The sequence below is a fragment of the Dipteris shenzhenensis genome, chromosome 33 (assembly GCF_047967505.1).
Source record: "Dipteris shenzhenensis isolate YYH24624 ecotype China chromosome 33, Dip_SZ_1.0, whole genome shotgun sequence".
Taxonomy (NCBI): Eukaryota; Viridiplantae; Streptophyta; class Polypodiopsida; order Gleicheniales; family Dipteridaceae; genus Dipteris; species Dipteris shenzhenensis.
The window spans coordinates 33,173,780-33,245,868 of record NC_141628.1 but is presented as its reverse complement, the minus strand read 5'-3'; the positions used below and the strand labels follow the sequence as shown (position 1 = coordinate 33,245,868).

Genomic DNA, 72,089 nt, shown 5'->3' with positions numbered 1-72,089 from the left:
ACAATAAACACTACGCAACAAAAAAGCTGATGTTGGGTACTTGAATCGTTGTCTCCACAAATCACCAATGACCAGCTCTACAATTGAGCTCAAATTGTTTGCCATCGAGGCCTTTCATCATGTCAACACTATTGCCAATGCTTGTCCAATTAACCACTAAGAAAAATCCCTCTCTTGTATCCTTATTATTGTTCTTGCAAAAGTTCGTGGTGGGAAAAAACGCTAGAAAGCCCCGGAGGCTAGCCAAATGCCTTCTTCACCGCCATTTCCATCTCCATCTCCATAGCTCATTAAAAAAAACCCTCCTCATCGCCACAATTACCTCTCATCCCCAGTCCATCCATCTTTTTTTCTTGATTCTTCCATAATTCATGTCCACCTATCGCCATCTATTCAAGAAATTCCCATCATGCAAGTTCCACTACCTTGGAAACCTGCCTACGTCCCCTTGTGGGCATTTTGGCCTAGTGCTAATATATATTTTCACTTGTCTAATCCTTGTGAAAGACCTAGCAAGCAATGAATGGCACTGGGCAGGCTTAAACGTCATTGCTCCCCTCTAGTTTCAAAGCTTTATAGTATCTATGTACCCATACTTATTCTACTCTGTGCTCGCTTGAAACTGCATTATCTAGTTGGCCAGAATGCTTCACTCTAGTTTACACACACACACAACATCTCTCTCTCTCTCTCTCTCTCTCTCTCTCTCTCTCTCTCTCTCTCTCTCTCTCTCTCTCTCTCTCTCTCGCTCTCTCTATGTGTGTGTGTGTGTATGTGCGCGTGCATGCATGCGTCTCTCTCTCTCTCTATGTATGTATGTATGTATGTACATACATATGTATATATGTACATATATGTCTATATATATGTATATATATGTCTATATGTATGTATATATATGTCTATATGTATGTATATATATGTCTATATATATGTCTATATGTATGTATATATATGTCTATATATATGTGTATATATGTGTCTATATATATCTATATATATATTAGATATATATAGACATATATATACATATATACATATATATATATATACACATATAATATATATATATAGATATACACACACATATATATACACACACACACACGCACACACACACATATATATATACACACATATACATACATACATACATACATACATATATATATATATACACACACACACACACACATACATATACACACATATACATACATACATACATGTATGTTTGTATGTATGTATGTATATATATATGTATGTGTGCATATATATATATATATATATACACTTACTTCTCTCTCCCCCCCCTACTCTTTGCACACCTCTCTCTCTCTCTCTCTCTCCCCCCCCTACCGTCCCCCCTTACTCTCTCACTATGTCCTTGTAGGGTAGCTTCCATTTGGCAAACTACCATTGGAAGCACCAAGCATGGCGGTCCCACTCCCCTGCCTCCTAGCCACTCTCACTCTCCTTTAGCCCCCAGCAAAAGGCCGACGGGACTAAAGCATAGATGATTTTTTCCTATCAGTTTCGTTAGGAAGCGAAACTTTTATATTGGTATCGAAAGTTTGTATGCCCTAATAAAAATAAAAGTTTGAAAAATTCGCCAAGATTTGAAACTTTTATGAGAAAAAAATTAAAGTTTCGCCAGGATTTACAACTTTTTCTTTAAAATTCAAAAGAAAATATATAAAATTGTAATATGCCCTACAAATATTGTGAAACTAAAAGAACTAGCTTGATAAACTTTCGCCAAGATTTTATATTAATATATAAGTATAGATTCGATAAAAACATCCCTGGACTAAAGGAGACTCTACTCTTCTTTCTTTTATATACCAAGTCCCTTTCATGGTCCCATTGTATATGGGATTTCTTCCTTATATCCACGTGTTATCTGCACATCAAGGGGGCCTCAATACCCCTCTATTTTACATATGTTACCAAGGTACCACCATGAGGAGGGACTACACTTTTACCAACAATTCTCTCCTCTCTTCCCCCCCCCTCTCTCTCTCTATATATATATATATATGTATATATATACTCTCTCTCTCTCTCTCTCTCTCTCTCTCTCTCTCTCTCTCTATCTATCTATTTATCTATCTATCTATCTATCTATCTATACAGACACACACACCTACTTCTCTCTCCACCTCTCCACCTCTCTCTCTCTCTCTCTCTCTCTCTCTCTCTCTCTCTCTCTCTCTCTGTGTGTCTCTCTCTCTCTCTCTCCAACTCTCTTCACCTCTGTGTGTGTGTGTGTGTGTGTGTGTGTGCGCGTGTGTGTGTATAGAGGACATTACAACACCCCTTTCCATAGTGAAGAGAAGACAATTTAAAGTAAGAATGAGAAATGTTTAATGACAAACTTTAAAATAAATAGAAAATCCACTATGAATGAAGTAGCATCACTAGAGGGTGAACATTTTTTCATGAAAAAAGGAAATGTGAGAAGTCGAGCTCGTTGGCAGCATCATTTCTATTGAAGAGGGGAATCTGCCTACGTGCCACCATCCAACAAGAAAAATAATAAGAACCATATTCTAACTTAGTTGGGAAGACAGGTGTCATAAACACCCCTCCCTTGTTATCGGGATCACAATAAAAATAGTTGCTCATGCTATAGATTTATAAAGCCAAATTTTGATACTATGCTTTAAGTATAAAATTAATTAGGGTGAGTTTATGCAAAAGCGACTAAATGGTTATGTAAGGAGGGAAAAAAATTAATGTATTAAGTATGAGAACGTAAAAGGAGAAGGAAGAGGGGAGAACATAAGAATTAGCACAATTAAAAAGGAGGAGGAAGGGGGAAATAGGAAGAGCTTTGATAAGGAGTTTTAAGATTATAGAGGGAAAGGAATATTATGAACTATGAAAATAGGGTTAGTAAATAAGAGTTCGCAAAGGTGATAGCAGATCTAGACAAGTTCGTGACTAGAGAGAGAGAGAGAGAGAGAGAGAGAGAGAGATTAAAAAAGAAGAAAAAGGGTGGAAAAAGAGGAAAGGGGGTTGTTTATAAGGGGGGAAAGGGAAAATTAATAATAAGGGTTTTCAATAATGTTTAAGAGAGGGGTGGGAGAGGGGGTTTAAGTTCAAGCATGAGTTTAAGAAAAAGGGTGGGGGACAAAAGCTCATGTGCAATGACGAGGAGAAAAGAAAGGACCTATGAGCCCATTAGTGCAAGAGCGGTGGACGCGAAGACTCGTAGTTTGGAGCAGATCGCGCACGAGAGTTTAGGCATTATGGTAGCACTGGTGGGTCATGGCGCGACTGGCTAGAAGGAGTTTCAGTCTAGAGAAAGGGGAGGTTGTCACAGATTTGGAGTAAATGTGCACAGAGAGGCAAGGCATTTGTATTATGAGGCCTGTGAATGGCACGGACACTGTGGCAAAGGGACAGCAAGCTATACATGAGTGCCTAGAGCACAGGTAAGCACGGCCGTAGAGGGGGAAAAGAGGCAACGTAAAGGCGAGGGCTTTCGAGGCAGAAATGCAACACGGGCGGGGGTTTTAACGATGGCGTAATAGCAAATGGGAGCAACACACTAGGTTGCAATGGGAGTAGAGGCTGCGATGGGAGTTTCCTGTTGAGGACAATAGGGAAAAGAAATGGGAAGGGGGATTTAAGTAGCTGGTTGGGCTTAGTCGAGAGGGAAGGGAAAGGAGAAGTCGGAGAAGGAAGGCAAGGTAGTTGAGGAGTTTGGGTCCCGAATAGTCAAGAAAGGGGGAGGGACAATTGCGTGTAAAGAGATGTAGTTTCATCGGGCTAGGGGTAAGCGTAGGTTAATGGTTAAGACTACGTTAGGTAGAGTAGAAAGTTAGGGGACAAAGTAGAGAGATAAAATAGTTAGATAAAGTCGAGGGGGGGGGTGGCTTGGGGAATTAGTGGAAAAAATTGGTAGGGACAGTAAAAAATGAGAAAGAAGGAAATTTTGGTTAAAAAACCAAAAAATTATGGATTTTTTTTGGAAGAAATAAGAGAAAATTTAAGGAAATTTTGAAAAAATAAATAATACAAAATCACAATTAAGAAAAAACAAGGCAAAATTAAGAGAAATAAAAAAGTAAAGAAAATATTTAAAGTAAAGATTTAAGAAAATAAAGAGGAAAATAAGGACAACTTAGGGAGTTTTGAAGGAACAAATAAGAAAGTAATGAACAATGAAAAAATAATGACGAAGGTAAGAAAAAATAAGAGAAATAAGGAGAAATATAAGGGAATAAGGAAGAAAAAGAGGGAGAGGGGCGGGGGGGAAAGGGAGAAACTAGAGCAACATAGAGGAAAAAATGTAAAAGGATAGGAAGATAAATAGGGAAAATAATGGAAATTAAGAGAGATTAAAGAAAAACTAGAGGAACATAGAGGAAAAAATGTAAAAGGATAGGAAAATAAATAGGGAAAATAATGGAAATTAAGAGAGATTAAAGAACAAAGGTCATAGGATAAAAAATCAAAAGTTAGAGAAAGGAAAATTAGCAGAAATTTTATTAATTCTCTTTTATGAAAAAGGAATTTAGGGAGAAATTGGGAGAAAGTATTAGTAAAAGGGAGAATAAATTAGGGAAAATTAAGGGAAGTAGGAGTGAAAGACCAGGGGGGGTTAGAAAAAGTAGAAAAATTATAGAAAAAATAATATTAAGAAATAGAAAGGATTAGGGAGGGAAAAGTAAGAAAAGATAGAGAGAAATAGAGGGGAAAACTAAGGTAAGAAGGGGGAGGGGTGGGGGAAGGAAATAGGGTAAAGTGAATGTAAAGGGGGAAAGGAATAGGAAGTGTGTGTGTGTGTGTGTGTGTGTGTGTACTTCTCTCTCTCTCTCTCTCTCTCTCTCTCTCTCTCTCTCTCTCTCTCTCTCTCTCTCTCTCTCTCTCTCTCTCTCTCTCTCTCTCTTCTATTGGTCCCTCATGCACCAGTTGCCACCCACAGTCGGATGTCGCCGTCATGTTGCTGTTGCTGATCGAACTTGCTGATCGAACAATGCACGTTGCCTTATGTTCCCTTATCTACATCACTTGGGATGTTCGCATCTTGTGATTGGCTGGTGTGTCGCTCTGTGCTACGTCAGATCTTGTGGGCCACATCATCTATGAGACTTGCGCCGTCAGTCATGCCAGTCGCCTCCCTGGACCTCTTGCTAGCTGCCACTTTATTGGCACTCTGCACTATGCAATCTGTCCTGCGTGTCAGTCTGGCCTGCATCAGTCTAATTGATCAAACTCTTATCTGCCGCGGCATTGACATGTGGCATTTGTAGATTGTTCGCAGTCCTTGCTCGAACCTCCAAGTTGAACTTCCGAGCCTCCGAGCCTCCACATGAGTGACACGTTGGATTGTGCACCACGTGGTGGCCTCTCCTCTCTCTCACCCTCCTTAATATATAGTAAGATAAGATATAATATATATATATATATATATATATATATATATATATATACATATACATATGTATATATATGCATATGCATATGCATATATGTACATACACACACACATGTGCGCATGCACGCGTGCACACGTGTGTGTGTGTGTGTGTACATGCATACACATAGACACACACACACGCGCGCACGCGTGTGTGTGTGTGTGTATATACATACATACACATACACACACACACACATTAAATGTGTGTGTGGGGGGGGGGGGGGGATTGTTTCAAGGCCCCTTCTTTCCACAATTCAATAATGTATAGTACCAAAAATTTAAAAATAAAATAAAATTCATTACTAATTTGTAAAAGGAAACACTACTCACAGAAACCAAAGTGTAGTTACTTTTCCCAATTGAAATTAAGAAATCCATGTTGCAATTCAAGGTTATTTTTAAGGGACATAACGTACATGTTTTATTTTAGAAATCTTAGTATTCATATGATTATTAGAGAAATTTTAAGATCTCCCAGTGAAGCTTAGCACTGCCCTTAATATTGAGGGCTTTAAATTTTATTTTTTTCAATCGTCCTCTAGTGCAATGCAACGTATGATCAAAGACAACCATTTTGAGTTGCATGGGTGAAGTTGAACAACTATCTATACATGGCTAGGGGCTGATCTAGCGAGATTTACTCTGAGCCTTACCACATTGCAGAGTGGTTTGCTCTCACGAGTAAAGATTGGAATTTTGTTATGGATGGTCACTTTTATGGTTTGCATCAATATTTGTGCAGTTTTACGTTGGTCCCGCAAATGTGGCCTGTTGAAATAGTGGTTATAGAGTGGGTGCTTGAAGCTCTAACTATAGCGGTTGTGAATGAGGAACATTTTCAAATCAATGGAAGATGCCAAAAGGTCATCCTAGCCATGGGTGACGAGTTGTCCTCCTTGGGAGATTTTTTGACACAATGGAAGCTGCCAAAAGGTCATCCTAGCCATTGGTGAAAACTTGTGGCTTTTATGAAACGATCATGAGAGTCCCATTTCCATAATTACAATAGCCAGCCTAGTTTTCTTTGCTAGAGTAAAAGCCAGTTTGCATCTTGCGTGAAGATTGCTCTTCTGAAGATCGCAACACTAGAGTGTAGCATAGTCTATCCCAAAACTCTTGCTCCGCACAACCGACTACGACACTTCGGGTTCCAAACTTGGAACTTTTCGTTTCCACTTAGCATGTTACCAGCGTGCAGCTTTACAAGCCGCTTGGTGATGTAGAGACTCTCTCAACTTGCTAAAGGAAGCTTTGAGCACAATTTTGGTCGATTACCCTCTGCTTGCAGGCATGTTGAACAAGAAGAAAATCATCACCTAGGAAGTCATTGCAATGGATCTGGCCCATTGTGTGTCAAAGCAACCTCCAATAAAACCATCCAAGACCTCGGAGACTTTGTTCTTAGCCTCGAGCTTTTGCAACTTATTCCTTGGATAGATTATTTGCATGACAACACTGCTTTGCCCTTGCTTCTCATGCAAGTAAAAGATCAACGTTTTTGACCTTCTATATTTGATTATTTTCTTGATACTTAAAACTAAATCCCATAGGTTCTAATAACAAACTTGTACTTCGTGTCTCATAGGTGATAATGTTTCAATATGGTAGTATACGCATCGACATATACGCATCGACATGGGAATTGAGCATATCATGGCAGGTAGGATGGCAAGGTTCAGTTTCATCCATGTGTGGGGCAAGATGACAAGCAAAGAGAGTCTAGGAGATGCTCAAGGTGAAGCCATAGGTGGATTGAACTATTTTGAAAGAAAGGTTTCCTCACAAGCTCAAGTTTTGTAGGGGGATATACTACGATGACTAGAGTTTTCAATGCTCGTTGGTTGTTGATCTTGATCTCCATTATCTCTGCCAAAGTCCAACTTGCAAAGGCAATTCTGCTCTACCCAACCTAGTTAAGAGCTTTTTATGGATATTAGTTTAGGGGAGGTAGCCCATTTGGTGGTCGTTGCTTGGTAATGGTACTATGACTCTTCAATTGATACAAGTTACTGAGGTGGCTTGGATCTTTTTTTGCCTTCAACACTCAAATCAATCAAGGTCCAAAGCTAAGTCCAAAAAGGGCTGCAAAATGAAGTCTGTTGTCATAGGCTTTATCCAAATCCAAGCTCATCATAATCACACTTCCCTTCTATGAGAGTGCTTATTTGATACCATGAGTCACATTTAGGATATTCTTCATAATGTCTTCCTTGTGTGAATTTGCATTGCTCAGGGCTAATGAGTCCATGCAGAACATGCCTTCGACCTTGAGCTAAGATTTTTTTAGAAGGTGTTTAAGAGAGACAAAGGCCTCCAATCTTTTGGGTTCCATGGGAATCAACTTCACCATAGGTTCACATCGTTAGACATACCTCTCATCCTTGTTGTATTGATCATGCTAATGTATAGGCCTTTAAGTTTGTCCCAATACTTCTTATAGAATTTTGCAGACAATACAACAAAGTGGCTTCTATTCCGACTCCAACCAAAGAGAAGTTAAAGACTAAGGACAACAAACCAATAGCAATTCTGACTGGAGTCAATCTTGGATGAAGATTTTTCCTGAGAGCGAAGCTAGACTCATATCTGGAGTTGGACACTTGGATGCGAGAAATATGGGGAAACAATGACAAAGAGAGCCGACGTGGCTTTCATATAGGTCAGCTAAAGAAATCGTTGCTGAATGATTTTATGAAGATTTACTATAGGATTTACAATTCGAAAACAATCATGAACAATGAAGTTGGTAAAGTGTTGGCGTGGGCATTCGCTGCATCTACTCATGGAGTAGATGTGGATTGGGATGACTTTGCCCAACATAGAGACGTGAATCTGCGCTTGGCTAGCTTAGACAACACGCGTATCAAGCACGAATGTGATGTAGGCATGTCTATAGCAAAACGGGAGCTTGTATGTTTACAGGATCAACAGCAGTTCAACGTGGAGCAAGAAGGTGTACTGCATGAGTGGAGAGTGCAAGATTACATGCAGATTTTGAGGCTGTTACTGCAACTGAGGGAAAAAAGTTGAATCAATTGTACATACACTTAGCTGGGTGCGTAGTTAAGTAGACAATTTAGTAAAGTAGACAATTTATTACATGGTAGTGTATTGCAGGACGAGTTCTTGAAGGATGTAGCAAAACTTGAGGTAGAACTGGATGCAGCATATCTGAGAACTTGCAATATATTCATTCGTCCTACAATGTATTGGTGTCAAATGCATGGTTGGCTGCCGTGGGCTTTGACAAAGCAGGTATATTTTCTTTACTCTTTTTTTCTTATTACTTATTACTCAATAGAGTAATATAATATTGTACATGTTGAGCATTTGAAGTCACTTATTTAGTTCTAAATAGTACTGTTTATGTGATTTAGCAATATTTAGGATTTAGAAATATTTGGCATTTAGCAATATTTAACATTTTGCACTATCTAAACTTTAGTACTATTTAGCACTATTTAGCATTTAGTAGTATTTAGCACTATTTAGCATTCAATAGTACTATTTAGCACTGCTAGTACTATGTGTTTCAGCACTATTTAGCATTTAACACTATTTGGCATTTAGTAGTATTTGTCATTTAGTACTATTTAACGCTATTTAGCATTTAGGACTGTTCAACATTTAGTAATATTAGCACTACCTAGCATTTAGTACTATTTAGCATTTAGTACTATTTGGCACTATCTAGCACTACTAGTACTGTGTATTTAGTACTAAAAGTATAGCTAAAAAGGCTAAATACTACTAAGCATTTAGTACTATTTAGCAATATATAGCACTGCTAGTACTATGTGTTTCAACACTATTTAACATTTAACACTATCTGGCATTTAATAGTATTTAGCATGTAGTACTATTCAGCACTATTTAGCATTTAGTACTATTTAGCATTTAGGACTATTCAACATTTAGTAATATTAGCACCACCTAGCATGTAGTACTATATATCATTTAGTACTCAAAGGATAGCCTAAAAGGCTAAATACTACTAAGCATTTAGTACCATTTAGCACTATCTAGTATTTAGTACTATTTAGTACTATATAGTATTTAGTACTATTTAGTTTTTAGAACTATAATTTAGTATTTAGTACTATTCATCATTTAGTACTATTTAGTATTTAGTACTATTTAGCATTTAATACTATTTATCATCTACTATTTGGCACTCTAAGTTACCAGTTAGTACTATTTAATATATAACATTTAGTACTATTTAGTAGTATCAGTAGTATTTAGTAGTATTTAGCACTAGTTAGCACTTAGTACTATTTAGTATCAGTGTATTCAGTAGTATTTAGTACTATTTAGTATTAGTAGTATTTAGTAGTATTTAGCACTAGTTAGCACTTAGTACTATTTAGTATTAGTAGTATTTAATACCTTAATTAGCACTTAGTATTATGTAGCAGTATTAGGATTAGCATTAGTACTATTTAGTACTTAGCAGTATTAGAAGAATTTAGTACTATGTAGCAGTCCTTAGTAGTATTAGTAGTATTTAGCACTATTAGTAGCACTTAGCACTTAGTATTGTTTATTACCAATCACATTTGGACTCCAACACAACCAATGGAAATATGCACCATGAGGGTTCCACTTTAGGGGCAAGGGCTTTGTTGCAATGTGTCCCTTGCCCCTAAAGGGGAACCCTCAAGGGCCATATTTTCTTCAAGTTTAAATACTACTATTTTTTTAATTATTGTCTATCTTTAAATAATCTATTTGCCTTTTGAAATCAGTTTCAAATAATTGTTCTTTTCCTTACACAAACAGGTAAAGACACCAAAATACCATGTCCAAAAAAGTTGAAGACTAGTACAAAGCAAGTTGAAGCTATTAAAAATGAGAAATGCAAAACTCCTAACATTTCAAATGTGTTCATAGACACCAAGAAAGAACAACAGGTAGAGGGGCATGCCTCATGTGGAAAAGAAGACAATGAACAACTATTCGATGGAAGTCGGTTGGAAGATGACAACTCCTTGGAGGATGTTGGGGATCAGGAATATGACAAGGATAAAATGTTGGACAAAGTAAAAAAGCAGCAGGGAGTGGTACAGGGGGACCTGAAAATTACAGAGGAGAGGTAGGACTGTTTTTTTTTCTATGTGGCCAAAAGAGGGTATTTATTTTTATAAGTTCCTATTTTATCCATTTCATTTATTCATGTTTTATATATTGCATCTATTCGTGGATTATATATTGTTCAGCAGATGAAAGTTTGCCAGTTAAGGAAGCTCTTACTAAGATGAACCGCCACATACAACACAAGAAATTTGTGGTGCGGTCATAGTACAGAAGCAAGAATATAGAGGAAAAGGAGGGTATGTATTTTTTTGTAAAGATGCACATTTACAGTCTTCTGTGTACAACACCTCAAATGCATTTTTGATCTTTGTTAGAGACCTGTGAGGATCCGATAGTAAATTCAATGTTGTTTAGGATGCATCGTTCTTGCTTGATTCCTATGACCGAGCTTTCAGTTCTAGATCTGGTGTGCCCCTTTTTGACAGAATGTGTCGTCACTGCGACTAGCACCTATTGGCTTGTTCAGAAGATAGGATTTGTGCTGATGTTAAAGGAACTTCTGCTATACTAGTGGAAGTGACGTGTACCTCTTTTTGTTTTTTGATGATTCTTCCAAAGCATCTGAATAAATTCATTTAAATTTCTGCGGGATAGATGCTTCTGTTGATTATCACCTAGAGGAAGAATATAATCCAAATCGCACACCCACATGGAAATTGCAATAAGATATAGACATGATTCCCATGCATGGTAATCCCATTGGACATGCCATATTGGGGTGCTAGGTGGGAGAAAAGCATCAGCAAATCCTTGAGTTTGGTGGATGGTGGGATTACAATTCCAAGGGAAATAGAGAGAGAAGTGGATGGGAAAAGGAGAAGCAAGAAGGGAGAAAAAGAAGTGACATATAGTATGACCCCATAACATTGAAACAATGGAAATTACTATTAATTAGTTGTGGAAAAAATAAGAGGGGTGAAAAGGAAGATGGCAAGGCCATGATTAAAATAAGGATAAAAGGGGAGTGAAGGAGATTCAATTAAAGAAAAATGGAGGTAGGGGGCACTAAAGAAGGAGCCAAATGAGGTGAGATTGGGGATGGGGGGAGGGACCACTTATGAGCAATACCCAAATATGCAATCAAGAGGAGGATGGGACCTCTCCGGAATATCCATGAGTATTCGCCAAGTGCAAATCACTCGAGACAAAAGCAACATATTGGGGCCACAACCTGCTTGGCATAGACCAAATCTTCGCAAAGAAAAGAACCTCCTTGATGAGAGTGCTCTCAATGGAAGCAAGAACGGAAGAGGGTGAGAGAGAAACAGAGAGCCACACAAGTTTTGGTGGGTGCAGAACACCCTAATCTTCTTTTTCATTCATTTATATATATGTTTGAGTATTCTACATAACCGGGACTATCTGTATGACTCAGTTTCACATATGGAGGCAATGGAGTACTCACTGCCTTCCCGCCCTCCATATTGAAACGCTGCAATACCTTTGTAAGATACTCTTTTTGTGAAAGCCAAAGGAGTTTCCTACTCCGATCACGCGTGATGCGCATACCAAGAATATGACCTGCAAGTCCCAAATCCTTCATATCAAAGGCCTCATGCAACTTGGCCTTTAATGCATCTAGCTCATAAGTATTCTTGCTTGCTAATAGCATATCATCCACATATAGTGCCAAGATTATCAGGCTATTATCCTTAGCCCTTTTAGTGTAGAGGCAGTGATCAATTTCACTCCTTCTAAAATTTTGGGACCGAATTAAAGCATCAAACTTCTGATACCATTCTCTAGGCGCTTGCTTAAGACCATAGAGACTCTTCTTCAGCTTGCAAACTAAATGCTCTTTGCCCTTTTCTTCAAAGCCTTCCGGCTGCACCATGTAAATTTCCTCATGCAAATCCCCATGCAAGAAAGCTGTTTTGACATCCATCTGCATAAGCTCCATATCCTCTGATGCCACTAGTCCAAGCATGCATCTAAGTGTGGTCATCTTCACAATTGGAGGGAATATCTCATCAAAGTCCACACACGTCTCTTGCTTGAACCCTTTACCAAACGGGCCTTGTACCTAGGCACATCATCACCTTTGACCTTCATTTTATAGACCCATTTACATGGCAATGCTTTCTTTCCATGTGGCAACGAAACCAAGTCCCAAGTCTTATTCTTCATAAGTGAACTCATCTCTGATTGCATAGCATACTCCCACTTGCGTTGATCCTCGCGCATCATAGCCTCTCTATAGCAAGAAGGCTCCCCGCAATCAGTAAGCATCACATAGTCTACCCCTAGAACAAACCTATCAGGCGGTCTAGACACTCTAGATGATCTTCTCAAGGGCATTTCAGCTTGCTGTCCCACTTGCATATCAGCCACATTTGGCTCATCATTTCCACCAATAGATGATCCATCATCTACCCTTGATTGTATACCTATGGGAGTACTTGGTGGTACCATTTCTTGCACATTTGGTGCATGGATAGCTTGCTGTCTATCAACATATGCAGGTGGATTCACATCCCAGAAAGTGATTCTCCTCATTTCCACATCCGTCATGGGTGCCTTATGCATTTTCTTTTCATTGAAGACTACATCATGGCTGCGTATGATCTTCTTTGCTTCTGGATCCCAGAGATGATAGCCCATCTCTCCACTTTCACCATAACCCAGAAAGATGCATTTCCTAGACTTAGGATCTAGCTTCTTTCGAAGCTCTTTTGGCACATGTGCATATGCCTCACACCCAAATATACGCAAATGAGAGTAAGAGGGCTTCTTGCCACTCCATGCCTCTTCAAGAATACCACCATCCAAACTCTTACTAGGTGATCTATTGATCACATGCACTATCACATGCACTGCAGTCTTCATTGCCTCAGCCCAAAAACCACCAAAAAGACTTGCATTGGAAAGCATGCATTGCAACCTTTCTTGAATGGTATGGTTCATCTTTTCTGCAACTGGATTTTGCTCTGGAGTACGAGGGGATGTGAGCTCCCTCTTAATCCCACGTGTATCACAAAAGTGCTAAAAGTCATGAGAGAGATACTCTCCACCATTGTTAGTCCGTAGGCATTCAAGCGTTCTATTTGACTGATTCTCAACCAAAGCCAGCCATTTTTGAAATACCTAGAACACATCACTCTTCCGAGCTATAGCATAAGCCCACACTTTCCTAGTTGCATCATCAATGAATGTCACATAGTATTCAGCCCCGCCTAATGACCGTGTAGGCATGGGACCACATACATTTGAATGCACCAAATCAAGCTTTTCAAACTCTTTCTTTCCCCTTCTTTTATGGGCTGATTTAGTCTGCTTCCCATAGAGATAGTACTCACAAAATTCAAAATCAGAGAAACTAAAATGCGGTACATAACCCAAACGGCATAAGAGTTTCATTCCATTCTGGCTCATGTGCCCTAACCTGCAATGCCACAAAGAAGTGCTTGGCTACTCGGTTATTGCAACAACATGATCAAATACCCCTGATACATGTAAGGGATACAAAGTCCCACACTTGGCAACCCTGGCCAAAAGCATAGAGCCCTTCTGAATTTTCCAACTCTAAAAGCCAAAGGTGGTGTGAAAACCAGCATCATCTAGCTGACCCACTGAAATAAGACTCTTGGTCAACTTAGGCACATGTCTCACATGTTTCAAAATAAATGCAGACCCATTTGCAAAAGAAAACTTTATGTCACCTACTCCCACTATGTCACATGCATAGTCATTTCCAAGATGCACACAACCTGTCTTTCCTCTGTCATAAGTGGAGAACCATTACCTATGGGGAGTAACATGGAATGAAGCACCAGAAACCAAAATCCAATCCTGGGAATATGCATCATCTGAAGTGGTAAGCAACTCTGCAGATAAACTAGACATGAAGAGAATGTCATTGTCACTATCATGTGTGACTACATTGATCTCCTCGATCTTCACTTTTTCTTTGTCCTCCCTTGGACTCTCTTCCTTTTGATTTGCACCCCAATTCGCATTCTTTTTCTTATCCTTTTGCTCTCTTTTCAGCTTGTAGCAATCCTTTTTCATATGGCCCTTCTTGCCACAGTGGTAACACTCAATGTTCCGTGCCTTGGATTTGCTACGAGACTTCCCTCTTTCTTTGGACTTCCCCCTGAACTGTGATCTGCCCCTTTGCACATTTAAGGCTGCATCCTGCTTGTTGCCGTCCATAGACTTCCATCTAATCTTGTCGGCCAACAAGCTACCCACAACATCATCAAATTTCAGTACTCCACCAGGTGCAGAGTTACTGACGGCTGTACGGAAGGTATCCCATGAGGATGGCAATGAACATAAGAGAAATATTGCCTTAGTCTCCACATCAAAATTCATCTTCTGAGCCTGAAGCTGGCTAAAAATAATATTGAATTCATTCAAGTGCGAAGCAATGGAGACCCCTTCCTTCATTTGTAGCTCAAACAACCTCTTCATGAGGTAAACTTTATTAGAGGCAGTTTCCTTTTCATAAGTGGCACATAGTTTCTTCCACAAATCTTCGGTAGTCTGCTCATTTACTACTATGAAATAAACTGACTCTGCAAGATGAAGTCTAATAGTAGATTTTGCTAATGCATCCAACTCATTCCAATCATCCTCAGACATATTTGCAGGCTTAGCTTCAATCCCTGCCAAGGGTTTAATCTGCTTCTTTTGAATAAGCACATCCCTTATTTGTTCTTTCCACAAAGAAAAGTTTGTCCCATCAAACTTTTTAATGCTAAAAAACTCCTTTTCAGACATGGAAGAGGATGCCATGATGCAAATGAAGCAAAATTCCCAAATGCTAGTGCCTACAAGAGAGAATCACACCAAATACCAGGTGCACCCAAATGTGTATGCCACAATAGAGTGAAATATCACCAAAACTCATGTCTCAAAGCATCTGACTCATGTGCATATACTATGCATCCATATGAGCAAATCTAGCCCAAAAGAAAATGCCAACTGCAATGGCAATCCAAAATGCCAATAAGTGCCAAATGACTCAAGCATAAACACCGTCCACTGGCATATGCATTAATAATATCTCATCCAAGAGAGCATAGCACTATCAGTGCATAACCTGCAATGTGTCAAAGCTGTCCCTCAACATAAAATAGCATCCATGTGCAAAGCGTCCATAAAAATAACATCCCATAAGGCAATTTGGGCCTATCAGCGCATCCAATAAGGACCGCAATGCATCCAAATGGCCTATAAATCATCCACTACAACCCAATGCACACCACGAATGAGCGCACAACACTGCTCAAACTGCAACCAGAGTGATCTGCATAAGGTATGCTCAAGAAATCATAGTCCTACTAATGAGCGCTACCGAAAATAGAACCTGAGATGCCTCGAAACATGGGCACCATTGCATAATCAGACTCAGCAAGAAAATCTGCAAATATCTCTCTTCTTCCGGAACTCCAAATCCCAACCGATGAGTGAGAAATGGGATGGGCACAATACTTTGCACATGCCTCAAAAGCGGTGGTATGGTGTTCCATGCAAAGTGGAACGCCCATTCAATAAGTACTTTTTAGAATATCACACCTAGGACCATGTTTTTTATTGGTTGTTGTCCATGACACTAAGGCAAAAACGATGATTTATGCTTAATCGACAATGTAACGCATATGCGATCATCACAATACTTTGCACACATCTCAACCTAGGTATTATTGACTTACATGCAAAGTGGCGTGCCCATCCCATAACTACTTAGTCGAATAACACATCTAGGACCGCGTTTTTTGACGATTGTGCATGACACTAAGGCCAAAACAGTGTTTAATGCTTGTTCGACAATGCAAAGCGTATCCGATGGGCACAATACTTTGCACACACATTCAACTAGGTGGAATTGACTTACATGCAAAGTGGCACGCCCATCCCATAAATGCTTGATCGGATAACATACCTAGCAGCGTGTTTTTTTACGGATGTGCATGACACTAGAGCAAAAATAGTATTTAATGCTCGATCGACCATGCAAAGGATATCCGATGGGCACAACACTTTTCGTATGCCTCAACCTAGGTGATATTGAAATGTTCTCAAAGAGGCACACCCATCCAATAAGTACTTGGTCAGATAACACACCTAAGGGTGTGTTTTTTTGCGGATGTCCATATCACTAGGGAAAAAATAGTATACAATGCGTGATCGACCATGCAAAGCATATCCGATAGTGACAATACTTTGCGCGCATCTCAACGTAGTTGAAACGGACTTGCGTGCAAAGTGGAGCCCCCATCCGATAAGTACTTGTTTAATTGACACACTTAGGACCGTGTTTTTTCATGGTTGTGCATGACACTAAGGCAAAAACGGTGTTTTATGCTTGATCGACAATGGAAAGCATATCCGATAGGCACAATACATTGCACACACCTTCAACTAGGTGGAATTGACTTATATGCAAAGTGGCACTCCCATCCCATAAGTGCTTGATCGGATAACATACCTAGCAGCGTGTTTTTTTACGGATGTGCATGACACTAGAGCAAAAATAGTATTTATTGCTCGATCGATCATGCAAAGGATATCTGATGGGCACAACACTTTTCGTACACCTCAACCTAGGTGGTATTGGAATGTTCTCAAAGAGGCACACCCATCCGATAAGTACTTGGTCAGATAACACACCTAAGGGCGTGTTTTTTTACGGATGTGCATATCACTCAGGAGAAAATGGTGTATAATGCGTGATCGACCATGCAAAGCATATCCTATGGTGACAATACTTTGCACGCACCTCAACATAGTTGAAACAGACTTGCGTGCAAATTGGAGCCCCCATCCGATAAGTACTTGTTTGAATAAGACCGTGTTTTTTCATGGTTATGCATGACACTAAGGCAAAAACGGTGTTTTATGCTTGATCGACAATGCAAAGCATATCCGATGGGCACAATACTTTGCACACACCTTCAAATAGGTGGAATCAACTTACATGCAAAGTGGCACACCCATTCCATAAGTGCTTGATCGGATAACATAGCTAGCAGCGTGTTTTTTTCCGGATGTGCATGACACTAGAGCAAAAATAGTATTTAATGCTCGATCGACCATGCAAAGGATATCCGATGGGCACAACACTTTTCGTTGTTGGGATATCTCAAGGTGTATGCCTCAGGCACACCTTATGTTTCTATGTGTGAGTGCTAGAGGCACAGTTAGGTGCCCACAAGCACGGTTAGGTGGTGGAAAGCCACATAGGATGATTGAGAGAATCTAGGAGCAGATTGAGGAGATGATTGTGGAGCTCTGAAGTCATCAGTGATGTCAGTGAGCATGTATGAGGTGCCTACTTAAGGACCTCACTCTTCTTCATTCTACAAGCAAGTAATGCAAGTATTCTGAGTTTGTGTCCACTCTTTGCTTTCCTTTCAGCCTTCCAACATGGTATCAGAGCCCTTTGATCCCCCTTGAGCCCATTTCTGCAACATCATCATCTTCTTCTTCATCTTCTTCTTCTCCATTTTCCTCTTTCTTCCCAAAATCTTTGAGAGCTTGGTTCTCCACCTACAAACGATCATTGCCCAAACCCTCTGAGCTGGAAACTCCTCTAGTATGGGCAAACTTCCACCTGCAAGCAATTGAAGAAAAAACATCTATGGTGGCTGCCATTCCCTAAACAGCGCATTTTTAACCATTTCTTCTACTGCTCAATACTCCCTGCCTGCTCCGCCATTGCCTGAGCCCTCTTAGGAGTAGATGGGCGACTTAAGGCGAAGATTTTGAGCCATTTTTCAGGTCATTTGGTTTAGTAACGAGGGAGAAATTGTTAAAACTCAGGTTCAGCCTATAGCAACTCCCCCGGGCAAAAGTGCACACCATTTCGTCCAACCTCTGTGCTGGACTCTCTCTGGTATATGAGCTTTCTTTTGCTTCAGAAAGCCCTCTTTTCCTTGCTTTGAAGAGTGAGCTACAAGCCCTCCAAGTTCAGCCTTTTAGTTTTGATAGTTTTGGATAAGTTTTTGAAGATGATGCTACATAAAATGCTACTCTAGCATTTCTGGTTTTTTGAATCTTTCAATAACTTCAGTACAAGTGTGGCTTCAGTTTTGTTTTGAATTGCTAGACCTGGTTTTGGTTGGAAAGTATTCATTTTAGCCACCTCTATGAAGCATGTAAGAAGAAGCATCATTGTTTGAAATTTGGTCACAAGACTTTGCTACATTAAATGCTTATATTTTGAAGCATTTCAGTTGTTATTCTAAGCCCTGTAAGAGAGAAGACACTACCCAATACCTGGGTTAGACCCTCTCATGGCTTGCTTATGCAAAATATGTGAAAAGCCAAAACATAAAGCAATGTCTTGTTATGCTACAAAGGATGAAAATGTCAACATGACTTCCTTGTTGAAGATTGCCAAAACAATGGTTGCCAAAAAGGAAGCAACTACAAAGCTAGAGATCTACCCTCTCATGGCACTTTTATTTGACTCCAAGTACAAGAAAAAGATGAAGGTCAGATACCTAAGATATGCTTCTCTACACAACTATGGAGATGACAAGATAATTGTTCTCTTGAAGGATATGATTTTCAGATCCACTTGTTCTATCATAGTACCATCTTATAAGGCACTAGACACTGCCTATGTGGTAAGACCTTGCCTTAACATGGATATTCTGCCTCCACAAGATGAGGCATCCCATGAAGATTATGCATTTTAAAAAATCTCTATGTATGCTCCAGATCTCTCTTTTTATGTCAAGGTACTCAGCCTGGATAGTCCTCCAAAATGAATGAAATAAACTATTGTGTTTTTGTGTGTTTTGTAAACACCTCTGGTCACCTTATGATGTAGGCCATGTGTATGTTTTGCTCCATGGTACCTCCTGCAGACATTGTGTGCATGTACATGCAGGGGAGATAACCATTGGAAGGTCCTTTTGTATCCCTTTTTGTTTACCTTACACCCAAGGGAACCCTTGCTAGCATGAGAACCTAGCCATAGATTAATCCTTGACCACCATGAGATGGCATGAGAAACTATGAGACTAGATGTATCCTTGACATAGCCTGAGGCATTCCCTTGAGGGGGGGTTTGTTGGGATATCTCAAGGTGTATGCCTCAGGCACACCTTATGTTTCTATGTGTGAGTGTTAGAGGCACAATTAGGTGCCCACAAGCACAGTTAGGTGGTGGAAAGCCACATAGGATGATTGAGAGAATCTAGGAGCAGATTGAGGAGATGATTGTGGAGCTCTGAAGTCATCAGTGATGTCAGTGAGCATGTATGAGGTGCCTACTTAAGGACCTCACTCTTCTTCATTCTACAAGCAAGTAATGCAAGTATTCTGAGTTTGTGTCCACTCTTTGCTTTCCTTTCAGCTTACCAACATTCGTATGCCTCAACCTAGGTGGTATTGAAATGTTCTCAATGAGGCATACCCATCCGATAAGTACTTGGTCAGATAACACACCTAATGGGGTGTTTTTTTGCGGATGTCCATATCACTAGGGGAAAAATGGTGTATAATGCGTGATCGACCATGCAAAGCATATCCGATGGTGACAATACTTTGCACGCACCTCAACGTAGGTGAAACAGACTTGCGTGCAAAGTGGAGCCCCCATCCGATAAGTACTTATTTGAATAACACACCTACGGCCGTTGTTTTTGACGGTTGTACATGACACCAAGGCCAAAATCGGTGTATAATGCGTGATCGACCATGCAAATCATATTTGATGGTGACAATACTTTGCATGCACCTCAACCTAGTTGAAACGGACTTGCGTGCAAAGTGGAGCCCCCATCCGATAAGTACTTGTTTAATTAACAAGCTTAGGACCGTGTTTTTTCATGATTGTGCATGACACTAAGGAAAAAACGGTGTTTTAGGCTTGATCGACAATGCAAAGCATATACGATGGACACAATACTTTGCACACACCTTCAACTAGGTGGAATTGACTTACATGCAAAGTGGCACTCCCATCCCATAAGTGCTTGATCCGATAACATACCTAGCAGCGTGTTTTTTTACGGATGTGCATGACACTAGAGCAAAAATAGTATTTAATGCTCGATCGATCATGCAAAGGATATCCGATGGGCACAGCACTTTTCATACACCTCAACCTAGGTGGTATTGAAATGTTCTCAAAGAGGCACGCCCATCCGATAAGTACTTGGTCAGATAACACACCTAATGGCGTGTTTTTTTGCAGATGTGCATATCACTAGGGAAAAAATGGTGTATAATGCGTGATCGACCATGCAAAGCATATCCGATGGTGACAATACTTTGCACGCATCTCAACCTAGTTGAAACGGACTTGCGTGCAAACTAGATCCCCCTTCCGATAAGTACTTGTTTGAATAACACACCTAGAACCGTCTTTTTTAATGGTTGTGCATGACACTAAGGCAAAAACGTTGTTTTATGCTTGATCGACAATGCAAAGCATATCCGATGGGCACAATACTTTGCACACACCTTCAACTAGGTGAAATCGACTTACATGCAAAGTGGCACGCCCATCCCATAAGTGCTTGATCGGATAACATACCTAGCAGCGTGTTTTTTTACGGATGTGCATGACACTAGAGAAAAAATAGCTTTTAATGCTCGATCGACCATGCAAAGGATATCCGATGGGCACAACACTTTTCGTACATCTCAACCTAGGTGGTATTGAAATGTTCTCAAAGATGCACACCCATCCGATAAGTACTTGGTCAAATAACACACCTAAGGGCGTGTTTTTTTGCGGATGTGCATATCACTAGGGAAAAAATGGTGTATAATGCGTGATCGACCATGCAAAGCATATCCGATGGTGACAATACTTTGCACACACCTCAACGTAGTTTAAACGGACTTGCGTGCAAAGTGCAGCCCCCTATATGGTTGTGCATGACACAAAGGCAAAAACGGTGTTTTATGCTTGATCGACAATGCAAAGCATATCCGATGGGCACAATACTTTGCACACACCTTCAACTAGGTGGAATTGACTTACATGCAAAGTGGCATTCCCATCGCATAAGTACTTGATCGGATAACACACCTAGCAGCGTGTTTCTTTAGGGATGTGCATGACACTAAGGCAAAAATGGTATTTAATGCTCGATCGACCATGCAAAGCATATCTGATGGGCACAATACTTTTCCTACACCTTAACCTAGCTGGTATTGAAATGTTCTCAAAGAGGCACACCCATCCGATAAGTACTTGGTCAGATAACATACCTAAGGGCATGTTTTTTTGCAGATGTGCATATCACTACGGGAACACTACGGGAAAAACGTTGTATAATGCGTAATTGACCATGCAGAGCATATCCGATGGTGACAATACTTTGCACGCATCTCAACTTAGTTGAAACGGACTTGCGTGCAAATTGGAGCCCCCATCCGATAAGTACTTGTTTGATTAACACACTTAGGACCGTGTTTTTTCATGGTTGTGCATGACACTAAGGCAAAAACAGTGTTTTATGCTTGATCGACAATGCAAGGCATATCCGATGGGCACAATACTTTGCACACACCTAGTTTGAATAACACACCTAGGACCGTGTTTTTATATGGTTGTGCATGACACAAAGGCAAAAACGGTGTTTTATGCTTGATCGACAATGCAAAGCATATCCGATGGGCACAATACTTTGCACACACCTTCAACTAGGTGGAATTGACTTACATGCAAAGTGGCATTCCCATCGCATAAGTACTTGATCGGATAACACACCTAGCAGCGTGTTTCTTTAGGGATGTGCATGACACTAAGGCAAAAATGGTATTTAATGCTCGATCGACAATGCAAAGCATATCTGATGGGCACAATACTTTTCCTACACCTTAACCTAGCTGGTATTGAAATGTTCTCAAAGAGGCACACCCATCCGATAAGTACTTGGTCAGATAACATACCTAAGGGCATGTTTTTTTGCGGATGTGCATATCACTAGGGGAACACTACGGGAAAAACGTTGTATAATGCGTAATTGACCATGCAGAGCATATCCGATGGTGACAATACTTTGCACGCATCTCAACTTAGTTGAAACGGACTTGCGTGCAAATTGGAGCCCCCATCCGATAAGTACTTGTTTGATTAACACCCTTAGGACCGTGTTTTTTCATGGTTGTGCATGACACTAAGGCAAAAACGGTGTTTTATGCTTGATCGACAATGCAAGGCATATCCGATGGGCACAATACTTTGCACACACCTTCAACTAGGTGGAATTGACTTACATGCAAAGTGGCATGCCCATCCCATAAGTGCTTGATTGGATAACATACCTAGCAGCGTGTTTTTTTACGGATGTGCATGACACTAGAGCAAAAATAGTATTTAATGCTCGATCGACCATGCGAAGGATATCCGATGGGCACAACACTTTTCGTACACCTCAACCTAGGTGGTATTGAAATGTTCTCAAAGAGGCACACCCATCCGATAAGTACTTGGTCAGATAACACACCTAAGGGCGTGTTTTTTTGCGGATGTGCATATCACTAGGGAAAAAATGGTGTATAATGCGTGATCGACCATGCAAAGCATATCCGATGGTGACAATACTTTGCACGCACCTCAATGTAGTTGAAACGGACTTGCATGCAAAGTGGAGCCCCCATCCGATAAGTACTTGTTTGAATAACACACCTAGGACCGTGTTTTTTCATGGTTGTGCATGACACTAAGGCAAAAACGGTGTTTTATGCTTGATCAACATTGCAAAGCATATCCGATGGGCACAATACTTTGCACACACCTTCAACTAGGTGGAATGGACTTACATGCAAAGTGGCACGCCCATCCCATAAGTGCTTTGATTGGATAACATAGCTAGCAGCGTGTTTTTTTACGGATGTGCATGACACTAGAGCAAAAATAGTATTTAATGCTCGATCGACCATGCAAAGGATATCCGATGGGCACAACACTTTTCGTACACCTCAAACTAGGTGGTATTGAAATGTTCTCAAAGAGGCACACCCATCTGATAAGTACTTGGTCAGGTAACACACCTAAGGGCATGTTTTTGCAGATGTGCATACCACTAGGGAAAAAACGGTGTATAATGCATGATCGACCATGCAAATCATATCCGATGGTGACAACACTTTGCACACACCTCAACGTAGTTGAAACGGACTTGCATGCAAAGTGGAGCCCCCATTCGATAAGTACTTCTTTGAATAACACACCTACGACCGTGTTTTTTCATGGTTGTGCATGACACTAAGGCAAAAACGTTGTTTTATGCTTGATCGACAATGCAAAGCATATCCGATGGGCACAAACCTTTGCACACACCTTCAAGTAGGTGTAATTGACTTACATGCAAAGTGGCATGCCCATCCCATAAGTGCTTGATTGGATAACATACCTAGCAGCGTGTTTTTTTACGGATGTGCATGACACTAGAGCAAAAATAGTATTTAATGCCCAATCGACCATGCGAAGGATATCCGATGGGCACAACACTTTTTGTACGCCTCAACCTAGGTGGTATTGAAATGTGCTCAATGAGGCACACCCATCCGATAAGTACTTGGTCAGATAACACACCTAATGGCGTGTTTTTTTGCGGATGTGCATATCACTAGGAAAAAAATGGTGTATAATGCGTGATCGACCATGCAAATCATATCCGATGGTGACAAAACTTTGCACACACCTCAACGTAGTTGAAACGGACTTGCATGCAAAGTGGAGCCCCCATCCGATAAGTACTTGTTTGAATAACACACCTAGGACCGTGTTTTTTCATGGTTGTGCATGACACTAAGGCAAAAACGGTGTTTTAGGCTTGATCGACAATGCAAAGCATATCCGATGGGCACAATACTTTGCACACACCTTACACTAGGTGGAATTGACTTACATGCAAAGTGGCACTCCCATCCCATAAGTGCTTGATCGGATAACATACCTAGCAGCGTGTTTTTTTCGGATGTGCATGACACTAGAGCAAAAATAGTATTTAATGCTCGATCGACCATGCAAAGGATATCCAATGGGCACAACACTTTTTGTACGCCTCAACCTAGGTGGTATTGAAATGTTCTCAAAGAGGCACACCCATCCGATAAGTACTTGGTCAGATAACACACCTAAGGGCATGTTTTTTTGCGGATGTGCATATCACTAGGGAAAAAATTGTGTATAATGCGTGATCGACCATGCAAAGCATATCCGATGGTGACAATACTTTGCACACTCCTCAACGTAGTTTAAACGGACTTGCGTGCAAAGTGGAGCCCGCATCCGATAAGTACTAGTTTGAATAACACACCTAGGACCGTGTTTTTATATGATTGTGCATGACACTAAGGCAAAAATGGTGTTTTATGCTTGATCGACAATGCAAAGCATATCCGATGGGCACAATACTTTGCACACACCTTTAACTAGGTGGAATTGACTTACATGCAAAGTGGCATTCCCATCGCATAAGTGCTTGATCGGATAACACACCTAGCAACGTGTTTTTTTACGGATGTGCATGACACTAAGGCAAAAATGGTATTTAATGCTCGATCGACCATGCAAAGCATATCCAATGGGCACAATACTATTCCTATACCTCAACCTAGGTGGTATTGAAATGTTCTCAAAGAGGCACACCCATCCGATAAGTACTTGGTCAGATAACATACCTAAGGGCATGTTTTTTTGCGGATGTGCATATCACTACGGGAAAAACGTTGTATAATGCGTAATCGACCATGCAGAGCATATCCGATGGTGATAATACTTTGCACGCATCTCAACCTAGTTGAAACGGACTTGCGTGCAAACTGGAGCCCCCATCCGATAAGTACTTGTTTGATTAACACACTTAGGACCGTGTTTTTTGTGCATGACACTAAGGCAAAAACGGTGTTTTATGCTTGATCGACAATGCAAAGCATATCCGATGGGCACAATACTTTGGACACACCTTCAACTTGGTGGAATCGACTTACATGCAAAGTGGCATGCCCATTCCATAAGTGCTTGATCGGATAACATACCTAGCAGCGTGTTTTTTTACAGATGTGCATGACACTAGATTAAAATTAGTATTTAATGCTCGATCGACCATGCAAAGGATATCCGATGGGCACAACACTTTTCGTACACCTCAACCTAGGTGGTATTGAAATGTTCTCAAAGAGGCACACCCATCCGATAAGTACTTGGTCACATAACACACCTAAGGGCGTGTTTTTTTGCGGATGTGCATATCACTAGGAAAAAAATGGTGTATAATGCGTGATCAACCATGCAAAGCATATCCGATGGTGACAATACTTTGCACGCACCTCAATGTAGTTGAACAGGACTTGCGTGCAAAGTGGAGCCCCCATCGGATAACTACTTATTTGAATAACACACCTACGGCCGTGTTTTTATATGGTTGTGCATGACACTAAGGCAAAAATGGTGTTTTATGCTTGATCGACAATGCAAAGCATATCCGATGGGCACAATACTTTGCACACACCTTCAACTAGGTGGAATTGACTTACATGCAAAGTGGCACACCCATCCCATAAGTGCTTGATCGGATAACATACCTAGCAACGTGTTTTTTTACGGATGTGCATGACACTAGAGCAAAAATAGTATTTAATGCTCGATCGACCATGCAAGGGATATCCGATGGGCACAACACTTTTTGTACGCCTCAAACTAGGTGGTATTGAAATGTTCTCAAAGAGGCACACCCATCCGATAAGTACTTGGTCAGATAACACACCTAAGGGTGTGTTTTTGCAGATGTGCATACCACTAGCGAAAAAAGGGTGTATAATGCGTGATCGACCATGCAAATCATATCCGATGGTGACAATACTTTGCACACACCTCAACGTAGTTGAAACAGACTTGCGTGCAAAGTGGATCCCCCATTCGATAAGTACTTGTTTGAATAACACACCTAGGACCGTGTTTTTTCATGGTTGTGAATGACACTAAGGCAAAAACGGCGTTTTATGCTTGATCGACAATGCAAAGCATTTTCGATGGGCACAATACTTTGCACACACCTTCAACTAGGTGGAATTGACTTACATGCAAAGTGGCACGCCCATCCCATAAGTGCTTGATCGGATAACATACCTAGCAGCGTGTTTTTTTACGGATGTGCATGACACTAGAGCAAAAATAGTATGTAATGCTCGATCGACCATGCAAAGAATATCCGATAGGCACAACACTTTTCGTACGCCTCAACCTAGGTGGTATTGAAATGTTCTCAAAGAGGCACACCCATCCGATAAGTACTTGGTCAGATAACACACCTAAGGGCATGTTTTTTTGCGGATGTGCATATCACTAGGGAAAAAATGGTGTATAATGCGTGATCGACCATGCAAAGCATATCCGATGGTGACAATACTTTGCACGCTCCTCAACGTAGTTGAAACGGACTTGCGTGCAAAGTGGAGCCCCCATTCGATAAGTACTAGTTTGAATAACACACCTAGGACCGTGTTTTTATATGGTTGTGCATGACACTAAGGCAAAAACGGTGTTTTATGCTTGATCGACAATGCAAAGAATATCCGATGGGCACAATACTTTGCACACACCTTCAACTAGGTGGAATTGACTTACATGCAAAGTGGCATTCCCATTGCATAAGTGCTTGATCGGATAACACACCTAGCAGCGTGTTTTTTTACGGATGTGCATGACACTAAGGCAAAAATGGTATTTAATGCTCGATCGACCATGCAAAGCATATACGATGGGCACAATACTTTTCCTATACCTCAACCTAGGTGGTATTGAAATGTTCTCAAAGAGGCACACCCATCCGATAAGTACTTGGTCAGATAACATACCTAAGGGCATGTTTTTTTGCGGATGTGCATATCACTACAGGAAAAACGTTGTATAATGCGTAATCGACCATGCAGAGCATATCCGATGGTGACAATACTTTGCACGCATCTCAACCTAGTTGAAACGGACTTGCGTGCAAACTGGAGCCCCCATTTGATAAGTACTTGTTTGATTAACACACTTAGGACCGTGTTTTTTCATGGTTGTGCATGACACTAAGGCAAAAACGGTGTTTTATGCTTGATCGACAATGCAAAGCATATCCGATGGGCACAATACTTTGCACACACCTTCAACTAGGTGGAATTGAATTACATGCAAAGTGGCACACCCATCCCATAAGTGCTTGATCGGATAACATACCTAGCAGTGTGTTTTTTTTACGGATGTGCATGACACTAGAGCAAAAATAGTATTTAATGCTCGATCGACCATGCAAAGGATATCCGATGGCACAATACTTTTCGTACACCACAACCTAGGTGGTATTGAAATGTTCTCAAAGAGGCACACCCATCCGATAAGTACTTGGTCAGATAACACACCTAAGGGCGTGTTTTTTTGCGGATGTGCATACCACTAGGGAAAAAACGGTGTATAATGCGTGATCGACCTTGCAAATCATATCCGATGGTGACAATACTTTGCACACACCTCAACGTAGTTGAAACGGACTTGCGTGCAAAGTGGAGCCCCCATCCAATAAGTACTTGTTTGAATAATACACCTAGGACCGTGTTTTTTCATGGTTGTGCATGACACTAAGGCAAAAACGGTGTTTTATGCTTGATCGACAATGCAAAGCATATCCGGTGGGCACAATACTTTGTACACACCTTCAACTAGGTGGAATTGACTTACATGCAAAGTGGCACACCCATCCCATAAGTGCTTGATTGGTAACATACCTAGCAGGCTTTTTACGGATGTGCATGACACTAGAGCAAAAATAGTATTTAATGCTCAATCGACCATGCAAAGGATAACTTGGCATGTCCATCTGATGAGTACTTGATCGGATAACTTCTCCCACCAATAAATTAAGTACTAATTAAAAATTATAATAAATGAGTAGATTATTAAAAAGAGACTAATATTTATGTAATTGTTGCTACTGCAGCTTGCTTGCGAAGAACTCTCACAAAGGAGATGGCTATAGATTTTGTTCCATGGATGGATGTGATTTTATGTAGCAAAAGAGAAGTAGTTGCATTTGCTACAATCCATGATAGTGATCCCAATTCAGTTTGCCACTTTCGAAGACTTGGCGAAGATAAGGTGGCAGTTACTGTATCAAAGATCCTTAGCGCACATGTTGAGCTAAAGTATAAATGTGGAGATATGGAAACACATGGAGATGTTATGCCCTACAATACATCCAACAAATCATTTATAGCATGGGACAAAGATGAGACTTATGCAACAGACATTATCAAGAATACAAAGTGCACCACCTTGGATTTTACTATAGGGGACATTTTACAAATGAGATCATTTGCAAATAAGACTGTAACAGAAGGTGAAGTATTGGGATTTGAACAAGTGGAGCAATGGTCATTTGCACAGATGAGGATTCTAAAAGTCACTGATGATGGTATGGTTGATAACATAACATCCTTATGTGATCCCTACTATAAGGTAGGCAAGAATATGAGATGGAGCATGCAATTTTTAAACATGAGAAAGAAGCACGTGGTTTTCAATGATAAAGACAAGGTATACTACAATATCAAAGGACCTAAAAAGCGTGCCCATGTGCCAAGCTCTATCACTTAAAATGTGGATGATTTCAATATACTCAATTATAGAAGTGACATCTTATCTGGAGTGGATGAGTTCATTGGTTCCAAGAAACAAAATGATTTTAGAAGCGAAGCCTTATCTGGGGTGGATGAATTCTTGCACAGTGAGAAGGGCAAAGGTTTCAATAGCAATGTCTTGTCAAGTGTGGATGAGTTCATGCATATTAACAAACCTGGTGTCAATCAAGCTTGTGGATTTGTGAAAGCCATGCAAGATGTCCCAATGAGTGATGTTCTCTCAGGAGTGGAAGAGTTTCAAGGTTCTCAATACTCTCGTAGAATATTGAATTCATTGAATGGTCCTAAGAGTATGTTAAAAACGAGGATGAGATCAACAGAGGATTATTCAATATTTAACTTTGATTGTGATATGGACAAGGATGCAACGACCAATCATGGATGCTTGGTTACAAAAAAATGTGAGGAGAAGAAGTGCATAAACACAGATAACAACGTGCACGAGGAACGAAAATGGTCATACATATGCATGAAGAGAAAGCGAATCCAGGCAAATCCACAAAAGCAACCAAAGAGGAAGAGAGTAATGAAGGAGGAGAACATGTTAAATGCATTGGGATATCTATGTTGCAAGCGAAGATGTATGCGCTTCATTGATCTTGCAGACATCAGGGAATGTAGAGGACACGTGTGGCAAAGAAGAGGAAGCGAAAGAAATGAATACCTTCTCACAAGTCTCTCTTGCTTTCTTCAGAATGGCAATAAAAGGCTAAGTTCAAGACAAAAGGTAAAACCTCTCGTAAATGGAAAAAGGATTTGCAATAAGGCATATCGCAATATTACTGGATTATCCCATGGTACATATTGGGATTTAGTCAGCAAGGCAAAGGGCGGCAACAAATTTAGCATTCACGGTAATAGAGGAAGGTCCAAATCAAGAATCTCAACTATCAAGGCAGCAGCAATTTTGCAAGACTTCATACATGAAAATGCTTTACCTCAACCCCATGTATCTACCAAACTCCCTAACGGTGACGCGATCACTAAAATGCACCTTCCAATGGGCTTGACAAAGCTCGAAGTATTTGACTCTATTGCAGAAAAGCAAAGGCAAAGAGGGGATGCCGTAGCTTCTTCTCATACTTTGTATACTCTTTGGAAGAAGAACTTTGGATATGTTAAAATCCCAAGGAGGCAAAAAATGTCAAAGTGCAATGTCTATGATGATTTAAAGCGAGCGATTGAGAGTGCAACATGTCCAAATCAAAGGGAATTATACCAAAAAAACCGAAAATCTCATCATGACCTTATTCGACATTCTAGACAAAAATATGCATTTTGGAAGGAGCAAGCTATTTCGTATCCCGATGACTGCATGTGCCTTATTGTAGATGGCATGGATCAGAATACAACAACATTGCCTCGTTTTGTTGCCACTCCACCTAAATTACAAGGAAAGCACTTTCTAAAGACACATCTATGTGGAATGTTAGTGCATGGAATTAAGTTCTTTGCAGATATATGGATTGATTCCTTGCATCTACATGATAGCAATCAAGTTGTAACATCTATTATGAAGGCAATTCGCAATGTACATGCAGAAAAAGGTCACCTACCACCGACTTTGAGAATACAAGCTGATAATTGCTAGCGAGAAAATAAGAATGTACTCATGTTTGCATTCTGCTCCATGCTAGTTGCTCATCGAATCTTCAATGAGGTCGAATGTGGATTTTTGTATGTTGGGCATACACATGAGGATATCGATCAGGTTTTTAGCACAGTCTCAAGGGAGCTTAAATGCAAGGATGTGGAGACAATAGATGACTTGGTAAGAAGATGTGGCAGGCAAGTTGGTGGTCGTAAGGAAAGTACAGTATGTGAGAGGCTCGAAAGAATGTATGATTGGAAGAGCTTCATTCTACCTTTCATACAAACGGGTGGTGATGCATTGACAGGTCATACCAATCCACACTACTTTCGTTTTTTTTTTTAAGATGAAAAACCCGTAATGCAATGGCAACAGTATTCTCATGATACAAAATGGGAACCTAAAGAACCTTACAATCTCTTAACTTCAATTCCCAGCAAGGAAAGATATCCAACATGGGCTCCTCTACAAGAATTCAATGAGAGGTCTAACTGTGAAATAGAAGGATTAAAAGCATTTATTACATACAAAGAGGAAATGCTCCGGAGATATCCTAATTCGAAGCCTACTTGGAGAGAACACACTACCACTGTAATTAACAAGACACGAAATTTAATAAAGGACCTTGAGAGAATACGAGGCTCAAAGGATGTCAAGGAAGAATGCAATATGTTTTGGCCAAATGTTCATAACGATTTGCGCCCAGCTCCAGTCTTTGAAAATGAATTTGTATCATTACTCCCACGTCCATATTGTGGACCGAAGAAGAGAGAGTTTATGCCACAAGTAGATATAGAGGTCGATTGTTTTGTTGTGGTTCGGCCATCGGATGATGAATATGAGAATGTGAAGTTTTGGGTTGCAAAAGTAGTTGATGTGCAAAGAGATGACCAAGGGAGAGCTACAACATTTACAGCGGTATGGTATGAGCCAAAGGGCAGGAAGGAGAATATGGATAACAACACATTGTATACTAATTGTATAATGAAGGAGTGGGTCCCAAATGATGAAGCGGTCTCTCAAGTTTCGACGGAGACAATCATAGTGTCTTGGCATTCAAGGGCAAAGAAATCAAAGAAGCGCATGGGATATGAGGTAGAAGGAAAAATAAAAATACCACAGCAAACTATTTTGCATATACACGAATTTTTAAGGATGCTCGCCATGGAGGAAGTAGAAGGAGACAGCGCAAATGAAGAATGTCCATGACTAAAGCTTTGTATTGAAGTCCATTGAAGGATTTTATTTGGGTACTAGGCAAGAAGCCAATCCAAGACAATTATAATCAGAGTCATCACCTCCTATGTCAAATGAGAGTCAAAATATGCACTGGATGTCACCCAAGGGTCAAGGCTTGCCAAGACAATAGGGAGTTAATGCAGATGGCACCTGGCAAGGGACTATCACATTGAGCAATAAGACAATGGGGAGTCAATGCACCCAAGGGGCAAGGCTTGGGAAGATAACTTGTGGGAGTTAATGCAGATGGCACCTGTATTTTGCACTAGGTGTCACCCAAGGGTCAAGGCTTGGCAAGACAATAGGGAGTTAATGCAGATGGCACCTGGCAAGGGACTATCGCATTGAGCAATAAGACAATGGGGAGTCAATGCACCCAAGGGGCAAGGCTTGGCAAGACAAGTGGGAGTCAAATTATGCAGATGGCACCTGGCAAGGGACTGTCATGACATTGAGCAATAAGACAATGGGGAGTCAAATTATGCAGATGGCACGAATTGAGGCTCTTTAAGAGCAACAATTTAAATTGTAAACATATGTTCAATCTATATCATTTTGGATATAAAGACTCTAGCTGAGAGCAACGTCTCTCAATGTAATCATATAATAATAGCTATAATTGCTATTATACCTCTTTGGTTCAATACAAAACTTGGGTCTTATGGCATCATGTCTTTTTTCTATTTATTAAAAGTTTTAAAAATTTTGTGCATATTGCGAGTGACAATGTTATTTTCATGAAATATTTAAGTCTCCTTTCATGGATTTATAAATTTATCATGTCAAGGAAAAACGTCAAGGAAAAATATTAAAAATAATTAAATTAACAAATAACTTAGATATAGCTAGAATTTCTGATATAGGATTATTTCAAATTCTTGCATGTTGGTGCAAAAGTATAGATTGGAAAAACAATATTTTTATGTGAATATGATAGTGCCACAAAGTGAACTTTTGATTTGGGAAGAATTTTTTCAGAAAGTAAAATTTTGATTTGGGAAGAATATTTTCACAAAGTAAAGTTTTCATTTGGGAAGGATTTTTGGGCTTCGTCCAAAAACAACACAAAAAGTCCAAAATTAATGAAATAGGTGTTGTGGGAGATAACCTCTAAGAGGACCTCTTGAGGGGGTCCAATCTATCACCTCTAGCTGAAGACATCGACCTATGTGAGCCGTGTACAAGAAAAAGGATACCTTCTCCACACTGCCCGAGTGCCGTGGCTGAGGTCTTGCACTAGCTTCTTTATCCATATCAAGGGGGGTTTGTTGCATTGGCTTAGGTCTTGCACTAGCTTCTTGTTGTGTTTTGTGAGGCTTAACCTCTTTTTCTATAGGCTTTGTAGGATTTTGTGGATTATGCAAGCTACCACATCACTTATCCACTGGTGACTCATTATCCATTATAATTCCAAACCCTTATGGGTGAATGATATTGTCATTTTTAAATGTCACACATACTATCATCGTCCTTTGGATCAAAGAACCATATTTGTGACATATATAGATTTTGTAATTCTGCTACATCTACGAGTTAAATCTTGACTAGGCTTTGACAGTTGCTTGTCTCCTCTTGACTTTGTGTCATCACACATTATTGGTTGGTCGCATATGAGTTTGTTTACAAAAATAAAATTTGTTGCAATCAGGTGGATGATCCATAATACTTATTCACAAAGAAATATGTTACATCATGGGTTTATCATGGGTTTGTTATGTCAACTCTAATTTTGTTGTCATTGTTTGGATTTGGAGACATTTGCTAGTTATTGTTTGGATTTAGAGACATGTGCATCTTTATATTTGATACACTTTCTTTGATGTGCTTTACACATTGTTTTACATATTGCTCTTGATCGATGCTTGGGCTTTTTTCTTCTTGATGCATGTGGCTTGGCTTTTGTCTCCCAATTGTCTTGATCAATGTGAATTTTGTTCGACTTTCGATTGCATGGCATTATCCAAATAGTCATTCTGAAGCTAAACATTGATGTGATATCAATGTTGATGTCTTTTATCTTGTCTCTTACAAGATTTTGTGCACTGGAGTTCTCCATTGCTTTGCATGTTTGCTATATGCCTGCATAGGTTCCATCTTTTCTTCTCATGCATCTTCTTGTGTTGGTGCGTGTTCCTTGCTGATCTTTATATGTCTGACATATATGCAAAAAAGTTTAATTTTTGATACGCGACATGCTATCAAAGTTTGATTACACTAGCATCTTCTTCCAAGTTGTCATTATGAAACTGAGGCATAACTTTGCCATTGTATGGGATCTATATTCTCTCATCTCTCTCCTAATGATATAGTTGTCCAATCTAATGGTAATTGTTCATAGCTACTTGCACTAAACTTTTAGCATTTCCTACTTTTTGCAACTGGCATCTCTTCATGTTTCCCATTCTCTAATGGTGGTGCTCTTTGTTAGAGGCTTACGCCGAATTGTATGAAAGTCTTATCTATGTCTGTAGTGGTACTCACTATTGGAGTCTTATTCATATTGTTTATATAAATTTCTTATCCACTACTTTGAAGATCATGCCCAAGAGGTGCAATCCAATGCTCCTAGACTAAGCCAATAATTTTCAATCTACCCTAACTCAAACGTGTGCTCATTTTTAGAGTCGTTACTACTTTCTTCTTGCCTATGCTAGTCATGAGATTTTGCCTATATTGGTCAATGAGTTTTTATAAATGGTTTGATTTATGAAAAATCTTGTTAATCGAGTCTCATGCGTTCAATAGAAACCTAAAGTGATACTTCATTGCTTGTAGTCCTTTGATCTACTTCTATTGATCAAGAATTTGCTGATGTTCAAATGCTCTTGCTAAATTTCCTTTGGACAATTCTCTTATGTCATGTGATTAAATTTTTCAATGTTTGGCTCTATAAACTGGCTATTTACCTAATTGGCTCCTTTGTTGTCTAGATTGATCCTAATCTGGATAGGCTACCCCCTTTAATTTGCACTTGGCTGTAATACAGCTTGTTTGCTTGTCAAATCGCCGTAGATTTGTTTTGTTTTGAGAGCTAGCTTTGCTGTGTGAGGCACTTACACCCACCAGACATCTCATGGAGACCCACCAGACATGTTGTGTGAGGCACTTGCACACACCAGACATCTCATGGAGACCACCTTATTTATTCGATGCCACCTCAAGTGTGGACCCTACGTATTAAGTCGAAACTTAGAGAGCAGAGAAGATACCAGGACCCTGACGGACCTAGGCGTGCAGGACTTGCCTTCGATCCCCATCACCACACTAAAACTCCATAAACCGGCGGGTGCCCGATCTAGAGCTGCCATACCCATACCTGATGTTGTAAAACACTACAACTATTCCTACTGCAGATCACGGGAGCAGCACTGTTACTTTCCTCCCAGCCATCCTTGTTGAAGCTTATGAGCTAACAGAGAATTACCAATCAGAAAACATACGTAAAATCACACATTCTCCTCTCTCTCTAGCTTCAACAAGCCCCATCTCCCTAGATGGATCTAGATGCCACATGTCATCATCACAGGGCCTTCCTAATGCAACATTTCACCCCTCTCTTGGGATGCATTAATATCCTGTGCCCCTAGGCCCATTCCTTGCATTAGGCCCTTAGCCTTAGATCCACCTAGTCTGGTGCTATCAACCCTCATTTAGGACCTTGACATTAATTCCCTCCCGATCATTTACATGAAGTGCAAACAAATAATTACAAACATAGATCCTTTAAGGGAAATGTCGACTGATTCTTCCAAGGTCATGCTACCTCGGCTAGAACGTAACATTCCTTCCCTCTTCAAACATCAGCGTCCTCGATGATAAAACCTAGGAACACTCTCCGCAACTGGTATACGGATCCCAGGTAGCTTCGGATAGAGGCTGACCAAGCCATGCAACCAACACTGTGGGTATCTTCCGATTTGCATTGTTCCTCGGTCCAAGATTCTTGTTGGTTTGCGCTGTTGGTTTGCGCCTCGCATTATCCTCTATCTCCTGAAACAAAACCACACCTTCGATTAGTGAGTCACCTGTATGTAAAAATTTCTTTAAGCGCGAAACATGAAAAACCGGGTGCACCTTACACCCCTATGGCAATTCTAATTTATAGGCTACCTTGCCTATACTCTTTAGAATTAACCACGGCCCACAGTATCGAGGTAATAACTTAGCACACTCTCCTGAAGTCAACGACTTCGAGTGCGAAGGAACTCTGAGAAAAACTTTTTCTCCTTCCTTAAATACTCTTATAGACCGGTTTTCATCTGCATACACCTTGGCTCTATCCATAGCTTGGCGGATATTAGCTCTCACAAGTGCTAGCATCTCCCGCATCTGAACCACAAAGTTCGCGGCACTAGGCACTTTCTGAGGTACTCCAACTATAGTTGGATTTGCTGGTCTATAACCATAGTTCAGCTCAAACGGACTGAACCTAGTAGAGGAATGTTTTCTATCATTGTAGGCAAACTCTGACAATGGCAACCACTTGTCCCATGTATGTTGCCTCAATGACACATATGCCCTCAGCATATCCTCTAAAGTCTAATTGACTCTCTCCGTCTGACCATCCGTCTCAGGATGATCCCCACTACTCATTCCCAACTCAGTCCTTAGTGTCTCAAATACCGCTGTCCAAAAATGACCAGTAAATCTGACATCTCTGTCCGACACTATGGATCTAGGCAATCCATGCAAACGAAATATATTTCTAATAAACAAATCCGCCACTTGCGGGGCACTAACAAACTCTCTAGTCGGAATGAAGTGAGCCATCTTGGTTAGACGATCAACCACCACAAGGATAGAATCATACCCTCCTTGTCTTGTAGGCAGTCCTACAATAAAGTCCATGGAAATGCTCTCCCACTTACTTAGTGGTATTTCCAAGGGCTGTAAAAGTCCGGGTGGCTTCACCCTCTCGGCCTTACTTACCTGACACGAGAAACAATGTGTCACATATTCATGAATATGCTTTTTCATCTTTGGCCAAAAGAAATATCGCTTCACGAGATCATAGGTCTTCTCGACCCCTGGATGTCCCGCACATGGACTATCATGGCACTGTCGAATGACTCTCTGCCTGAGATCATTTTGACTAGGTACTACTACCTTGCCATTTCTCTTCAGCATACCATCCTTATGGTATATCTTGCATAAGTTTGGCCTTTTCTGGATGCCAGATCATCCTTTTCATTTTCCCCGGGTCTTAACACATGAGCCTTAGGCCATAAGCTCTGGACAAACTCGTCCATCTTTTGAGTTTCCCTAATCTCGGTCATTAGAGCACTCTCTAATACTGTGAAACTCAGGTTGTGCATAATGCGAGACAACGCATCAGCAACCTTATTATCTTTTCCTCTTTGGTACCGAATCGTTAAATTAAACTCCTGCATGAGCTCTGCCCACCTAGCTTGGCGGCCCCTCAAGTCAGGCTGTTCACAAAAATGTCTCAGAGTATCATGATCCACATCCACATAAAACTCTGAACCATACAAATAATGCCTCCATGTTTTCAAAGCATGGATAACAGCATACAACTCCAATTCATGAGTTGGCCAATTCCTTTGAGAGGGAGAAAGCTTCTTGCTTTCAAAGGCTACTGGCCTTCCCTCTTGAAGGAGAACTGCTCCTACCGCAATGCCACTTGCATCGGTTTCCAGGAACAACGGTTTCTGGGGATCAATTATTTTTAGCACCGGTCCTGTGACCACAGCTTATTTTATGGTGTTAAAACTTTCTTGTTGATTCTATCCCCAAATAAAAGGTACTTTATCTAAGGTCAGATCAGTCAATGGCGATACTATTTCGAAATATCCTTTGATATGCCTCCTATAAAATTGGACAAATCCCAAGAATGATCGCAATACGCGGTCAGACTCTGAGGGATTGACCTAGTCAATATCGCAGCCACTTTCTTTGGATCCATTTCTACCCCCTGTGGAGTAATTATGAACCCTAAATATTCAAGCCTAACCATACATAGTATAGTTTTCTTTTTATTTACATAAAGACTGGCTTTCCTCAAAGTACTGAACACTATTCTGAGGTGTTCACGATGCTCAGTAATACTTTTACTGAACACTAGAATATCGTCAATAAAATGTACTACAAATTTTTTGATATACGGACGTAGTAAATCATTCATAAGCATGACGAATGTAGCCGGAGCATTGGTAAGTCCGAAAGGCATTAACAAAAACTCATAATGACCAAACCTGCTTCTGAAAGTGGTTTTATACACATCCTCGGCTCTAATCCGGATCTGATGGTAGCCACACTTAAGATCTATCTTGCTGAAAATCACGACTCCATGTAATGCATCTAGCAAATCATCAATCCGAGCCATAGGATACCTGTGCTTAACAATGATATTATTCAATGCTCTATAATCTATACAGAGGCGAAACATATCATCCTTTTTCTTCTTTAATATCACTGGCGAAGCAAAAGGTGAGAAACTTGGTTGAATCTGCCCCAACTTGAGGTATTCTTCCAGTTGCCTACGCACCTCTGCCTCTTCAGTAAAACTCATTCTATAGGGAGGTCTATTTACAAGTTCTGCCCCCGGAATCAGTTCAATCTTATGCTGAACATTCCGCTCTGGAGGTAACCCATAAGGTAGTTCATCCCTAAAACATTCAGAGAACTCCTCTGTTATAAGATTAGCCAGCTTGGCCATCTCACCACTTCGCGTAACATCAGTGCTAGCCGAAGAATCATCAACCGGCTCTACCGATGTTGTGCAAAGGAATAAAAACTCTTCTTGAGCTTTTCGGATTTCCATCACGGAAACCAACGGTCCCTGAGGTATATCTTTCTCACCTCTCAAGACATAAAGCACATCATTCATCTTGAATTGATATACGTGCTTTTTCCAATCAATGATTGGATTCTTCCTAGAATGCCACGCCATACCCAGGGCTATATCTGCATGAGCAAGCTTGGTTATTTCAAAATCAAGCTTCTCAGCATAGTCCTGAATCCGAAGCTCCAACTGGGTAACCCTTTGGTCCCATACTTCAGTTGAACTTCCATCTGCCATCCTGACCATATACGCATAGTCAGATGGACTTGTCTTTAATTTCAGCCTCTTCACGAGCTTGGAGTTAATCACATTGTAAGTTGACGCCGAGTCAAACAACACAATGACATCATGATTGGCCACTTGCCCTTTCATTTTAATTAACTCCGTATCATTAAAGGCTGTATACCCCGTTGCTGCGGGCTTAGATAGGATGTTATCAGGTGCACTCGTCACTAGCTTAGCAACAGACACACATAACAAACAAGGTACTAACCTCTGAGAAGATCCCGCTAGCTGAATCTGCATCTCTTCCGCTCTGGGACTTCCTTCCATCTCCACGTCGCATTCTGAGATCACCATCTCAGCCATCCGATGATCTTTGTTACGTGGACAATCCTTCCACTGATGAGGCTGAAGGCAACCAAAACATAAGCCTTCTCTCCTCGCTTTTTCCCTTTGTTCTAGGTTTAAGGGAGACTTAGACCAAGCCCGGGCTGCCATTGGGGTTACGTTCCTCTTCACTCCAATGGTGGTACTTGGTTTAGGAGTTTCAGCTGGTTTCGCTTGCTTGGCTTGACCACTTGGCTGAGAACCACTCCCTTTACTAATCCATTTCTTCTTAAACCCAGATTTCTTCGGATACCCATACTGGGTTCCGACCTGTGCAAACCCACTTGGCCTGCTGCCCTTGGCATCTTCATAGTTCAAGGCTATGGCTATTGCATCATCTAACGTGCTCGCGTACTTAGCCCGAACTTCCATTTTTATTCGATCATTCAATCCAAATATGAAATCTTTCACTTGGACTGATTGAGGCAGGGGTTCATCAATCTTCATTACACTCTCTCGAAACTTATTAGTGTATTCTACCACCGATAAATTTCTCTGACGAAGGTTCCTATATTGATCCCAAGCTCGGGATGCTTCGTCAAGAGGTAAGAAGTGTTTCCTGAACTCTCTTTTAAACCCCTCCCAGGTAGTGGATGCTATACCATCTTTTTGTTGTTTAATCCACCACCGATCCGCTGCCTCACTAAACATGTGTGGCCTCACGGATCTTCTTGATGTCATTTCTGATTTCACAAATGGCGAACGCCTTGTCCTATTTGTGTAACCAGGTCTCAATGACATCGGAACTACGGTCCTTCATCCGACCAGAATACTTTTCTGGCCTGTAATTAGCAATATTTGGTACTTTAGCCTTCCTAGGCTCGACCGTATGGACACTAGACTCTGGTTCCATTGGAGCCTTTCCCTTCTCCTCTCGAGAAGGTCTGGCAGACATACTGTGTATCGCTCTCCTAAGTTCAGACTGCCCTGCATTGGCCTGTAACTACTGCGCTAATAACTGCTGCAAGGCATCCTCAAGCAATGCAATCCTACCAGATAAGGTATGAGCTACTGGGCGCAACACCTGCTGGGTCGGTCGAACTTCTGACTCACCAGGGTCCCTCCTGGAAGCCCCTTCTTCTGCTTCCATTCAGTTCAATGGGTGTTTTTCTTCTTCTTCTTCTTCTTTTTTTTAAAAAAATAAAACACCGCTAGAAAACTGTATTTACAACAGACACAAGTCAAGGTACTTGCACTCTTACACAATTCCCTATACTAGGGAATTCCTGCAATCCCACATGCACACTGACTAGGCATTTGACACGGCATATATCTCAAATAGCGCTTTTCGCTATCCTAGGGAAGCTCCTGCAAACTAGCTCTGACTGAAGCACATAGGCATAATCTCAAGCATAATATGTCCCTTCTACAGCATCAAAGCTTCATGCAGACTAATCCCTTACGAGATCCTGTTTATGAAAGTAGAGCATCAACCGACTAAATCCAGAAAAAAAACACGAAATTGATGGAGGTCAAAGAGAGCTCCCTGGTCATCGACGATTTCGTCACAGCCTTCTTGGATCATCTTCTGCTTCACCCTCGCTGTCCAAGTTCTGAATATGTGGCCAGCTGCTCGTCGAATCCCTTGATACGTATCTCTGTCACGCTTCCTTTCACAAGTGCGTTCCGTCAAAGTCTTTCATAATCTTTGTTTGCGTGGCCTCTTATCCTTGCCTACGTTCTCTGGCTACGGGTCGCCCCTCCACGAATCATCGAAGGCCTCCCGTTTATTCTTTACTTCCATTGTAGACCACGGGCAACGCCAACCTTCCGTCGTAGATCACAGCAGCGCCAACAACCAACTCACGGGTTACTTCATGATCACCCCTCTCCTGATTCGTCGAACGCGTCGCAGGTCAGCGTTGATCCCGTCTGTCCGTCGTAGGTCAGCGTCGATCCCGTCTGTCCATCGTAGGTCACAAGTCGTCGAGTCGCCACACCTATGCTCCACGCCTGCTGTCCGCTATCACTGATCCCCGCATGGACTCTCCATCACCCAGATCGTCTTTCTCACCTAACAACCTCCTGGAGGCAGTGCGGGATGACCACCGCTCGAAATCCGTCCCCTCTCTAACTCCTAGCCTTGGGCTCTGATACCAAATGTAAAACACTACAACTATTCCTACTGCAGATCACGGGAGCAACACCGTTACTTTCCTCCCAGCCATCCTTGTTGAAGCATACGAGCTAACAGAGAATTACCAATCAGAAAACATACGTAAAATCACACATTCTCCTCTCTCTCTAGCTTCAACAAGCCCCATCTCCCTAGATGGATCTAGATGCCACATGTCATCATCACAGGGCCTTCCTAATGTAACATTTCACCCCTCTCTTGGGATGCATTAATATCCTGTGCCCCTAGGCCCATTCCTTGCATTAGGCCCTTAGCCTTAGATCCACCTAGTCTGGTGCTATCAACCCTCATCTAGGACCTTGACATTAATTCCCTCCCGATCATTTACATGAAGCGCAAACAAATAATTACAAACATAGATCCTTTAAGGGAAATGTCGAATGATTCTTCCGAGGTCATGCTACCTCGGCTAGAGCGTAACAGATGTAGACTTTGTTTGGAATCTAAGTTCAAGTAGATTTGATTCTCTAGCATGTGCTTGCCATTGTGGTCATCTTTTTGAAGTTCAAGTAAATTTGATTCTCTACCGTGTGGTTACCACTTCAACTCGTTTGATTCTATCACCTTTTTCTAATTGTATCACTTTGTTGTCTTTGGATGTCCTTGTTGGCTGAAATCCTTGCTCAGATTGACATGGTGACTCTTGGATCAGACTAAACTCTGCACGTCAATAGTCGTATATGGATCACAGCTCCAAATGAGTTCCACTCAAGGATCAACCCTAAGTCCTCCAATGCCAAATGAGTTCCACTCAAGGATCAACCCTAAGTCCTCCAATGTAACCTGCATACTCTTCGTTGCATGTGACTATCCAGTCTTTTAAGTCCTTGACTACAAATCTTCAGGCCTCCAGGGAGGGGCCTCTCAATAGCTACCCATGTCAGCACCGCAACCTCCTCAAATTCTGTAATACCATCGTTTACAACCATCAGCAACAGCATCAAATGCCTCTGCCCTGAAGCTTCCCCTTCTGCCTTGAACCCTCCATTCTCTTAGCTGGGAACTCTATGACAACCGAAGAACCCAAATCATAAGCTAAAATTATCAATAAAGTAAAATGGGAATACCTGCCCCGGGTTTCAACCCCTCTTGTTGTCGCCTGCCATTGCATCCATCCAAACATGCCCTCCACAATCATCATCCCTGTATAACTCCTTTGAACTGAACAGCCAGTGGCCCAATACTTCTGATGTCTCACTCCAAGTATCAGCACCATCCTTACCTTTACTCATGTAGATAGTTATGTCCTCAGCTTCAATGACTTGAGCAACTCTAGCCATCCATCACTGCTTCCCCCTCTGGATTTACTGATCATCTTTCAATGTTTAACATGAACATGGTGACCAGACTGTCCGCAAACTTCACTTCATGGATGCTCACAACAATTATAAGAACAGCTACTCAATTTGACACTTCCTTCTTGGACTGCTGCTACTCCTTACTCTAGTCAATGTCTTCTGTCTGCAATCTCTTGCAAGTTGTCTAGGCTTATCACAATAGAAATACTTTTTTCTTCTTCTTGTATTCCCCATCAGAGTTCGCGGGCTTTGAAGAGGCTTTCTTCTTGAGCTTACCCTAACATTTGCCTTTCCTTTGCCCATGGAAACATCCATCATCACCAGCTCCCTCCCCCATGTGAATGGCGAGGTTCATTTGCCGTCACAAACCTCTAAAGCTCCTGAGAAACATATTAAGTACTAGCAGGGCTATGTATACCTTTTGACCAACTGCTATCAACTTTGATTCCTGATCACCTTCACAGAGGTAATGGTACACAAACTCTTCACCTATAAATATCTAGATGAATCCAGGAACATGCTCCAAACTCATCCTCTAAAAACATAGTGCAGTTTCAATCTCATGATAGTCACTCATAGGGTTGACACCATAAACTCCATCATGCATAGCAGGGACTAGCTACTATGACATCCCCACTGAAGTCATCAGTGCCCAACAGTGGATGTAGACCATAGTATAAACATATTCCCTCATACAAATCCACATACTTGAGCATCCTTTAATTCAGCCTGTTTCCTTCTTGAAACTTCTTATTTGCAATATGGACTGGACCCTCTAGCAGTGTGTGTGTGTGTGTTTTTAAAAGACGACTTCTGAGTTTCAAGTTTGGGCATGCCGCTCCCTGCATATACAGTTCAAACTTCATTCATTGAGCCTAACCCCATGAGTACTCTTTGGGGGACCCATATTACTATCATCAACCCCAACATGGCATTGGGTCAGGAAACAGGGAGTGGAAGTGCAACTACTGTGGCGGGGAATTTGTTAACTCCAAGACATGCCTTATTAGCCATGTGTCTCACCTTGGTGGCAGGGGCATTGGTGCATGTCCTTCGGTTCTTGCTGAGAATACACAGCAAGTTACAGGATAGAATACACAACACTTCAGTGGGCCCCATACATTGGTTGGTGCCTTTGCAAGAGGAGAATTCGTTGGGGCCTAACACTATCACCCTTGATGATGCTATGGACATTGATTCCAATACTGCAGTTGTTCCCTCCCATGCAGAGAAGAGGGCTAGGCAAGAGCTCATGCTACATCCTCACAATTACCCTCACCGTCACCCACTACTACACCTACTTTGAAAAAGAAGCAAGGGATTTCCCCAGTGCATTGCCCATACTTTTGGTAGAAAGAGTAGCAATGTGTGGCAGATACTGTAATTGGGAGGACTCTGCTCAAATGCAATCTTCGTTTCAATGTCTGCAAACACCACAGTGAAAGAGGATGATCAAGGCAGTGGGAACTATGGGACCTACAATTGCATGGACAGGTGTGACATGTAGAGCAATGTGCAACATTTGTCCTTTAGGATGATAAGATAGGCAAAATTAAGAGATGCCAGCACTAATGTGAAGTCATTTTTCAACACATCCGATAGAGTTTCCTTCCATTGTATAGATAGTGTGATTCAGCTTCCTACTACAGTTGCAGTCTTCTTTAAGAAGCAGCCAAAGGCCTTGGCCATATTCAACGAGCAGCACAACTTGAAAAATTATCCAACCATTTTTCTGCTTTGCATGCATGCACAATGTTTTGAAGCGCTTTCTTGTAATGGATGCAGCTCTTCAAAAAACAGTGGTGACTCTATCAGGTCAGAGAGCATGACAATACAGAGAATGACTTGGACCACCCATTTGGAGTAACATGCAACCCAATGAAGGATCTCCTTCCCTTATTGTTATCTTGAATATGTAGGGAAATACTCTTGGCCTTGTCCATCATTTCATGGAACAATTGTAGGTCTCACTCAGTACATGATAATTGTAATATTGTATCTACATTTTTTCATTATGCTTGTTGCAAGAAATAAGGTCTCTAGTGGATACAAGATGGTAGCCCTCCATAGGCTCATCCATGGGCTTGTAACACTTTTATCTCCACTATTTAAGTCAATTGATTTATTCAATAGCTAGAGTTGCTTGTTCTAGGGTGCTCACGACGGACAAGTAATTGGAGCTGGACATGAAGCTTCCTCAACACCAGAACAGTAGGGACATGTTCTTCTCTAGACCCTTGTCTAAAAGCAAACAGATTGGCGTGAAGCACACTTAGCGGGATACATAGGGCTCCTCGAGTCTGGACTTCAGCTCTCAAGATTGTCTCAGATGAGAGACGTCTCTATCCTTTGGTAAATGGTCTTACTTCTCAATTCCCTTCACCTTTCAAATATCAAAAATATGCGCAACAAGAGCATGTGAGAGAAACTAGAGTTCCTACTCCTTGATCCATACAACAATTGAAAAAGAGTTGAACACAAGACAGCTCGAGCACTTAGTATGCTGCCGTGCAAACTTAAGGCTTATCAAAAAGCTTAAAAACTTGGCAAGGCCAATGCAAGTAACTTAATGATAACACATGTATCATGTACACAGTATCATATATGCTGTATGATCTAAATTCTCAACATATTATGCAATTAACTTAGTGATAATGCATGTGTCATGTACACAGTATCATATATGTTGTATGATAAAAATTCATGGTGCATGCTTCATAAGTTGTCTCGAGTCTCGACTATTGCATGGCATTGAATAATTGGTAGCTTTATTACAGGTGGATCCTACAAGGATTGGCATAACAAAGCTGCCCACTTCTGCTCCTGTTGTAATTTGAGTAGGTGAATATATATGCACAACTACCTTGACCATGAGCTTGCAACACTTTTTACCTCCACTATTTAAGTCAACTGACTTATTAAATACCTGGAGTTGCATGCCGATAGAGATACCTACACTTCTCTAGTGCTCATAAAGCACGAGCAATTGGAGTTGGACATTAAGCTTACTCAACACTAGAACAGTGGGGAAATGTTCTTCTCTAGACCCATGTTCAAAATGAAAGAGATTTGTGTGAAAGCACATTAAGTAGTGGGACACATATGGCTCCTTCAATCCTCAAGTGTTGACTTTGGCTCTCAAGAGATTGTTGCAGGAGAGAGATGTCTCTGCCTTTTAAAAATGGTCTTACTCGTCGATCCCTTTCACCCTTCAACTGTCAAAAATGTGTAATAAGAGCATGTGAGAGAAACTACTCCATGATCCATACAAAAATAAGAATGAGCACAAGACAACTCGAGCGCTTAGTATACCGCTGTGCAAACTTGAGGCTTATCAAAAAGCTTAAAAACTTGGCAGGCCCAATGCAAGTAACTTGGTGATAATGCCGGATCGTGTATACAGTATCATATTTGTTGTATGATCTAGATTTACAGTATTATATTTGTTGTATGATCTAGATTCTCAACCATCACACATGCTTAATAAGTTGAGTCTTGAGTCTCGCCTATTACATAGCATTGAATAATTGATAACCCATCTGCCCAATTATGCACAATTATGCACAACTAAATAGAGAGGTTGAAACCATAGATAAGTTATTGGTGCACCTCACAGGCGATGATTTTAGCTCAAAGGAATAGAGGCAAGCATAGAGGCAAAGACGGTGGACGGGTAGCATGAGGCCATGGTTGTACTATCCGACATGACACTAGGAGAGTCATGGCATGAGATCGTGATCAACGTGAAAAAAAAAAGTTGTGGCCAAGACACTCTTGTAATCAGTAGCCTCAACATGGAATGCATCTTAACTCAGATTTTACAAGTAATATAGAGGAGATGCATCCATCCCAATTAACAGGGCAGAAATTTATAAATGACACGGTGAAATACAGTACAACATATGACCATTCGATTCTATTACATTCTCTCTGTACAAGCACGTCAGTGAAATAAGAAGACATCAATTCGATCCGAAAGCCATTCATTGAAAAAAATGACATACTGAACACCCATGTTGCTTCTATGACTGGCGGATCAAAATTCAGAATAGCAAGTGGATCACAACATGAGGTTGCGAAAAATAAGAGACTTCTTTTTTTTTAAATTAGTGAAAACCCCAATGAGAATAAATTGAGAGCTAAAGATTTCAAAGAGAACGTTTTATTCTTGCAAAACTGCCCAACAAACTTAGTGAGAATACAAACATATTCTCGACAGAAATTTCATGAGGAAATAGCACAGTGGAAAGGGTAGCCAGGCAACCACATAGAAAAGACATTTACCAAGGACAACTTAGGCAGCTGGTGATGGAAAACAGAAAAGCACACCCATGTCCCCAATGGAGGTGATGGTTTGTAATCAAGAGGCACAAGGAATTAGCTCGTTCTAGTAGGAATTATCCAATATTGTCTTTCGAGGATAGTATCATACAAGGTGAGAACCAAAGGAAAATCAGATATACAAATAACTACCGCAGCAAAAAGGCTACTTCTAATGCCTCGGGTTCTTGATTTCCTTTGTCTCCACCTCACAGGTCTACAGCAAACTCTTGCATAACATTTTGTAGACATCCTGTGGTTATGGTCACACATACAAGCTAAAAGACAAAAGTGAAACAAAAGCATTTCATATCCCATATACATAAGGCCAAAAATTTAGCGCTAGACATCATTAGTATTAATTAAGCTGCTCCTAACCTAAATTTAAACCAAGATGATCTTGCATTGAAAAAGGTAACATGACTTTTTGGACTAGAAGCTGAACGTTGCCCTGCATGACCCGACTGTCGATACATTGATATTTTGGGGGTTTTGGGCATGGCTATCAAGCACATAATTCAGATATAGTATACAAAATACAAATCCTAACAAGGTGTAGCTAATCTGCATAGATACATAGACGACTTCTGAGTGCATGCATACAGTATCGTGCATAGGCTCAGAAACAAGAGTATAATGATGGGTACTGGTAACTTGCCAGCACACCTTGTATATATCTAGATGAATCCAGGAACATGCCCAAACTCATCCTCTAAAAGTACAACACATAGTGCAGTTTGAATCTCATGATAGTCACTCATAAGATTGAAAACCATAAACTTCATCATGCATAGCCATCACACATAGCAGGGACTAGCTACTATGACATCCCCACTGATGTCATCAGCGCCCAACAGTATAAACACATGCTCTCACACATACAAATCCACACACGCACACATACTTGGCCTGCATTTATACAAAGGTCTTCGTACTGAGTTTCTGTCAGCACTCCAGAGGTGAAGGGCAGACTCAGCTGGACAAAGGCTAGCACTAAAGGAGAAGGCTAATCGAAAAGTAGTCCACATGCTCTTCAATCAAGCTACAACAGCTTGTGAAGACTAAGCATCCAAGCAAAAAAATGCTTAGACCATCTAGCTGATAGGGCAACGCACCACTTAAGATAAAAAGAGTTTATCGCAATATCAGCAGACCACAACATGGACGAAAACTTCACAAGATGAAATTTGCATGTATGCTAATAATGCAGAAGCATATATCTAGATGAATACAGGAACTTCTGTTCAAAAGCACAAAGCAAAATTGTAACAGAATAATATCAATCACCCAGAATCATCTAAGTCAGCACCAGAAGTAGCCATCTAATCTCATCAGTAAGGCTTGTGTGGTTTGAAAGACGTCATTGTACATTCATAAATTATATAGACATTTCTTCTATTCTCTTTTTCTTCCCCATAAGATAAACAACTCCACAACTTGAGAGATAAGACTCTTGTGCCATTTAAAAAACAGCCTGCCAAACTAGGCAATGCAAAACATGGTTACAACAGCATAAGCCTCCAATGTGGAGAAATGCATCAATCGATTGCCTATGATTTTGCCCTTATCCTTGGCTTGCATGCTCAGATGCAAAAGAACTGCTCGTATAATAACAAAGGAACAAAATTGTAAGCCTCTCATCTACTCAAGAGTTCCTATATTTGTTTTTATAAGCAACCACACTTGTTTGTTGCTGAGGTGCAGACTTAACCCTAGATGACCGCCGTATAAGAGCATCCTCAAGTGCAATTCTTTGAGCCATATCCTTGGTTCTCTTTTGCAACGCATCACTGCAGCAGAAGTGCACGACAGAAAATTTACCCCACAATATCAGATATTAGCCTTCAAAAAAATGTCAGCAACCACGTAAGCAATGTCAGAGCAAACTTTACCCATGTGTATCCATATTCTAAAATGTGCTGAAACAGGTCTTACCTAATCTTGTTCGTCTGCTTTTCAATTTGCCTTTGCAATGCCCTTTCCCTTACACCTTTGGGATTCAAGGACCCGTAGAACGCATCAAGCTGGAAAGCACCAGACCGAGTTATACTTGGCAAAATGAAGGAAACAAAAAAGGCATACCAGCTCGAATTACAAAATTTTCCCAAAAATACAGCATGATAGGTACAGAATACTTCACTACGAACCTCTTCCTTTGCACCGTAGTATGCCCATTTCATTGAATCTTCCTTCTCCACAAAGATCCGCCCCTCTCTAGGGAAAAACCAGTATCTATTGTAATCACGATCTCTCCCTAAAGGATTTGTTCTTATAATTCGTTTCTCCATCTCCCGTTCAAGATGTTCTTGCTGTACAGGAAAGCAACACAGAATAAATCATTACCATGTTCAAAAACCCGAGACTCAGAATAAATCATTACCATGTTCAAAAACCCGAGACTCTGCTCCAACAAAACTTTCAAGGATCTTGATTTTAATTAAGGATTGTATGTTTTAAAGAAATATAGATGCTCAGGAAATGCATGCCCATGTACAGAGATGGTTGTTACCCTTTTCTGCAGCTCAATCATCTTCTTTTCTTGGAGTTTGCGCTCCTTCAATACTTCCGTTCGAGCCTTCTGCTTCTCCTGGACTTTTTTCCGTTCTTCAATCCTTCTCTTTTCCTTCTCTTTCTCCTCAGCTTCTTTCAATGCAGCCTTGAGTTTGAGCATTGATTGCCTTGACCGAGAAGATGCCAGGGCAGTGTCATCTTCAATAACCCTGTCCAATACATTTGACTTAGATAAACGGTGCCAAATATATACAAGGACAGGAAAGTTAAAAATAAACCAAATCTGTGAGACTAATGAAAATCTAATCAAAGAATGCAAACTCTACCCATTTTCACACGTTCCGTTGGCTAAACCATTGAAGTCGATATTTGTCTCCAAGCGGGGCTCTTCATCCTCCGCACCTCCGTCAGAGTCACTATCCTCCGGGTGTACTCTTGTGCTAGCGGCGGAAGAATCATGAGCAGTATCTGTATTTTCAATCTGTTTTAAACGTTCTTGAACCTCCTTACCCCTCCTTATTTCTTCAACCTCTTCCTTCCTTTTCTGTGCTGCAATTGCCTGCTTTTCTTCAATATAGAGATCCAATTGATCCCTAACTGCAGTGGAAGCAAGACTCCGGTCCACCAGTTCACAAAGAATGTCTAATTTCACAGAAGGTTCCAACTGCCTATACAATCCTTTGCGTATTGGAGATGCATGTGGTGCCAGTTTCTCTAAACCTTCTAGTTCCATAAAGTTGGACAGATCGTCTTTCAATGTCTTTATAGAAACCTGTCCACAACCACAAGAGAACATCAGCTTCCCTAAAATTTTGAGGTTGACCACGTGCAATCATCATATAAGATGTTCATGTGATACAATCCTATCATTCCAGATTGTAGTAGAGAGAAAAAAGAGCCTCACTTCTGCTTTTCGCCGCCTCTTCTGTACAAAGGCCTGATGGATTGCAGGATCACTCAAAGCCAAACTCAGCAAGGCATGGTTTGCTTCCTTCAACAGTGTCGATTCTCCTTCTTTGCACTCCAAGGCCTTCTCAAACTCTTCCAGCGAAAATGGAGACAAACGGATGGTCTTTCCAAATAGCACACAGAAATTCCAGACCATCAGCAGGCGCCCAATGCAGTCCATTGGAAGAGGGAAATCTGAGGATGGAACCGGCCTCTCTGAGAAGGGAGGGTCATCAGGAGATGGCTGAACAAGAGAATCCTCTATGGGATACTTAACAACTTTCAGTTTTTCAGCTGAACCTGCACAGGGCATGTAGCTAGCAATGAATATCACAATTATTGTCCAGCTCGAAACCTTTAAAAAATGCACAGTGACAACATTATACCTGCTGACGCATCATCCTCTGACTTTATTCCTCCCTCCTTAGATCCCTCTGTATCTCTTTTCCTTCGTTTCTTGTACACATGAGCTTCAGGCTCCATATCTCCTGATTGTCGCATATCCTGATCAAAAGGAAAAAGGGAGAAGAAAGCACAGAACATAGAGTTCATTAAAAGGGGATCTGAAGCTCAGAGAGTTCAAAATGCCGTGCCAGGTCATCAAAGTGAGGCTTACAGGTGATCTTTTGCCAATTCCATTTGCTTCTGGGCTGCTTGGCTCCTGTTTCAAAAAAAACTTTTTCAATTCTTCTGGGGGGTCTGTTGTTATTTTGTACTTGCGACAAAGCTTCTCGTGAACCACCCAGGGTGCATTCCTCACTGCATTATCCGTGACTGATTCCCGGATGAAAGACTTTAATAGTGCTCTTGTAAATGGATTCTTCTTCCTGACTAAGCTATCTGCTGCCTCTATGGATGTCCGTATTACATTCTTGTCACTGTCTAACCATCCTACTTCATACTCATCTTTGCCACTTTTATCCTCCTGCTCCTCTTGTGTAATTGTTCTCATAACCTTACATGGACGCGTAGAGTTCGCTTGCACACAAACTATCTCTTCACCGACCACAAAGTGTTCTTTGTAAGCTTTCAATATCGTATTCACAAGCTCATCAAGCCTAAGTACACCTGAGTACCCAGAAAACAAAAAACACATTGTAAATGATCTTGAATTTGCACATTGCCAAATTAGACTTGTAGGTAAAAATGAAGAACTACATCCCAAATATAGAAGGAAAGCTTTGCAAGGGTCAGCAATGTTCTTTTCAACCAGCCCTCTTCAACAGTACACAGAAGAACTTGGTACATGTCTAGACACAGCCTATACCCAGATCAACTGCTAGTGCGCATGACCACAATGATCAGTCACCACATACAAAACTTTCTAGAATCCATCAGACCCCTCGCAAATGCCATAATCTACATGCTACATCACCCTTGGGCAGACACATATTTTGAAGAGCGGAATTTAGATGGACCCAGTTGTGATATTCCCATGAAGTGTAAATCGGATACATCCATCCCCTAAACAAACAAGCAGAGTATTGTCCTCTATCTATACACGAATTCATGCTCCAAATTCCAGGAACATGATTTGTAGACGAGACTGAAACGCACAAGCTCTAGTGCAAACAACAGTATATCACAGTTGCACACGTAAAAGCTACAAGAAATATGTTGCAAAGCCTTTAAGATAAGAAGGCAATCTGCAGTTAAACCAATCAAGATCCAGAGAAGGGTATATATCTAGATGAATCCGGGAACATGCCCAAACTCATCCTCGAAAAATACAAGAACCAGAGAAGGGTATGCAGCAAAAGCCACCGTACATAGTCTTGGACACAAGTTGAGCAGTGTTTAAAAGCTTCTTCAAAGAGCAACAATAAAACTGATACAAAGGCTGACTATTTGTAGAGAAGTCACCGTTATTACAATACCACAAAATAAGGCAATTAGATACTGGTGTCTGGAAAACTTACTGAATTGAACCAGATTTAGTACAGGGCCCATAAACTCTTTGGGAAATTGTTGTACTTTCTCTGTTGCTCTGCGCTCTGAAACAAGAGCTTCCTCGTAGGTCAAGTTGGATTTACCTGTTACCTTACATGTCCACACTCTTTGACGATAGAGATTAATTCTCTTCAAATATTCTCTGGGGACGGAGTTGAGAAAAACAATGGCAGTACTTGTTAAAGCGTCATTTCACTCTTCAGATGTGGAATACACACACCTATTACGTACGACGACAGGAAAAGAAATGGCACGTTGCAACATGCTAGCATTTGATGGCATATGAAAATAGAATGGAACCAGGAACAGGATACTCATAATCTCTGAATATCTCCTTAGTAAACCGCACTTGGAAGACAAGCTCGTGCGATTTCAAATCATCTGGCGGTTTTGTGAGGCCATGCGGCTTTCTTTTGAAGAGCGGCATAAGGGCCGATTCGTTAGACGCTGTAGTAAAAATGAAGATGAGTTAAAAGCTGCCACACAAACGAGAATCCTTTTTCTTCTCTCCTAGTTTGGTAACATACAAAACTCAAACCACAGCCAAGCATTCTCCAAACTGACTTACCTGAACGAGCTTTCAAGCAGCGTCAGCGACAAACACGTATTCTCGGTGCATTAGAAATTTCTGCCATCCAAAGAAAATCATGAACAAACTCATGGGCATGCCAGATTCCCGCCACCCAACATGACCTTTCGTGAAAAAGGCATGTTGGCAGTTGCGTAGTTCACTAGGGATATGAACAGTCGAAAGCAAATCAAACTAGGGCGTAATTTGCAGACTTCTTCACACGGACACGAGGAAAGAAGAGGATACGTACAACGAGATAGTTGGGCGCCGGCAAAACGAAGAGCACGTCAGGGGCAAAAGCGAAATGCAGCAGGAGGAGCCCTGCGGTGCCATGCAGCGGGAAAGGTGGCGATCGAAGGGATACGAAACCAAAGGGGGGAAGGGAGCTGCGAGAGAGGCAAGCAAAGGGTTTTGCTATTTGCGAGAGAATTTACTTGGCGAGCTGTGGAAGGCTCTCCCTGCTGCAAATTCGCTCGCCGGGCTGGTCTCTCTCTGATCTTCGTCCTCGTGTTCCTGCTCTTCTTGAGATTTCTGCTTCTAAGACTGCGTCCTGTGCCTCGTCTGCTGCGTCTAGAGCCTGCTGGACTTGAGATGCTGCGGCAAATTTGAGAATTTGGGAGAGGATGGCTATGGCGGAGGGTATGAGTTTGCAGCAAAGCTAGTCTGGGGAGGGGAGGAGGACTGTGATTGAATGGTGAGGGTGTTCTTGATGAAGCTTTTTGGGGGGAAACGAAGAAGAAGAAGAAGAAGAAGAGTGCAGAGATGTGAAGATGAAGCAAAAAACAAAACCATGTAAGTATGCGCGCGCTCACATCAAAAAGAGAGAGAAGAGAACAAAGAGAGAGAGAGAGAGAGAGAGAGAGAGAGAGAAGAGGGGAGGCATGGTGGTGCCTCATAACATATGTGTTGTCCCTTGGATGTGTGCGAACGCGCACACGCGCTTGTGGTGTGCGCATGCACGCGTGTGTGAGAAAAATTTGTGTGTGCATGTGCGTGTGCATGTGCGTACGTGCATGCTTTCTTGTACGTGTGTGTCTATGTCTGTGTTTGTGTCTCACATCTTCCAACTCCTCCTCACTCAGATTGCCCATGGAGTGTCACGGAGGGGAGCCCCTTGCTCTTCCAGCCATGTGATTACGAATGTGGGTACATGGTGCTCTATGTGTGTGTGGTTTTACAAAAAGTGTGTATTTTATATTTGTAATTTTTGGCTTTTAACCTCTTTTGAGGTTTCCCGTATAACCAAAAATGTGTGTGTGTGTGTGTGTGTGTGTGTGTGTTTTCACCCAAAAAAAAATGTGTGTGTTTGTGTCTACGTGTAATTTCTTCTTTGAAAAAAAGGTGTGTGTGTGTCTGAGAGAGAGAGAGAGGCAAAGAATCATCCCACACGGTTAAACCTCTAACCAAGCATAAAACACATAAGAGATTGGATAAAAAGTTAAATAAGGCTGAACAACGTTCATTTGGCCTAGCTTACATCATAATACCCTGTGTGTGTCAGTGAATGGTTTAACCAATATATAAAATTTGTTCCTTTGTGGGCGATGATGTCCACAGGTGGTCCAAAGTAGTTCCATGGATTGTTGTTGGCGCAAGGACTAGTTGTTCCTTCTTGTAGGCTTCATTTTTTGTTGATGACCCTGTTGTAGTCGATCCTAAAGTCACCCACAGCGCATGTTTGAATTGCACTTGTAAGGTTCGCTTGTATTTTTTGCAGCGCTGATATGAGGCCTCTGTGCGATGCATGCGGGGACTTGTAAACATTAATTATTGCTTGTTCTTTGTTGTTCTTTGCTTTTAGGATTGTGAGGATGCACTATGTACCGTTTTCGTTCAATTTTTTTGCGTATTTAAGTTCGAAAGTGTTATCGTAGTATGTTGCGAGCCCCATTCCCTTTGTTGTCGCAATGTGTTTCCGATTTGGCAATGTCACCTCATCGGCACTTCTCACATTTGTTTCTTGCAAACATACTATCGTTGCGTTCATTTGGTACGAGCATCGCAGGATTTCTTCTCTATGGCTATTGAATCCCCTTGTGTTTAGGCTAACCAGGTCCACCCTCGTAGTGTCCTTGCTCCAGAGTTTCATGTCCTCGAGTTCCCACCGGCATTCTTTTTGGAGACGCCTGATTTCTTGCAGGACCCTAAGCTCCACTTTTATTTTTTCCTGTTGTATAGGTGCGAGGAGGTACAAGTTTGCTGGGTCCCTCACCCTTGACAAACCTGTGTAAACAAGGCCATGTTTTTTTATGCTAATAGGGTTGAATGCTAGCCTGTTATCAAGCCTTGGGAATGGTGCACGGTTTGTGCAGATGCCGGCTGTATAGGAAACTGGGTTCCATGGTTGAACCTTGTGTTTCTAATCAATGCACGAGCTTTCGCTCCTGCTGCCTCATCGGACAGTTTAATCCAAGAATCGGTGGTTTGCTCTCTGTGTCTGACCCTTTGAAGACCCCATCTGCTCCGTTCACTATTCCGTCCTTGACGTCAAAATTCCCTGAACAGATTTCCACAATCATGCCGGGTTTCAGTCTCAATTGTTTGTGCAAGCCTGCTGTTTTTCTCGAGTTTGGAGGGATTTTGATCCTCTTGTTGCATGTTCTGTGTCTGTGGTCGATTGCTGTAAGAACATGCGGGTCCCCTTCAAATGTTTGAAAGATGAGGTTGATGTGCTCATCCTTGGCTGCGTTTGTGTAGAAAAGATGTGGTGTCTTGCGCTTGTTTGGAATTGGTCGAACATATACACTATGAAACTCCATGAGCTCCTCGTTTGTTTGTGCACCAATGCGGATTTTGTTCAACATTTCAAGGAAAGGGCCGTTGTTTTGTCTCATTGGTTGTTTTAGTTCATAGTAGCATATTCTTGCCGTCTAGCACGATCCTAGCAATGAACTTCTCGCCCCTGGTTGCTGGGAGAACACCCATGAGTCTTTTATGGGGCTTGCTTGGCAGAAGTCTCCACAAAAAAGGAGGTCCACATCGCCTAATGGCTCATCGTGCCTGTGCCGTATTTCTAGCATGCGCATATCAGCCGCCGCCGTGAACATGTTTGCACCCATCATTGAAATTTCATCGATGACAACTAGCTCGATGTTCTTAACAGTGTTTGTAGCTTGCCTGCCGAAAGGGTTGTGTAACTGCTTGCAATAAGTGGTAGGTGAAGGGCTGCATGTATTGTACTTCTGCCTATACCTCTGGTTGCTTTTCCTATGTAAGCTAGCAAAAGTGCTCTTGGTAAGTTGATGTATGCTGCCTCTTTGTGTGAGTATAGCCGCAGCAGCACTTGCACAAGCAGCATCGCTGCAAATGTTTTCCCGAACATATCTAGAACCTCTCCTCTGGTCTTAGCCTTTTTTTCAACAGGATGTCGTCTACAATGGCACGTTGTTCTTTTTTTGTTTTGTGGTACATTCGATAGTATGCCTTGTTTGTCAGGAGGTTAATTGGATGATGTTGTGCAGTTTTTGGTGTCCTCATGTTGTCTACGGTGCGCATTTCTCAAACTTGTTGGCATCAAACATCGATATCAATGTATCTGTTGAACTCGAAGTGTCCTTAGTGTTGTTGGACACCCAGATATCTTGGAATGTTCCTTTTTTATTGAACAAAGCCTCATTTTCCAATATTATCTCACTGCATGCAGCGTGCATGTCATGCCATGTCGGGTGTATCATGTATGCTATCCAATGAATGCTCTGCCTTTCTGAATGGCAGGCAGAGGAGGCATTTCTCTCTATAGTGTTCCTCAAGATTAGTATGCTTGTTGTAATTGTTGAATAGTATCATCTTGATGCACTTCCTTCTCCGCTCTCGCCCTCTTTTTGTGTCCAATTCGCTTGCAAATGCTGCGAGACACAGGTTTTTCGAGGTGTCTGACCATTTGATGTACTTGCTGATGATGTCATCAAAGAACACATCCGTTCCAGCCTCTCAAGTTGGGACAATCTCTTTAATAAAAGTGTTTGTTCCTTTGTTGCGCTTGTGTTTATGTAGATGAATTCTCTCATGGCGCTTGTGAGCGATAGTGAAAGGCATAGGTAAACAGCTTGATGTGCGCTGATATCTTTCGTGTTAAGTATGGCATTCCCAACTTTCCATATGTGCTCGAGTTCACTAGCAAGTTGTTTTCGATAATGTGCTTGATTCCTTCCTTGACTGCGTTGTTTGTTTCTTTGTCGATCTTTGTTATATAGGATGTACAATAGGAGGCTGCCCCATGTGGGTTCATTACAAATTGCACGTCTGTGTTTGCCTCCCATAATGTTGAGATTGTGGGATTGAAGTTGTTTGTGTATATACCTTTTGGTTGTGTTTGTAGAAACAAGGAGGGTTCTGAAATGGTGCTTCACAGTGCCAGCATGTATTTGTCCTCTGTCATTCCTATCTTCGTCAAAACATCCTCAAGCTTGAGTGATTGTGCTTCAGGTTTTTCAAGCATTGCAAAACTTGTCTTTGAGTTTTTCATGTGCCTTCCTTCATGATCCTTGCTTTGTAGGGGGAGAAGCACGTGTCTCCCTAAGAGGTGGACGAGGGAAGCCGAACTGGCACTTCTTGTTTGATTTAGTGCATGTTTTCCTATGCCTATGCCTATGCATTTGAATATCTCTCAAATGCAATGGTAGTCGGGAGGAGTCCATGGAAATGTGGCTATCCACCTCTTTCTCAACGGCCTCTGCATTGTCACCATTGTAGGTGGGTGCACCCCTTCTCCATATAAGTCTTTGGTCGTGTTGACTTCCTTTGTTTTGGAATTCACTGATGAAAAAAAAAAACTCTATGGGGCCCAATATGCTGTCATCTTGTCTTAGCAAGATCGTCATGGCCCAGAATTTATGCGTGTAGTATTGCATAGTCGTGATAGGGTTTGATTGGAAAATGTTCTGGAGATCATCTATGGCCTCTGTGCGCCCACCATTGTCTGTGTTGTCATAGAGCTTGCGGAGGCAAGAGACCAGGGGCTCCCAACGTTTCTCCACAGCACAGAATGTCGTGAAGAATGTTGGCAGGCCCAATTGCCTGAGCATTTTGCGAACACTTTTGTTCAACCTTTGCTTGTAATCGGTTGATGTGCACAAGCAAACAAAGTCCCGGTAACCAATTTTTGACTGCAGCAATTGCTCTATGTTTGTCTCGACAAGCATTGCATGTGCTTTTATGCAAAATCCTTGGAGTTGTCCCTTGCACATTCTAACCCAGCTCGAGGATACAATTTGTTGGACCAGGACTTTCATGGTTTTGAAGGACAAGTTCTCAATGCATAGCGCAAATTGTTGGTCCTTGTGTCTAAGCTCTCACTTGACAATGTCTTGGTATGTTCTTATTGTTGTTGGCCCATAGTCTCTCTTTTGCCCATAGAAAAGGGTAGGGAATGCTAGCTCCTCGCAATGCTTGTCATATAGAAGCCCTAGTGGGGAAAACCCCTCTAACGAAGCAACATTTAAGGTTTTGTCTTCAAAATCTACCATTTCTTATACTGTGTAGATGCCATGCACTAGTGTGTTTGTCCCCTTGATTTCATTTACCTCATCATTTTCATTGTCGGGCACAAATAGTTGTCTCGTTCTCTTGCATTTTCTTGATATGTTGTGCCCACATTGTATTGACCTAGACGTTATTCTCCCTATACAAGGGGGTGCCTATCAGTTCAAGCAGTGAGCACATGAACACACTATTCAAAAATTTTGGACTTGTGTAAAGTCCAATTTGAGAAATGGACTAAAAAACAGTCCAAAATTTTTGAATATACTAGTAATGTTGTTTTTTGAACTAGATTTGACAACTCCAAACAAAAGATTTGGTGATTAAGTACTAAGAATATTAATACATAACCAAATCTCTTACAGAGGTGGTCTACATAAACATCTTCATAACTTCTTATGAATTGAGCTACTATCACCTAAGAACATCAATAGATGACCAATTCTCTTAGAAAGGTGGTGTAAATAAACACCTTTATGTATAAGTGCTGTGCAAACACCTTTATGACCATTTCTTTTAGAAAGGTGGTGTACATAAACCCCTTAGAAAGGTAGTGTACATAGATCCTTTTATGTGTAAGTGGTGTACATATACACCTCACTTGGTATTAAAAAACACCCTTAACTATAAAAATACATTGACATAAAGTTTGAAATACACCATTAAGTATAAAATGGACCTCATAAACAATCTTTATACACAATAATGAGAGTAAAGAAATCAAAAAAGTAGTTAACTTTTTATTAGATATTCACTTTACATAGAAGTTCAAAACTTGCGAAGTTCAAAACTTGTGATTATGAAGCCGTCAGCCATCATGTTCCTTAGTACCAATGTCCTCAATGCCAGGCCCTTAACTACCAGGGTCCTGACTAATAGGCTACTCTAAGACAGTATTAATGTCCTCAATGCACCCTTGACTACCAGGGTCCTGACTAATAGGCTGCTCTGAGACTGGAGTCTCAGTAGCAAGCTCCTCAGTAGTTTGCTCTTCAATTCCAAGCACCTGACTTGTAGGCTGCTCTAAAGTCTCATGTCCAAGTTCTTGGTGAGTAGGGTCCTGGCTACTAGGTTCCTGACTAGTAGGCTGCTCTATAGTCTGTAAGGTCATGGTTGAGCTACTGAAGGTACAACACCACCACTTGGAAATGTGAAATTTTACAAGTTTAAATATATTTTTAAAAATATTTTTTTATATTTCTAGATACTATTTTTAAATCTAATTTTTTTTAACATAAATAATTTAATTCAAAATATTTTATAAACATAGATTACAAATTTTAAGTTAATTTTTCTAAAAATTTATTTGATTTTTAAAATTTTTTATTTTATTTATTTATATATCTATATATTTAAATTTTAATTAATTTCTTCTTAAAATTTTTTAATTTTATTTTTAAATTAAATTAAATTTATTAATTTAATTTTTTATTTTTTTAATTATTTAATTTTATTCTAATTATTTATTTATATATTTAAAATTTAATTTATTTTTTTTTAAATTAAATTAATTAAATTTATGTTTTAGTTTTTTTTTGGAGCCCCGAAGGACCCCCACTTAAGGAGAGGAGGGGATTACCCCCCCAACCTGTTGCATGCACAACAAGTTGGGGGTTAATCCCCTGCCCTCCCCTCCCCTCCTCTCCCATATGCCCGCCCGTCCCCTCTCCTCCCGCCTCCCTGTCTCTCCCCTCCCCTCCTGTCTCGGTTAATCCCCCGCCCTCCCCTCGCCTCCTCTCCCATCTACCCGCCCCTCCCCTCTCCTCCCGCCTCCCCGTCTCTCCCCTCCCCTCCCGTCTCCCCTCCCCGCCCCTCTCCTCTCTGCCCGTCTCCCCTCCCTGCCCCTCCCGTCGTCCTTGCTCCCCTCCCCTCTCGCCTCCCCTCCCCCCCTCCCCTCTCGCCTCCCCTCCCCGCCCCTCCCGCCTCCCCTCCCTACCCCTCCCGCCTCCCCTCCCCTCCCCTCCTCGCCCGTCTCCCCTCCCCGCCCTTCCCGCCCTCCCCCCCTCTCGCCTCCCCTCCCCACCCCTTGTACCTCCCCGTCCCCTCCCCGCCGTGGGATGAGACGGGGAGGCGCGAGGGGCGAGAGGGGAGGGGAGGGCCAAGGAGGAGAGGCAAGGGGGGAGGGGCAGGGAGGTGAGGGGAGAGGGGAGGGGGGGTTTAAGAGGGACGAGAGGGGAGGGGAGGGCCGAGGAGGGGAGGCGAGGGGGGAGGGGAAGGGAGGGGAGGGGAGAGGGGAGGGGGGGTTTAAGGGAGGGCCGAGGAAGGGAGGCGAGGGGGGAGGGGTGGGGAGGGGAGGGGAGAGGGGAGGGGGGGTTTAGGAGGGCCGAGGAGGGGAGGCGAGGGGGGAGGGGTGGGGAGGGGAGGGGAGAGGGGAGGGGGGGTTATGAGGGCCGAGGAGGGAACGCGAGGGGGGAGGGGTGGGGAGGGGAGGGGAGAGGGGAGGGGGGGGGGGTTAGGAGGGGAGGGGAGAGGGGAGGGGGGCTTAGGAGGGCCGAGGAGGGGAGGCGAGGGGGGAGGGGCGGCGAGGGGAGGGGAGGGGAGAGGGGAGGGGGGGTAGCGGGGGTTACGAGGGCCGAGGAGGGGAGGCGAGGGGGGACGGGCGGAGGGGAGAGGGTCTCCGCCCGTCCCCCCTCACCTCCCCTCCTCGGCCCTCCCCTCCCCTCTTGCCCCTTGCGCCTCCCCACCCCGCCCCTCCCCTCTCGCCCCTCCCCTCTCCCCTCTCCCCTCTCCGCCCCGCCCCGCCCCGCTCGCCCCTCCCCTTTTCCCTCCCCTCCCCTCCCCTCCCTGCCCTGCCCCTCCCCTTTCGCCCCTCCCCTCTCGCCTCCCCTCCCCGCTCCTCCCCCGCCCCGCCCCTCCCCTCCCCTCACCTCCCCCTCACCGCTCAGAGGGGAAGCAGGAGAAGAGGGGAGGGGAAGCGGGAGGAGAAGGAGGAAAGGAGGGGAGGGGAGGGGAGGGGGAAGCGAGAGAAGAGGGGAGGAGAGGGGAAGGGAGGGGAGGGGAGGGAAGGGAGGAAAGGAGGGGAGGGGAGGGGAGGGGGAAGCGGGAGGAGAGGGGAAGGGAGGAAGGGAGGCGAGGGGAGGGGGAAGTGGGAGGAGAGGGGAAGGGAGGGGAAGGGCAAGCGAGAGGAGGGAGAGGACAGGGGAAAAGAGGAGGAGGGGAGGGGAAGGGGGAAGTGGAAGGAGGGAGGGGGGAGGGGAGAGAGAAAGCAGGAGGAGAGGGGATGGGAAGCGGGAGGAGGTGGAAAGGGAGGAGAGGGGATGGAAAGCGGAAGCAGAGGGGAAGGGAGGGGAGGAAGGAGAGGGGAAGGGAAGGGAGGGAGGGAGTACCTAGGTGGAGAAGCTCTAGGAAAGTTGTGAGAGAGATTGAGAAGTACAGTTTTATAGGAAATAGGTAGCTTTTAGGTAAAGTCAGCTTTTTTTAGTTTTTTAGGTTTTTTGAGTTCTTTTAGGTTCACTATAAGTAGAACGTTCTTCATTCTCTCTTTCATTCAAAGTTCATTCTTTCACACCTCCACGCTTCTCTCTTCTCATCAACCTCTTGTAGGATTCTCAAAATTTTCAAAATGTTGCAAGAGGTGAGTTTATTTTCAACCTATTGCGTAAGCAAGAACTTCTAAGAATCAAGTTTTTGTAAATTTGAATTTTTTTTCAAATCCGATTCTTTTCTCAAAAACTTATTGCGCACGCAACAACTTCAAAAAACCATCTTTTGCATTAAATCTTTTTTCCCACAAATTTCCCTCTTTACCTTAAACTTTTACAACCTATTGTCACAAATTTCTCTCAACCTCAAACTCTCAGCCTATTGGGCATGTAATAATTTTTCAAAAAAAAAAAAGAAAACAATCTATTACAAATTTCTCTCTCAACCTCAAGACCACTCAAACCTCTCTACCTATTGCGTACGCAAGAACTTCAAAACAAAATTTAACCATAAATCTCTCCAAAAACTCTTCTCATGATACTTTATTAATATAAGAAATACATTTATAGTATTTTTGCTCCATAATATAATAAAATTTTATTAACTAATATTAAAATATAATTTTGCTAAAAATATATATTGTTAATCTATAAATTAATATAAATATTATATAATTATATATATATATATAAATACATTAATTAAAAAAATATAACAATGAAAATATTTTTGAATGGGAAGTCTTCTATTATATGTGCTTTATATAACACTTGTGCTTAAAACAATGAAGAATTAGTGAATGTATTTGTAAGGTAGTTCTTAATATGAAAAATCTCTACAATATTCTTCTTGCTATTAATTAGATATTAAATTTTAGTTTTAATAAAAATATACATTATTAACTTAAAAACTAATATAAATATAATGTAATTATTATATAAATTTAAATAAATATATAAATTATTAATATTATACATTAATAACATTTAAAATTATGTATATTATATACTAATAACCTTTAAATTTTAAAAAGGTATTCAATCAAAGAATTGAATTAATTTAAAAAATAAGGAAATATTAAAATTTACACAAGTACTTTTAGCATGTATGCTTTTCTTCCATGTGTATAATACTTGTTAGTCAAAGAATGAAGAATTAGATAATGTATTTGTAAGGTAGGTATTTAAAACCATAGAATCTGGAAGAGGTTTAGCATACTTGCTTATCTTTGTTACAATATGTAATACTTTGCAAAAGCCTTTGTAGAAAACTACACTATCATTGAATCCATATCATTTTTCTACTTTAGCAACCACCAGATATCCATGGTATGAATCCATGATATGGAATACATATTTCTTATGAATATTTCTTATCACATACTTCTTCATTTCTTTTGATACACCATGCAGCATGAATGTAAGAAAATATGAATCGGTGTGCTTTTAGGCTATGTGCTTGTCCCTAATAAGTAGGATACTTTAACTAGGTAGACTTATAATTACTTAAAGTTAAGCCTTTGCAAAGGATCATACCTAGTATTAGATATATCCAACCTATTGTACAAATAAAAAAATTACACAAATCAAGAATTTTCTTGATTTGTGCAACAGATTGGATATATGGTTGGTTGGATAAACTTTAAACAATTAATACCAAAACATCTTAACCACCGTAAATCCTAAACTTTAAACATTTAATTCCTAAACCCTAAATCCTAAACTCTTAAATAATAAATCCTAAACCCTAAACCCTAAACCCTAAACTCTAAATCCTAAACCCTAAACCCTAACCCTAAATCCTAAATTCTAAACCCTAAACCCTTGAACATAGGCAATGCAACCAAAAACTTTCAAATGAGAAATATCTGGTTTCCTACCAGTATACCTCTCCTCTGGTGTCATGCCATGTATTGCTGCAGTGGGAGTCCTGTTCATTATGTAGACTACTATAGCAACTGCTTCAGCCCAATAATAATCTGGCAAATCTTTTTCGTTGAGCATGGCACGACATATCTCTCCAATATGCCTGTTTTTCCTTTCTGCAAGTCCATGTTGCTGTGGAGTAGTATGACTGCATGAATATTACTGCTTTATGCCATGCTCCTGTAGGAACCTTGCAAACTCATTTGAGAGGTACTCTCCCCCTCCATTTGACCTTAGGCATTTTATTTGCAAGCCTGTTTCTTTTTCAACCATAGCTTTAAAAGCTTTGAAATGCCCAAACACTTCACTTTTCTTTTTCATAAAATATACCCAAACTTTTCTGCTGTAGTCATCAATAAAAGTGACAAAATAATGACAACCTCCAATAGATGCAAAGTGGATTAATTCCAATGGCCTCTTACTCTCTTGAACATGTCTAGGAAATGGTTTCCTTGCCTGTTTTCCAAATTAACATGCTTCACATACCTTATGCATTTCTGCAACCTTGAACTTAGGCAATCCTACAATAATATTTTGGGCTTGCATTAATTTAAGTTGTTGTACATTAACATGACCAATGCGTTTATGCCAGATATCAATATCTGCAACTACATCGGTCCTATGTGCAAACATTGCTGCACTCAATTCAAGCATGTCTGCATCCAACGTAAACATCTTGCCCTTCTTCTTACCTTTTGCTATCAAGTGACCTTTATTTTTCATATCCTCAACAAAGCATCCATGAGGATTAAATCTGACCTGCAAGCCCTACTCAACCATTTGACCAACAGAAACTAGGTTCGTGGTCATATTCGGGACATGAAATACATCAAACACGTATTTCTTTTTCCCATCTTGCATAGACAAAGGAATTTTACCAATCTGCACAATAGGATGTGCAGTATCATCACCAGTCTCCACAAATCCTGATCTTTCCATTTTCCTTACATCTTGCATCCATTCTGCATGACCTGTCATGTGGTTTGACGCACCTAAGTTAACATACCACACATCATTGCTTTCTTCTGCACTTGTCACAGAATTGGTCATGTGCTGCAGTATAAATAAATTCTCATTTATGTCATCACCCTGTCTACTAGAGGATGCGTAATTGCCTTGCTGCAATTTTCTAGTCATGATGTCATTTTGCTTTTTATAGCAGTCTTTAACCATATGACCCATTTTACCACAGTAGTAGCATTCAACATTTCTGTTTGCATTTTGGCCTCTCTGCCATCCACCATGACCTCTTTGGCTCCCCCTGCCTCTAAAGTTACCACGTCCTCCTCCATAGGACTGGTTTTCTTGAATTTGCTACATATTTTGATTTCTACCATGGCCTCCAGATCGGCCTGCTCTACCTCTGCCTCTACCTCTTCTAGCATTTGAGTAGAAGATAGCTTCTTTTGAAGTTCCTCCTGAAAAAGATGCACCACCATTTCTCTGCTCTTCAGAAATTAGAAGAGCAATCAACTCCCCAAAATCAGAAAAATTCTCACGGACGGCAATGGATGTCCGGAACTGTGCATAATCCTTTCCTAGACCATTTAAGGTCTCAGAAACTAAATCATTACCTTCCACTGGCAACCCAATGGAAGCAAGTGCATCTGCAAACTTCTTCACCTTCATGTGGTAGTCCATGATGCTCATATTTTCTCTCTGTACATTATGCAACTCCTGCTTGAGCTGCATTTTCTTGGCTTGCATATTTGTGCTATACATTTTTGTTAAAGTATCCCATGCCTTCTTCGGCATGCTTGCATCTTGAATATGCACAATCATAGAATCTGAAATATTGATAGACAGCTAGTACATAACTTTTCTGGCTCTCTCATGCCATCCTTTAAATGCTTGCAACTCCTGTTGATTGGGAATATTAGGAATAACTGGTTCTTGTTCAGCTCCAGTAATGAACTTCCAATAGCCTTTTCCCTTAAGGAAATTCGTCATTCTAAACTTCCATGCTTGGAAGTTGTTCTTGTCAAGCTTTTTAGTGACTATCTGTGAAAGAGCATCAGATGCCATTACAGAACACTACAAAAATATTCTGTCACTGCAAAAAATACAACTTCTGCCGGTATTTGACCACACAGTCACTTCCTAGTGATGATTATGCATTAACATGCAATAAGAATGATTTTGTCACTCCCAATATCTCTGCGCACAAGCATACAATGTAATTTCTACGATAACTTTCCACCAACCTGTAGAACAGTGGTCGCACAACAAAAACAAGCACTTTTTTGAGTGCCTGTGGAAAACTTCTGCCACCAAAATGGGCCCCAAAATGGCCTCAACAAGCATATACTACCCTCTTGCCGCCCTCTTGCCGCACTGCGAAGGGTGTCCCAATCTGAGACAGTGCACTCTTGTACTTTTCGGCTGTGCTACTTGCAGAGATTTGCTCCCAAACTCGAAAAAGGAGAGCAACACTGATCCTCTTACCAAGACACTACGAACTTAGTTTGCTTTCTTGAGCTCCTTACCACGAACCGAGCTCTGATACCATGTGAAGAGAGTGGGAGAGAAGTAAGGAGTCTCACTTGCAGCTTTCTCACATACACAATGGGGGAATATACACAAAGGTGGAGGCTGAAAATAGTTTTCCTCTTCTTAGTTGTGAAAGCCAAAAGAACTCTCTCTTAGTACAAAAGAATAGGTGAACCCTATATGTGGGTCTCAAACCAAACTCAAGTAACTAAGGTGGCATACTAACTAAGCCACTAATTAGAGTACATAAAGATAGCTGTCATCCAGCTATTATTCATGAGCAATGTACCAACCGCATCTGTAGCTAACAAGTCGGTGACATAAATGCACAACGGTCACCCTGGCATATCACGAGTGGAGCTCAATATCTCAACATTTACATGGCAATGCTTTCTTTCCATGTGGCAAAGAAACCAAGTCCCAAGTCTTATTCTTCATAAGTGAACTCATCTCTGATTGCATAGCATACTCCCACTTGCATTGATCCTCGCACATCATAACCTCTTTGTAGCAAGAAGGCTCCCCGCAATCAGTAACCATCACATAGTCTACCACTGGAACAAACCTATCAAGCGGTCTAGACACTCTAGATGATCTTCTCAAGGGCATTTCAACTTGCTGTCCCACCTGCATATCAGCCACATTTGGCTCATCATTTCCAGTAATAGATGATCCATCATCTACCCTTGATTGTATACCTATGGGAGTACTTGGTGGTACCATTTCTTGCACATTTGGTGCATGGATAGCTTGCTGTCTATCTACATATGTAGGTGGATTCATGTCCTGGAAAGTGATTCTCCTCATTTCCACATCCCTCATGGGTGCCTTATGCATCTTCTTCTCATTGAAGGCTACATCATGGCTGCGTATGATCTTCTTTGCTTCTGGATCCCAGAGACGATAGCCCATCTCTCCACTTTCACCATAACCCAGAAAGATGCATTTCCTAGACTTAGGATCTAGCTTCTTTTGAAGCTCTTTTGGCACATGTGCATATGCCTCACACCCATATATACGCAAATTAGAGTAAGAGGGCTTCTTGCCACTCCATGCCTCTTCAGGAATACCACCATCCAAATGCTTACTAGGTGATCTATTGATCACATGCACTACAGTCTTCAGTGCCTCAGCCCAAAAACCACCAGAAAGACTTGCATTGGAAAGCATGCATTGCAACCTTTCTTGAATGGTACGGTTCATCTTTTTTGCAACTAGATTTTGCTCTAGAGTACGAGGGGATGTGAGCTCCCTCTTAATACCATGTGTATCACAAAAATGCTGAAAGTCATGAGAGAGATACTCTCCACCATTGTCAGTCCGTAGGCATTTAAGCATTCAACTTGACTGATTCTCAACTAAGGCCAGCCATTTTTGAAATACCTAGAACACATCACTCTTTCGAGCTATAGCATAAGCCCACACTTTCCTAGTTGCATCATCAATGAATGTCACATAGTATTCAGCCCCCGCCTAATGACCATGTAGGCATGGGCCACATACATTTGAATGCACCAAATCAAGCTTTTCAAACTCTTTCTTTCCCCTTCTTTTGTGGGCTGATTTAGTTTGCTTCCCATAGAGGCAGTGCTCACAAAATTCAAAATTAGAGAAACTCAAATGTAGTACATAACCCAAACAACATAAGAGTTTCATCCCATTTTGGCTCATAGGGCCCAACCAACAATGCCATAAAGAAGTGCTTGGCTGCTCAGTTATTGCAACAACATGATCAAAGACCCTTGATACATGTAAGGGATACAAAGTCCCACGCTTGGCACCCCTCCCCAAAAGCTTAGAGCCCTTTTGAATTTTCCAACTCCTAGAACCAAAGATGGTCTGAAAACCAGCATCATCTAGCTGACCTGTTGAAATGAGACTCTTGGTCAGCTTAGGTACATGTCTCACATTTTTTTAAATAAATGCAGACCCATTTGCAAAAGAAAACTTTATGTCACCTACTCCCACTATGTCACATGCATAGTCATTTCCAAGGTGCACACAACCTGTCTTTCCACTGTCATAAGTGGAAAACCATTCCCTATGGGGAGTAACATGGAATGAAGCACCAGAATCCAAAATCCAATCCTGGGAATATGCATCATCTGAAGTGGTAAGCAACTCTACAAATAAACTAGACATGAAGAGAATGTCATTGTCACTATCATGTGTGACTGCATTGATCTCCTCGATCTTCACTTTTCCTTTGTCCTCCCTTGGACTCTCTTCCTTCTAATTTGCACCCCAATTTGCATTCTTTTTCTTATCCTTTTGCTCTTTTTTAAGCTTGTAGCAATCCTTTTTCATGTGGCCCTTCTTTCCACAATAGTGACACTCAATGTTTCGTGCCCTGGACTTGCTATGGTACTTCCCTCTTTCTTGAAACTTCCCCTTGGACTGTGATCTACCCCTTTGCACATTTAAGGCTGCATCTTGCTTGTTGCCTTCCATTGATTTCCGTCTAATCTCCTCGGCCAACAAGCTACTAACCACATCATCAAAGTGCAATACTCCACCAAGTGCAAAGTTACTGATAGTAGTACGGAAAGTATCCCATGAGGATGGTAATGAGCATAAGAGAAATATTGCCCTCATTTTCACATTGAAATTCAGCTTTTGAGCTTGAAGCTGACTGAAAATGATATTAAATTCATTCAAGTGCAAAGCTATGGATACTCCCTCCTTCATGTGCAGCTCAAACAATCTCTTCATGAGATAGACTTTGTTTGAGGCTGTCTCTTTCTCATATGTAGCACACAGCTTTTTCCATAAAGCTTCTATAGTCTTTTCAGTGACTACTGTGAAATAAACAATTTTCCCAAGATGAAGTCTAATGGTAGACTTTGCCAATGCATCCAACTCATTCCATTCATCTATGGACATAGCTGCAGGCTTAGCTGCAATCCCTTGCAAGGGTTTTATCTACTTCTTTTGAATAAGCACATCCCTTATCTGTTCTTTCCACAAAGAAAAGTTTGTCCCATCAAACTTTTTAATGCTGAAAAACTCCTTTTCAGACATGGAAGAGGATGCCATGATGCAAATAAAGCAAAATCCCAAATGCTAGTGCCTGCAAGAGAGAATCACACCAAATACCAGGTGCACCCAAATATGTATGCCACAATAGAGTGAAGTATCACCAAAACTCAAAGCTCAAAGCATCCAAAGATACAGCTAATTCATGTGCATGTACTATGCTTCCATATGAGCAAATCCGGCCCAAAAGAAAATGCCAACTGCAATGGCAATCCAAAATGCCAATAAGTGCCAAATGGCTCAAGCATAAACACCGTCCATGGGCATATGCATCAACAATATCTCTTCCAAGAGAGCATATCACTATCAGTGCATCAACTGCAATGTGTCAAAGCTGTCCCTCAGCATAAAATAGCATCCATGTTCAAAGCGTCCGTAAAAAATAGCATCCCACAAGGCAATCTAGGCCTATCAGCACATCCAATAAGGATCGCAATGCATCCAAATGGCCTAAAAAACATCCACTGCAACCTAATGCACACCACGAATGAGCACACATGGCTCAAACTACAACCAGAGTGATCTGCATAAGGTATGCTCAAGAAATCATGGTCCTACAGCAATGAATGCTACTGAAAATAGAACCTGAGCTACCTCAAAACATGGGCACCATTGCATAATCAAACTCAGCAAGACAATCTGCAAATATCTCTCTTCTGCTGGAACTCCAAAATCCCAACCGATGAGTGAGAAATGGGAGTCAACACTTATCCACTGCCATGTGGCATAAATCTAAGGTTTCAAAACCTTAGAATGAAAAATGCATAACAAAGAGACAAAATCAAATACACAGAGATCTTTAACTTTGAAAATACTCCACCTAATCACGTAAGAACTAACAGGTAGGGGTTTTTAGGCATCCAAAACGCAATGGGACAGATGGTTTTGGAAACCATGGTCCCAATCACTGGGTCCAACACATGGATTGAAAAAAGTTTTTGGAAACTGAACTGTTTGTAAACTCCACCAGAGTGCGAATGATGGGCAACATAGAAGTTTTAGGACCTCCTGAGTCCACCGAAACTGATAGATCTGCAAATGGTTGCTCCAAACTTGAGTTCTAACACCCAGGTAAAAAAATATTGAAACCGACACAGTGAGTCAGAAATCCAATGAAATGATCCCAAATTCAAGAATGAAGGTGTTTCCAAGCTCCCGAAGTGAAATGGACACCAAAACCAAGCAATGGTTACCTCTACAAGTCAATACAGAGTCTCTGTCATTGAACAGAACAAGGAAAATCTAAAAGAATGACTTTTTCTTTGAAAACACTTAACAGGCTCTCAAAACCAGTTTGCAAAGCCAAAGTGACTTTTCCAAAGGTTCCTTCAAGGTCTCTGCTCACTCGGATGCAAGTAAAATCACCCACAAAGCTTCGCCTTTCTCCCACAAAGCTGTTGAGCTTCTAGGCATTCATGCACGCTCAGCTAGATCACCCGAGCTCTGATACCAATTGAGAGTGCTCTCAACGGAAGCAGAACGGAAGAGGAAGAGAGAGAAAGAGAGAGCCACACAAGTTTTTGTTGGGTGCAAAACACCCTAATCTTCTTTTTCATTCATTTATATATGTGTTTGAGTATTGTACATAACCGGGGTAAAGGCACAGTGACCTTTAACCCCCATAGACTCACCCACTATCATTTCAACATGCGTGGACATCATTTGGCTGGATGCTGAGTCATCATGCTTGGACACTTCTTGTCATTAAGAGACCTTTACTACAAATTGTGTGGGGTGGTCTTTCCTCTCAATCCTTTGCTTTGTTGATGATACTCATCCTCTTGCTACTTCTATGTGCTTTGCCACATATCTTTAGCATGCATTTGTCTTCTTGCCGTCTTCGTGGTCTCTCTTGTAGTATTACCAGAAGAGCCTAAAAACTTTTCCATGGTGAAATATAAGCTTCTATCCAACTTAAACCTCAATTTTTCCCATGTTCATGAATGGTTGAGCTCTACATACCTCATCGAAGTTATGCAACTACCTTGTAGCTCCACGCCCACTCCAAGATCCGCAAGGAGGCCAACCGGCTACAAGAAGCAAACGATAGTAATGTATGCTCCCACTTGGACAACTCTTTTAATTTCTCTTTCCTTACCAGCAAGGGGCAAAGCACCGGGCTCCAAACATGTAGCTGGTAGTGCACCCTCACCAGAAGGGCATCAGTGGTGCAACAACCTCCAACCTAGTGGGTTGGTAGACCTTGTGGCAGAGCAAGAAGCTATAAAAGAAACAACGCCAAACCAAAACAATGGAGGTGGAGACCTTGGAAGAACTGAATAGAGTTTAATCACTATGCGTCTGATTGCCTACTCTCCGATGATGCCACCAGCTCGAAATTTAATTTCTCTCTTGCTGTCTCACTTGACATTCTCTAGTATGTGATAGAACTAGCTCCCCATGTCACAACCGGACCTCTAGCGGCTTCAGCTCACATTCTCAGCCTCTTGGATGTAATTTCTCCTCCAATTATGGCACCCTTGCCTGTAGCCCAGTCCTTGGTGGCCTTGCCTATTACATCCGTGCCGGCTAGAGGGATCCCCTCCTTTAATGGAAACCCTGCCAAGCACCTCACTCTTTGTCTCCCCTCTTTTAGTACCATGCACTCCCAATAGCTACTCCCTCTATCCAAT

The 72,089-nt window shown here is 41.4% G+C and overlaps 1 protein-coding gene across 3 annotated transcripts; it reads right to left on the bottom strand.

The window, feature by feature from the left end:
- Window positions 1–48,437: 48,437 nt before the first annotated feature.
- On the bottom strand, window positions 48,438–53,941 carry LOC147879998 (DDT domain-containing protein). Of its 3 annotated transcripts, XM_087371806.1 has the most exons (13): window positions 53,539–53,941; window positions 53,355–53,425; window positions 53,102–53,161; window positions 52,848–52,980; window positions 52,503–52,675; window positions 51,200–51,651; window positions 50,970–51,087; window positions 50,540–50,883; window positions 49,962–50,407; window positions 49,634–49,844; window positions 49,272–49,433; window positions 49,060–49,148; window positions 48,438–48,914 (listed from the first exon to the last, which is right to left on the bottom strand). In XM_087371806.1, the coding sequence occupies exons 4-13, from the start codon at window positions 52,958–52,960 to the stop codon at window positions 48,770–48,772; spliced, it is 2,253 nt and encodes a 750-aa protein (XP_087227932.1). In that variant the 5' UTR covers window positions 52,961–52,980; window positions 53,102–53,161; window positions 53,355–53,425; window positions 53,539–53,941; the 3' UTR covers window positions 48,438–48,769. The 3 variants fall into 3 exon arrangements, with proteins under 3 accessions (XP_087227932.1, XP_087227930.1, XP_087227931.1); XM_087371804.1 differs by having other exon boundaries at window positions 53,355–53,941; XM_087371805.1 differs by lacking the exon at window positions 53,355–53,425.
- Window positions 53,942–72,089: the final 18,148 nt, after the last annotated feature.

Bases quoted from the DNA above. Each gene is read 5' to 3' on its own strand.
- LOC147879998 (XM_087371804.1), bottom strand. From the start codon at position 52,960: ATGCCGCTCTTCAAAAGAAAGCCGCATGGCCTCACAAAACCGCCAGAT. The intron at 49,149-49,271 runs GTTCGTAGTGAA...GGTGCTTTCCAG, and splicing joins ACTACGGTGCAAAGGAAGAG to CTTGATGCGTTCTACGGGTC. The intron at 48,915-49,059 runs GTAAGACCTGTT...CTTCTGCTGCAG, and splicing joins AAGCAGACGAACAAGATTAG to TGATGCGTTGCAAAAGAGAA.